Below are 69726 nucleotides of genomic sequence, written 5' to 3'. Positions count from 1 at the left end.
CGTATACAAAAATTAATACGAATTAAAAAATGAGAAAAAAATATAGGATATAAATTATATTAAAGAGGAAATAAGTGATTTTAAAAGTGTTCGAATTTTGATAATAATGCAGTCCTTTTCATTATTATGTATAGACATTCTTCTTTGTCGGCTAGTATTAAGTCCCGACCGTTACAAAGATAATAAAATAAATTCGCAAAGAAAGCGCTACACTTTGTTGTTTATTTGCTCACTTCAAATTTGTTTTCTGTTGAGTGCCTAGACCATCAAAATATTTTTTCATTATTTTGCATAGAATTGTTTGTCGGCTTCAGAATTTTGTAGCTAAGTCAGAACTTGTCAGAAATAATAATAAAATAAACTTGCAAAATAATAAAAATATTGCGGCGATCTTTGGTTAATGCCGCAGTACATTTACACCCAGAAAGTCTACCCGAACCGGAAGTGTTTCTAATCTAAATAAATACATTGTTCGTTTTATAATCTTATTTTTGAATTTCAATTTTAAACTTTTCTATTTACTTTTACTACTCTACTACTAAACGTACTTCTAGTTTTACTAACCTTTTCTGATTTTCTTTAATTCGTTACTTCTTTGTCCCGTCAGTATTTTACCAGATCCAATTTTATTACAATGCATTTTATTATCATATATCCACTAATTCTAATGAACTAACTCCAATTAACCAATGAGCAAACAATATAAGAACGCGTTACGTCAGTTTGTCGGGGTTGATCGGTGAATGACCAGTGAAACTGGAAAAAATCACTCTGTAGAGCAATACAAAAAATAATTGTTGTTTCTGTCATGCTCGGAAAGTGGGTGCGTATGAAAGGGTAAAGGGTGCGTATTTTCATTATTTTACCGAACAGCAGGAAAGCTCCGCAAATATATGTATATACAATATATTCTATTCGAGGCTTGACTCTATTTAATCTTCTTATAAATTCATTATTATTCAAGAGATAAATTTATAATTACTCTGGTATTATAAAGATCTAATAAGGTTATCAAGTTAACAATACTTGTTCACCATCCCACCGCAAAATGCCTATGTTGAACGTGTGTTCTCATTAATTACATAAAGCTCAGTGGACAGATGAGAGTAATTCGCATTCTATTGACACAGTGAAAAGCGTGTTATATAAAAGTGTATCTATTATAAAATGTCGTGCATTGAACTATATAATTATATAAAAGGGGAAAAAGAGCTGCTCCAAAAAACGAAAACATGAAGTCGCCCAATTCAAAGAAGAGTAAAGGCGAGAGAAGAACGGATGAATTAAAATGTTTAGGTAAGGTTCTATTTGGTTTTATTAAATTGAATCGCCTATTAATCTATATTATTTGATTTTAGATTTGGTACAGTTGCATTGTTTTAAAAGATTGCACAATTTTTTATAACAAAGCTATGAATGTCAATAAGTGTTTTTTTTTTGGGGGGGGAGGTCCCCTTCGGTGGTCCGACAATTATGGCAACCCTAAGATACGTACGTACATAAATGCATTAAGTAGTAATTAGTCACAGTCAATATTGTGTGCACTACAGCCCCTTACGCAAAAAACATCTTTGTCTGTTTATTTATGAATGACATATGTCGTTTCAAATGAGTATTTATTTCTTAAACCAACCCGGAAATATTGCGGCTTTTGGTTGTAACTTTCTCGAAAACAACAAAGAGTCAAGTTTTATTGTTATTGTTAAAGAAATATTTTGTTGCTATTGTATTATTGTTATGGCTAGAAAGTTTAATAATATAACTTTTAAATCAAATCGCCGCCCTGGCACTTTGATTGATATAAACATTGTTTTTCGAGTACAATTAAAAAATATTTTGACTAAAATTTCACATAAAATTTTGTATTCCAAATATTGTCAGCAGAATCTTGTTCTAACACTCGAATAGTAATCTGAGCACATTCAAAACTTAAAAGACGTTGAAGGAAATTGATTGGCTTTTTTATCTAAAACCACCCAAAACATCGAAAGAAAACATTCTTTGAACTATTAACCATACACACTTGAGGGTACATAAAATGAGGAAAGTCAGCTTAAATGAATAGTGATCTCTAAATTCACATGTTAAAATTTGATAGTTTTTTGACATATGTACATATTTTTTTATTTTTATTTTTATTTTACATATATACCAGGAAGGCCTTACAGAAAAATCCCAATGCGCCTTCCTGGCCAATTACAAATACAAATGCAGCATTTTTTATTATAATTCGTTGAATTGCGAGACACTGAAAAAACTCGCAAATTAACGAGACATCTATGAATTGTACATAAATTCTTATTGTACATCCATCAAATTTCAAATAGTGGTGACATAGTAGGTAGGAAGGATTTTTAGCCAATTTTTTTTTCCGGGAACCGTTTCAACAATGAAATCAGAGAAAATTGGCAAACTCTGATAGGAAACGATCAACCTGGAGTCACAAATCCAGGTCTGACCAACAGCATACTCTGAAAAATTCATTTTCATTCAGGGATAGAACCCGGCACCTTCTTGACGGTAAGCAGAAGCTTAACGTCCGAGCTATGCTGCTGGCTATATGTACATGGATTAAGAATTGCTAAAAGGAAATGTTGCTGTTGACACACAAAAACGGGTTTTGCAAAATCAAAGATGTTGAAAGGATGCATTATGGAAGTTTTTATAAAATATAAGAGAATACATCATAATTTCAACAAGTGATTATTTGATTTTTTTTATAAATATTTGAACTACCAATATTAGGATACAACTTATTTTTAGTAAGGAAAAAAGCGAGGGGGGGGAGTCGTAAAAATTAAAAACCGACCTGGTTCTTTTTATATATATTTTTGCAATGTCGAATTATTTGATTTCAGTGAAAGTTAGGCTAGGTTGAGTTAGGTTTGGTGAGTTTAGCGAATTTTGTGTAAATCTAACAATCTTAAATTCTTTGATTTCGGTGATGGTTAGGTTATGTTGGGTTAGGTTTAGTGAGGTATGCGAGTTTTTTTTACATTTCTGCAATGTCGAATTCTTTGATTTCGGTGATTGTTAGGCTAGGATGGGTTAGGTTTGGTGAGGTAAGCGAGTTTTGTGTATATTTTTGCAATGTCGAATTCTTTGATTTCGGTGAAAGTTAGGCTAGGGTGGGTTAAGTTTGGTGAGGTAAGCGACTTTTGAGTAAATCTTACAATCTTAAATTCTTTGATTTCGGTGATGGTTAGGTTAGGTTGGGTTAGGTTTAGTGAGGTATGCGAGTTTTTTTTACATTTCTGCAATGTCGAATTCATTGATTTCGGTGATAGTTAGGCTAGGTTGAATTAGGTTTGGTGAGGTAAGCAAGTTTTGTGTATATTTTTGCAATGTCGAATTCTTTGATTTCGGTGAAAGTTAGGCTAGGGTGGGTTAAGTTTGGTGAGGTAAGCGACTTTTGTGAAAATCTTACAATCTCAAATTCTTTGATTTCGGTGATGGTTAGGTTAGGTCTGGTTAGGTTTGGTGTGGTATGCGAGTTTTTTTTTACATTTCTGCAATGTCGAATTCTTTGATTTCGGTGATAGTTAGGCAAGGTAGGGTTAAGTTTGGTGAGGAAAGCGAGTTTTATGTATATTTTTTCAATGTCGTATTCATTGATTTCGGTGATAGTTAGGCTAGGTTGGGTTAGGTTTGGTGAGGTTAGCGAATTTTGTGTAAATCTTACAATCTCAAATTCTTTAATTTCGGAGATGGTTAGGTTAGGTTGGGTTAGTTTTGGTGTGGTATGCGGGTTTTTTTTACATTTCTGCAATGTCGAATTCTTTGATTTCGGTTATAGTTAGGCTAGGTTGGGTAAGGTTTGGTGAGGAAAGCGAGTTTTGTGTATATTTTTGCAATGTCGAATTCTTTGATTTCGGTGATAGTTAGGCTACGTTGGGTTAGGTTTGGTGAAGTAAGCGACTTTTGTGTAAATCTTACAATCTTAAATTCTTTGATTTCGGTGATGGTTAGGTTAGGTTGGGTAAGGTTTGGTGAGGTAAGCGAGTTTTGTTTTAATTTTTGCAATGTCAAATTCTTTGATTTCGGTGATCGTTAAGCTAGGTTAGGTTAGGTTTGGTGAGGTTAGCGCGTTTTGTGTATATTTTTGCATTGTCGAATTCTTTGATTTCGGTGATGGTTAGGTTAGATTGGGTTAGGTTTGGTGAGGCTAGCGAGTTTTGTTTTAATTTTTGCAATGTCGAATTCTTTGATTTCGGTGATGGTTAGGTTAGGTTGGGTTAGGTTTGATGAGTTAAGCGAGTTTCGTGTATATTTTTGCAATGTCGAATTCTTTGATTTCGGTGATGGTTAGGTTAGGTTGGATAAGGTTTGGTGAGGTAAGCGAGTTTTGTTCAAATTTTAAAATCTCAAATTCTTTGATTTCGGTGATGGTTAGGTTAGGTTGGGTTAGGTTTGGTGAAGTAAGTTGGTTTTGTGTATATTTTTGAATTGTCGAATTCTTTGATTTCGGTGAAAGTAAGACTAGGTTGGGTAAGGTTTGGTGAGGTAAGCGAGTATTGTTTTAATTTTTGCAATGTCGAATTCTTTGATTTCGGTGATGTTTAGGTTAGGTTGGGTTAGGTTAAATGAGGTAAGCGAGTTTTGTGTATATTTTTGCAATGTCGAATTCTTTGATTTCGGTGATGGTTAGGTTAGGTTGGGTTAGGATTGATGAGTTAAGCGAGTTTCGTGTATATTTTTGCAATGTCGAATTCTTTGATTTCGGTGATGGTAAGGTTAGGTTGGATAAGGTTTGGTGAGGTAAGCGAGTTTTGTTCAAATTTTAAAATCTCAAATTCTTTGATTTCGGTGATGGTTAGGCTAGGTTGGGTTAGGTTTGGTGAAGAAAGTTGGTTTTGTGTATATTTTTGCATTGTCGAATTCTTTGATTTCGGTGAAAGTAAGATTAGGTTGGGCTAGGTTTGGTGAGGTTAGCGAGTTTTGTGTATATTTTTGCATTGTCGAATTCTTTGATTTCGGTGATAGTTAGTCTAGGTTGGGTGAGGTTTGGTTAGGTTAGCGAGTTTTGTGTATATTTTTGCATTGTCGAATTCTTTGATTTCGGTGTTGGTTAGGTTAGGTTGGGATAGGTTTGGTAAGGTTATTTCGGTGATAGTTAGGCTAGGTTGGGTTAGGTTAAATGAGGTAAGCGAGTTTTGTGTATATTTTTGCAATGTCGAATTCTTTGATTTCAGTGATGGTTAGGTTAGGTTGGGTTAGGTTTGATGAGTTAAGCGAGTTTCGTGTATATTTTTGCAATGTCGAATTCTTTGATTTCGGTGATGGTTAGGTTAGGTTGGATAAGGTTTGGTGAGGTAAGCGAGTTTTGTGTATATTTTTGCAATGTCGAATTCTTTGATTTCGGTGATGGTTAGGTAAGGTTGGGTTAGGTTTGGTGAAGTAAGCGGGTTTTGTGTATATTTTTGCATTGTCGAATTCTTTGATTTCGGTGATAGTAAAACTAGGTTGGGTTAGGTTTGGTGAGGTAAGCGAGTTTTGTGTATATTTTTGCATTGTAGAATTCTTTAATTTCGTTGATAGTTAGGCTAGGTTGGGTTAGGTTTGGAGAGGTTAGCGAGTTTTGTGTATATTTTTGCATTGTCGAATTCTTTGATTTTGGTGTTTGTTAGGTTAGGTTGGGTTAGGTTTGGTGAGGTTAGCGGGTTTTGTGTATATTTTTGCATTGTCGAATTCTTTGATTTCGGTGATAGTTAGGCTAGGTTGGGTTAGGTTTGTGAGGTTAGCGAGTTTTGTGTATATTTTTGCATTGTCGAATTCTTTGATTTCGGTGATGGTTAGGTTAGGTTGGGTTAGGTTTAGTGAGGTAAGCGAGTTTTGTGTATATTTTTGCATTGTCGAATTCTTTGATTTTGGTGTTTGTTAGGTTAGGTTGGGTTAGGTTTGTTGAGGTTAGCGGGTTTTGTGTATATTTTTGCATTGTCGAATTCTTTGATTTCGGTGATAGTTAGGCTAGGTTGGGTTAGGTTTGTGAGGTAAGCGAGTTTTGTGTATATTTTTGCATTGTCGAATTCTTTGATTTCGGTGATGGTTAGGTTAGGTTGGGTTAGGTTTAGTGAGGTAAGCGAGTTTTGTGTATATTTTTGCAATGTCGAATTCTTTGATTTCGGTGATGGTAAGGTTAGGTTGGGTTAGGTTTGGTGAGTTAAGCGAGTTTCGTGTGCATTTTTGCAATGTCAAATTATTTGAGTTCGGTGATGGTTAGGTTAGGTTGGACAAGGTTTGGTGAGGAAAGCAAGTTTTGTTTAAATTTTAAAATCTCCAATTCTTTGATTTCGGTGATGGTTAGGTTAAGTTGGGTTAGGTTTGGTGAAGTTAGCGGGTTTTGTGTATATTTTTGCATTGTCGAATTCTTTAATTTCGGTAAAAGTTTGGCTAGGTTGGGTTAGGTTTGGAGAGGTTAGCGAGTTTTGTGTATATTTTTGCAATGTCGAATTCTTTGATTTCGGTGATGGTTAGGTTTGGTTGGGTAAGGTTTAGTGAGGTAAGCGAGTTTTGTGTATATTTTTGCAATGTCGAATTCTTTGATTTCGGTGATGGTTAGGTTAGGTAAGGTTTGGTTTTGGTGAGGTAAGCGAGTTTTGTTTTAATTTTAAAATCTCGAATTATTTGATTTCGGTGATGGTTAGGTTAGGTTGGGTTAGGTTTGGTGAAGTTAGCGGGTTTTGTGTATATTTTTGCATTGTCGAATTCTTTGATTTCGGTGAAAGTAAGACTAGGTTGGGTTAGGTTTGGTGAGGTTAGCGAGTTTTGTGTATATTTTTGCATTGTCAAATTCTTTGATTTCGGTGATAGTTAGTCTAGGTTGGGTGAGGTTTGGTTAGGTTAGCGAGTTTTGTGTATATTTTTGCATTGTCGAATTCTTTGATTTCGGTGTTGGTTAGGTTAGGTTGGGATAGGTTTGGTAAGGTTATTTCGGTGATAGTTAGGCTAGGTTGGGGTAGGTTTGGTTAGGTTAGCGAGTTTTGTGTATATTTTTGCATTGTCGAATTCTTTAATTTCGGTAAAAGTTTGGCTAGGTTGGGTTAGGTTTGGAGAGGTTAGCGAGTTTTGTGTATATTTTTGCAATGTCGAATTCTTTGATTTCGGTGATGGTTAGGTTTGGTTGGGTAAGGTTTAGTGAGGTAAGCGAGTTTTGTGTATATTTTTGCAATGTCGAATTCTTTGATTTCGGTGATGGTTAGGTTAGGTTAGGTTTGGTTTGGTGAGGTAAGCGAGTTTTGTTTTAATTTTAAAATCTCGAATTATTTGATTTCGGTGATGGTTAGGTTAGGTTGGGTTAGGTTTGGTGAAGTTAGCGGGTTTTGTGTATATTTTTGCATTGTCGAATTCTTTGATTTCGGTGAAAGTAAGACAAGGTTGGGTTAGGTTTGGTGAGGTTAGCGAGTTTTGTGTATATTTTTGCATTGTCGAATTCTTTGATTTCGGTGATAGTTAGTCTAGGTTGGGTGAGGTTTGGTTAGGTTAGCGAGTTTTGTGTATATTTTTGCATTGTCGAATTCTTTGATTTCAGTGTTGGTTAGGTTAGGTTGGGATAGGTTTGGTAAGGTTATTTCGGTGATAGTTAGGCTAGGTTGGGGTAGGTTTGGTTAGGTTAGCGAGTTTTGTGTATATTTTTGCATTGTCGAATTCTTTGATTTTGGTGTTTGTTAGGTTAGGTTGGGTTAGGTTTGGTGAGGTTAGCGGGTTTTGTGTATATTTTTGCATTGTCGAATTCTTTGATTTCGGTGATAGTTAGGCTAGGTTGGGTTAGGTTTGGTGAGGTTAGCGAGTTTTGTGTATATTTTTGCATTGTCTAATTCTTTGATTTCGGTGATGGTTAGGTTAGGTTGGGTTAGGTTTGGTGAGTTAAGCGAGTTTCGAGTGCATTTTTGCAATGTCAAATTCTTTGATTTCGGTGATGGTTAGGTTAGGTTGGACAAGGTTTGGTGAGGTAAGCAAGTTTTGTTTAAATTTTAAAATCTCCAATTCTTTGATTTCGGTGATAGTTAGTCTAGGTTGGGTGAGGTTTGGTTAGGTTAGCGAGTTTTGTGTATATTTTTGCATTGTCGAATTCTATGATTTCGGTGTTGGTTAGGTTAGGTTGGGATAGGTTTGGTAAGGTTATTTCGGTGATAGTTAGGCTAGGTTGGGGTAGGTTTGGTTAGGTTAGCGAGTTTTGTGTATATTTTTGCATTGTCGAATTCTTTAATTTCGGTAAAAGTTTGGCTAGGTTGGGTTAGGTTTGGAGAGGTTAGCGAGTTTTGTGTATATTTTTGCAATGTCGAATTCTTTGATTTCGGTGATGGTTAGGTTTGGTTGGGTAAGGTTTAGTGAGGTAAGCGAGTTTTGTGTATATTTTTGCAATGTCGAATTCTTTGATTTCGGTGATGGTTAGGTTAGGTTAGGTTTGGTTTGGTGAGGTAAGCGAGTTTTGTTTTAATTTTAAAATCTCGAATTATTTGATTTCGGTGATGGTTAGGTTAGGTTGGGTTAGGTTTGGTGAAGTTAGCGGGTTTTGTGTATATTTTTGCATTGTCGAATTCTTTGATTTCGGTGAAAGTAAGACAAGGTTGGGTTAGGTTTGGTGAGGTTAGCGAGTTTTGTGTATATTTTTGCATTGTCGAATTCTTTGATTTCGGTGATAGTTAGTCTAGGTTGGGTGAGGTTTGGTTAGGTTAGCGAGTTTTGTGTATATTTTTGCATTGTCGAATTCTTTGATTTCAGTGTTGGTTAGGTTAGGTTGGGATAGGTTTGGTAAGGTTATTTCGGTGATAGTTAGGCTAGGTTGGGGTAGGTTTGGTTAGGTTAGCGAGTTTTGTGTATATTTTTGCATTGTCGAATTCTTTGATTTTGGTGTTTGTTAGGTTAGGTTGGGTTAGGTTTGGTGAGGTTAGCGGGTTTTGTGTATATTTTTGCATTGTCGAATTCTTTGATTTCGGTGATAGTTAGGCTAGGTTGGGTTAGGTTTGGTGAGGTTAGCGAGTTTTGTGTATATTTTTGCATTGTCTAATTCTTTGATTTCGGTGATGGTTAGGTTAGGTTGGGTTAGGTTTGGTGAGTTAAGCGAGTTTCGAGTGCATTTTTGCAATGTCAAATTCTTTGATTTCGGTGATGGTTAGGTTAGGTTGGACAAGGTTTGGTGAGGTAAGCAAGTTTTGTTTAAATTTTAAAATCTCCAATTCTTTGATTTCGGTGATAGTTAGTCTAGGTTGGGTGAGGTTTGGTTAGGTTAGCGAGTTTTGTGTATATTTTTGCATTGTCGAATTCTATGATTTCGGTGTTGGTTAGGTTAGGTTGGGATAGGTTTGGTAAGGTTATTTCGGTGATAGTTAGGCTAGGTTGGGTTAGGTTTGGTGAGGTAAGCGAGTTTTATGTATATTTTTGCAATCTCGAATTCTTTGATTTCGGTGATGGTTAGGTTAGGTTGGGATAGGTATGGTGAGGTTAGCGGGTTTTGTGTATATTTTTGCATTGTCGAATTCTTTGATTTCGGTGATAGTAAGACTAGGTTGGGTTAGGTTTGGTGAGGTTAGCGAGTTTTGTGTATATTTTTGCATTGTCGAATTCTTTGATTTTGGTGTTTGTTAGGTTAGGTTGGGTTAGGTTTAGTGAGGTTAGCGGGTTTTGTGTATCCTTTTGCATTGTCGAATTCTTTGATTTCGGTGATAGTTAGGCTAGGTTGGGTTAGGTTTGATGAGGTTAGCGGGTTTTGTGTATATTTTTGCAATGTCGAATTCTTTGATTTCGGTGATAGTTAGGTTTGGTTGGGTTAGGTTTAGTGAGGTAAGCGAGTTTTGTGTATATTTTTGCAATGTCGAATTCTTTAATTTCGGTGATGGTTAGGTTAGGTTAGGTTAGGTTTGGTGAGGTAAGCGAGTTTTGTTTTAATTTTAAAATCTCGAATTCTTTGATTTCGGTGATGGTTAGGTTAGGTTGGGTTAGGTTTGGTGAAGTTAGCGGGTTTCGTGTATATTTTTGCATTGTCGAATTCTTTGATTTCGGTGAAAGTAAGACTTGGTTGGGTTAGGTTTGGTGAGGTTAGCGAGTTTTGTGTATATTTTTGCATTGTCGAATTCTTTGATTTCGGTGATAGTTAGTCTAGGTTGGGTGAGTTTTGGTTAGGTTAGCGAGTTTTGTGTATATTTTTGCATTGTCGAATTCTTTGATTTCGGTGTTGGTTAGGTTAGGTTGGGATAGGTTTAATAAGGTTATTTCGGTGATAGTTAGGCTAGGTTGGGTGAGGTTTGGTTAGGTAAGCGAGTTTTGTGTATATTTTTGCATTGTCGAATTCTTTGATTTCGGTGTTGGTTAGGTTAGGTTGGGATAGGTTTGGTAAGGTTATTTCGGTGATAGTTAGGCTAGGTTGGGTTAGGTTTGGTGAGGTAAGCGAGTTTTATGTATATTTTTGCAATCCCGAATTCTTTGATTTCGGTGATGGTTAGGTTAGGTTGGGATAGGTATGGTGAGGTAAGCGGGTTTTGTGTATATTTTTGCATTGTCGAATTCTTTGATTTCGGTGAAAGTTAGACTTGGTTGGGTTAGGTTTGGTGAGGTTAGCGAGTTTTGTGTATATTTTTGCATTGTCGAATTCTTTGATTTTGGTGTTTGTTAGGTTAGGTTGGGTTAGGTTTGGTGAGGTTAGCGGGTTTTGTGTATCCTTTTGCATTGTCGAATTCTTTGATTTCGGTGATAGTTAGGCTAGGTTGGGTTAGGTTTGGTGAGGTTAGCGGGTTTTGTGTATATTTTTGCGATGTCGAATTCTTTGATTTCGGTGATAGTTAGGCTAGGTTGGGTGAGGTTTGGTTAGGTTAGCGAGTTTTGTGTATAATTTTGCATTGTCGAATTCTTTAATTTCGGTGATAGTTAGGCTAGGTTGGGTTAGGTTTGGTGAGGTAAGCGAGTTTTGTGTATATTTTTGCAATGTCGAATTCTTTGATTTCGGTGATGGTTAGGTTTGGTTGGGTTAGGTTTAGTGAGGTAAGCGAGTTTTGTGTATATTTTTGCAATGTCGAATTCTTTGATTTCGGTGATGGTTAGGTTAGGTTAGGTTTGGATTGGTGAGGTAAGCGAGTTTTGTTTTAATTTTAAAATCTCGAATTCTTTGATTTCGGTGATGGTTAGGTTAGGTTGGGTTAGGTTTGGTGAAGTTAGCGGGTTTTGTGTATATTTTTGCATTGTCGAATTCTTTGATTTCGGTGAAAGTAAGACTAGGTTGGGTTAGGTTTGGTGAGGTTAGCGAGTTTTGTGTATATTTTTGCATTGTCGAATTCTTTGATTTCGGTGATAGTTAGTCTAGGTTGGGTGAGGTTTGGTTAGGTTAGCGAGTTTTGTGTATATTTTTGCATTGTCGAATTCTTTGATTTCGGTGTTGGTTAGGTTAGGTTGGGATAGGTTTAATAAGGTTATTTCGGTGATAGTTAGGCTAGGTTGGGTTAGGTTTGGTGAGGTAAGCGAGTTTTGTGTATATTTTTGCAATCTCGAATTCTTTGATTTCGGTGATGGTTAGGTTAGGTTGGGATAGGTATGGTGAGGTTAGCAGGTTTTGTGTATATTTTTGCATTGTGGAATTCTTTAATTTCGGTGATAGTTAGGCTAGGTTGGGTTAGGTTTGGTGAGGTAAGCGAGTTTTGTGTAAATTTTTGCAATGTCGAATTCTTTGATTTCGGTGATGGTTAGGTTTGGTTGGGTTAGGTTTAGTGAGGTAAGCGAGTTTTGTGTATATTTTTGCAATGTCGAATTCTTTGATTTCGGTGATGGTTAGGTTAGGTTGGACAAGGTTTGGTGAGGTAAGCAAGTTTTGTTTAAATTTTAAAATCTCCAATTCTTTGATTTCGGTGATAGTTAGTCTAGGTTGGGTGAGGTTTGGTTAGGTTAGCGAGTTTTGTGTATATTTTTGCATTGTCGAATTCTTTGATTTCGGTGATAGTTAGGCTAGGTTGGGTTAGGTTTGTGAGGTTAGCGAGTTTTGTGTATATTTTTGCATTGTCGAATTCTTTGATTTCGGTGATGGTTAGGTTAGGTTGGGTTAGGTTTAGTGAGGTAAGCGAGTTTTGTGTATATTTTTGCATTGTCGAATTCTTTGATTTTGGTGTTTGTTAGGTTAGGTTGGGTTAGGTTTGGTGAGGTTAGCGGGTTTTGTGTATATTTTTGCATTGTCGAATTCTTTGATTTCGGTGATAGTTAGGCTAGGTTGGGTTAGGTTTATGAGGTAAGCGAGTTTTGTGTATATTTTTGCATTGTCGAATTCTTTGATTTCGGTGATGGTTAGGTTAGGTTGGGTTAGGTTTAGTGAGGTAAGCGAGTTTCGTGTGCATTTTTGCAATGTCAAATTATTTGAGTTCGGTGATGGTAAGGTTAGGTTGGACAAGGTTTGGTGAGGAAAGCAAGTTTTGTTTAAATTTTAAAATCTCCAATTCTTTGATTTCGGTGATGGTTAGGTTAAGTTGGGTTAGGTTTGGTGAAGTTAGCGGGTTTTGTGTATATTTTTGCATTGTCGAATTCTTTGATTTCGGTGAAAGTAAGACTAGGTTGGGTTAGGTTTGGTTAGGTTAGCGAGTTTTGTGTATATTTTTGCATTGTCGAATTCTTTAATTTCGGTAAAAGTTTGGCTAGGTTGGGTTAGGTTTGGAGAGGTTAGCGAGTTTTGTGTATATTTTTGCAATGTCGAATTCTTTGATTTCGGTGATGGTTAGGTTTGGTTGGGTTAGGTTTAGTGAGGTAAGCGAGTTTTGTGTATATTTTTGCAATGTCGAATTCTTTGATTTCGGTGATGGTTAGGTTAGGTTAGGTTTGGTTTGGTGAGGTAAGCGAGTTTTGTTTTAATTTTAAAATCTCGAATTATTTGATTTCGGTGATGGTTAGGGTAGGTTGGGTTAGGTTTGGTGAAGTTAGCGGGTTTTTTGTATATTTTTGCATTGTCGAATTCTTTGATTTCGGTGAAAGTAAGACTAGGTTGGGTTAGGTTTGGTGAGGTTAGCGAGTTTTGTGTATATTTTTGCATTGTCGAATTCTTTGCTTTCGGTGATAGTTAGTCTAGGTTGGGTGAGGTTTGGTTAGGTTAGCGAGTTTTGTGTATATTTTTGCATTGTCGAATTCTTTGATTTTGGTGTTTGTTAGGTTAGGTTGGGTTAGGTTTGGTGAGGTTAGCGGGTTTTGTGTATATTTTTGCATTGTCGAATTCTTTGATTTCGGTGATAGTTAGGCTAGGTTGGGTTAGGTTTGGTGAGGTTAGCGAGTTTTGTGTATATTTTTGCATTGTCTAATTCTTTGATTTCGGTGATGGTTAGGTTAGGTTGGGTTAGGTTTAGTGAGGTAAGCGAGTTTTGTGTAGATTTTTGCAATGTCGAATTCTTTGATTTCGGTGATGGTAAGGTTAGGTTGGGTTAGGTTTGGTGAGTTAAGCGAGTTTCGAGTGCATTTTTGCAATGTCAAATTCTTTGATTTCGGTGATGGTTAGGTTAGGTTGGACAAGGTTTGGTGAGGTAAGCAAGTTTTGTTTAAATTTTAAAATCTCCAATTCTTTGATTTCGGTGATAGTAAGTCTAGGTTGGGTGAGGTTTGGTTAGGTTAGCGAGTTTTGTGTATATTTTTGCATTGTCGAATTCTATGATTTCGGTGTTGGTTAGGTTAGGTTGGGATAGGTTTGGTAAGGTTATTTCGGTGATAGTTAGGCTAGGTTGGGTTAGGTTTGGTGAGGTAAGCGAGTTTTATGTATATTTTTGCAATCTCGAATTCTTTGATTTCGGTGATGGTTAGGTTAGGTTGGGATAGGTATGGTGAGGTTAGCGGGTTTTGTGTATATTTTTGCATTGTCGAATTCTTTGATTTCGGTGATAGTAAGACTAGGTTGGGTTAGGTTTGGTGAGGTTAGCGAGTTTTGTGTATATTTTTGCATTGTCGAATTCTTTGATTTTGGTGTTTGTTAGGTTAGGTTGGGTTAGGTTTGGTGAGGTTAGCGGGTTTTGTGTATCCTTTTGCATTGTCGAATTCTTTGATTTCGGTGATAGTTAGGCTAGGTTGGGTTAGGTTTGATGAGGTTAGCGGGTTTTCTGTATATTTTTGCAATGTCGAATTCTTTGATTTCGGTGATAGTTAGGTTTGGTTGGGCTAGGTTTAGTGAGGTAAACGAGTTTTGTGTATATTTTTGCAATGTCGAATTCTTTAATTTCGGTGATGGTTAGGTTAGGTTAGGTTAGGTTTGGTGAGGTAAGCGAGTTTTGTGTAAATTTTTGCAATGTCGAATTCTTTGATTTCGGTGATGGTTAGGTTAGGTTGGACAAGGTTTGGTGAGGTAAGCAAGTTTTGTTTAAATTTTAAAATCTCTAATTCTTTGATTTCGGTGATAGTTAGTCTAGGTTGGGTGAGGTTTGGTTAGGTTAGCGAGTTTTGTGTTTATTTTTGCATTGTCGAATTCTTTGATTTCAGTGTTGGTTAGGTTAGGTTGGGATAGGTTTGGTAAGGTTATTTCGGTGATAGTTAGGCTAGGTTGGGTTAGGTTTGGTGAGGTAAGCGAGTTTTATGTATATTTTTGCAATCCCGAATTCTTTGATTTCGGTGATGGTTAGGTTAGGTTGGGATAGGTATGGTGAGGTTAGCGGGTTTTGTGTATATTTTTGCATTGTCGAATTCTTTGATTTCGGTGAAAGTTAGACTAGGTTGGGTTAGGTTTGGTGAGGTTAGCGAGTTTTGTGTATATTTTTGCATTGTCGAATTCTTTCATTTCGGTAAAAGTTTGGCTAGGTTGGGTTAGGTTTGGAGAGGTTAGCGAGTTTTGTGTATATTTTTGCAATGTCGAATTCTTTGATTTCGGTGATGGTTAGGTTTGGTTGGGTTAGGTTTAGTGAGGTAAGCGAGTTTTGTGTATATTTTTGCAATGTCGAATTCTTTGATTTCGGGGATGGTTAGGTTAGGTTAGGTTTGGTTTGGTGAGGTAAGCGAGTTTTGTTTTAATTTTAAAATCTCGAATTATTTGATTTCGGTGATGGTTAGGTTAGGTTGGGTTAGGTTTGGTGAAGTTAGCGGGTTTTGTGTATATTTTTGCATTGTCGAATTATTTGATTTCGGTGAAAGTAAGACTAGGTTGGGTTAGGTTTGGTGAGGTTAGCGAGTTTTGTGTATATTTTTGCATTGTCGAATTCTTTAATTTCGGTAAAAGTTTGGCTAGGTTGGGTTAGGTTTGGAGAGGTTAGCGAGTTTTGTGTATATTTTTGCATTGTCTAATTCTTTGATTTCGGTGATGGTTAGGTTAGGTTGGGTTAGGTTAAGTGAGGTAAGCGAGTTTTGTGTAGATTTTTGCAATGTCGAATTCTTTGATTTCGGTGATGGTCAGGTTAGGTTGGGTTAGGTTTGGTGAGTTAAGCGAGTTTCGAGTGCATTTTTGCAATGTCAAATTCTTTGATTTCGGTGATGGTTAGGTTAGGTTGGACAAGGTTTGGTGAGGTAAGCAAGTTTTGTTTAAATTTTAAAATCTCTAATTCTTTGATTTCTGTGATAGTTAGTCAAGGTTGGGTGAGGTTTGGTTAGGTTAGCGAGTTTTGTGTATATTTTTGCATTGTCGAATTCTATGATTTCGGTGTTGGTTAGGTTAGGTTGGGATAGGTTTGGTAAGGTTATTTCGGTGATAGTTAGGCTAGGTTGGGTTAGGTTTGGTGAGGTAAGCGAGTTTTATGTATATTTTTGCAATCTCGAATTCTTTGATTTCGGTGATGGTTAGGTTAGGTTGGGATAGGTATGGTGAGGTTAGCGGGTTTTGTGTATATTTTTGCATTGTCGAATTCTTTGATTTCGGTGATAGTAAGACTAGGTTGGGTTAGGTTTGGTGAGGTTAGCGAGTTTTATGTATATTTTTGCATTGTCGAATTCTTTGATTTTGGTGTTTGTTAGGTTAGGTTGGGTTAGGTTTGGTGAGGTTAGCGGGTTTTGTGTATCCTTTTGCATTGTCAAATTCTTTGATTTCGGTGATAGTTAGGCTAGGTTGGGTTAGGTTTGGTGAGGTTAGCGGGTTTTGTGTATATTTTTGCGATGTCGAATTCTTTGATTTCGGTGATAGTTAGGCTAGGTTGGGTTAGGTTTGGTGAGGTAAGCGAGTTTTGTGTATATTTTTGCAATCTCGAATTCTTTGATTTCGGTGATGGTTAGGTTAGGTTGGGATAGGTATGGTGAGGTTAGCGGGTTTTGTGTATATTTTTGCATTGTCGAATTCTTTGATTTCGGTGATAGTAAGACTAGGTTGGGTTAGGTTTGGTGAGGTTAGCGAGTTTTGTGTATATTTTTGCATTGTCGAATTCTTTGATTTTGGTGTTTGTTAGGTTAGGTTGGGTTAGGTTTGGTGAGGTTAGCGGGTTTTGTGTATCCTTTTGCATTGTCGAATTCTTTGATTTCGGTGATAGTTAGGCTAGGTTGGGTTAGGTTTGATGAGGTTAGCGGGTTTTGTGTATATTTTTGCAATGTCGAATTCTTTGATTTCGGTGATAGTTAGGTTTGGTTGGGTTAGGTTTAGTGAGGTAAGCGAGTTTTGTGTATATTTTTGCAATGTCGAATTCTTTAATTTCGGTGATGGTTAGGTTAGGTTAGGTTAGGTTTGGTGAGGTAAGCGAGTTTTGTTTTAATTTTAAAATCTCGAATTCTTTGATTTCGGTGATGGTTAGGTTAGGTTGGGTTAGGTTTGGTGAAGTTAGCGGGTTTCGTGTATATTTTTGCATTGTCGAATTCTTTGATTTCGGTGAAAGTAAGACTTGGTTGGGTTAGGTTTGGTGAGGTTAGCGAGTTTTGTGTATATTTTTGCATTGTCGAATTCTTTGATTTCGGTGATAGTTAGTCTAGGTTAGGTGAGTTTTGGTTAGGTTAGAGAGTTTTGTGTATATTTTTGCATTGTCGAATTCTTTGATTTCGGTGTTGGTTAGGTTAGGTTGGGATAGGTTTAATAAGGTTATTTCGGTGATAGTTAGGCTAGGTTGGGTGAGGTTTGGTGAGGTAAGCGAGTTTTGTGTAAATTTTTGCAATGTCGAATTCTTTGATTTCGGTGATGGTTAGGTTTGGTTGGGTTAGGTTTAGTGAGGTTAGCGAGTTTTGTGTATATTTTTGCATTGTCGAATTCTTTGATTTTGGTGTTTGTTAGGTTAGGTTGGGTTAGGTTTGGTGAGGTTAGCGGGTTTTGTGTATCCTTTTGCATTGTCGAATTCTTTGATTTCGGTGATAGTTAGGCTAGGTTGGGTTAGGTTTGGTGAGGTTAGCGGGTTTTGTGTATATTTTTGCGATGTCGAATTCTTTGATTTCGGTGAAAGTAAGACTTGGTTGGGTTAGGTTTGGTGAGGTTAGCGAGTTTTGTGTATATTTTTGCATTGTCGAATTCTTTGATTTCGGTGATAGTTAGTCTAGGTTGGGTGAGTTTTGGTTAGGTTAGCGAGTTTTGTGTATATATTTGCATTGTCGAATTCTTTGATTTCGGTGTTGGTTAGGTTAGGTTGGGATAGGTTTAATAAGGTTATTTCGGTGATAGTTAGGCTAGGTTGGGTTAGGTTTGGTGAGGTAAGCGAGTTTTGTGTATATTTTTGCAATCTCGATTTCTTTGATTTCGGTGATGGTTAGTTTAGGTTGGGATAGGTATGGTGAGGTTAGCGGGTTTTGTGTATATTTTTGCATTGTCGAATTCTTTAATTTCGGTGATAGTTAGGCTAGGTTGGGTTAGGTTTGGTGAGGTAAGCGAGTTTTGTGTAAATTTTTGCAATGTCGAATTCTTTGATTTCGGTGATGGTTAGGTTTGGTTGGGTTAGGTTTAGTGAGGTAAGCGAGTTTTGTGTATATTTTTGCAATGTCGAATTCTTTGATTTCGGTGATGGTTAGGTTAGGTTGGACAAGGTTTGGTGAGGTAAGCAAGTTTTGTTTAAATTTTAAAATCTCCAATTCTTTGATTTCGGTGATAGTTAGTCTAGGTTGGGTGAGGTTTGGTTAGGTTAGCGAGTTTTGTGTATATTTTTGCATTGTCAAATTCTTTGATTTCGGTGTTGGTTAGGTTAGGTTGGGATAGGTTTGGTAAGGTTATTTCGGTGATAGTTAGGCTAGGTTGGGTTAGGTTTGGTGAGGTAAGCGAGTTTTATGTATATTTTTGCAATCCCGAATTCTTTGATTTCGGTGATGGTTAGGTTAGGTTGGGATAGGTATGGTGAGGTTAGCGGGTTTTGTGTATATTTTTGCGATGTCGAATTCTTTGATTTCGGTGATAGTTAGGCTAGGTTGGGTTAGGTTTGGTGAGGTAAGCGAGTTTTGTGTATATTTTTGCAATCTCGAATTCTTTGATTTCGGTGATGGTTAGGTTAGGTTGGGATAGGTATGGTGAGGTTAGCGGGTTTTGTGTATATTTTTGCATTGTCGCTATTCTTTGATTTCGGTGATAGTAAGACTAGGTTGGGTTAGGTTTGGTGAGGTTAGCGAGTTTTGTGAATATTTTTGCATTGTCGAATTCTTTGATTTTGGTGTTTGTTAGGTTAGGTTGGGTTAGGTTTGGTGAGGTTAGCGGGTTTTGTGTATCCTTTTGCATTGTCGAATTCTTTGATTTCGGTGATAGTTAGGCTAGGTTGGGTTAGGTTTGATGAGGTTAGCGGGTTTTGTGTATATTTTTGCAATGTCGAATTCTTTGATTTCGGTGATAGTTAGGTTTGGTTGGGTTAGGTTTAGTGAGGTAAGCGAGTTTTGTGTATATTTTTGCAATGTCGAATTCTTTAATTTCGGTGATGGTTAGGTTAGGTTAGGTTAGGTTTGGTGAGGTAAGCGAGTTTTGTTTTAATTTTAAAATCTCGAATTCTTTGATTTCGGTGATGGTTAGGTTAGGTTGGGTTAGGTTTGGTGAAGTTAGCGGGTTTCGTGTATATTTTTGCATTGTCGAATTCTTTGATTTCGGTGAAAGTAAGACTTGGTTGGGTTAGGTTTGGTGAGGTTAGCGAGTTTTGTGTAAATTTTTGCAATGTCGAATTCTTTGATTTCGGTGATGGTTAGGTTTGGTTGGGTTAGGTTTAGTGAGGTAAGCGAGTTTTGTGTATATTTTTGCAATGTCGAATTCTTTGATTTCGGTGATGGTTAGGTTAGGTTGGACAAGGTTTGGTGAGGTAAGCAAGTTTTGTTTAAATTTTAAAATCTCCAATTCTTTGATTTCGGTGATAGTTAGTCTAGGTTGGGTGAGGTTTGGTTAGGTTAGCGAGTTTTGTGTATATTTTTGCATTGTCGAATTCTTTGATTTCGGTGTTGGTTAGGTTAGGTTGGGATAGGTTTGGTAAGGTTATTTCGGTGATAGTTAGGCTAGGTTGGGTTAGGTTTGGTGAGGTAAGCGAGTTTTATGTATATTTTTGCAATCCCGAATTCTTTGATTTCGGTGATGGTTAGGTTAGGTTGGGATAGGTATGGTGAGGTTAGCGGGTTTTGTGTATATTTTTGCATTGTCGAATTCTTTGATTTCGGTGAAAGTTAGACTAGGTTGGGTTAGGTTTGGTGAGGTTAGCGAGTTTTGTGTATATTTTTGCATTGTCGAATTCTTTGATTTTGGTGTTTGTTAGGTTAGGTTGGGTTAGGTTTGGTGAGGTTAGCGGGTTTTGTGTATCCTTTTGCATTGTCGAATTCTTTGATTTCGGTGATAGTTAGGCTAGGTTGGGTTAGGTTTGGTGAGGTTAGCGGGTTTTGTGTATATTTTTGCGATGTCGAATTCTTTGATTTCGGTGATAGTTAGGCTAGGTTGGGTGAGGTTTGGTTAGGTTAGCGAGTTTTGTGTATAATTTTGCTTTGTCGAATTCTTTAATTTCGGTGATAGTTAGGCTAGGTTGGGTTAGGTTTGGTGAGGTAAGCGAGTTTTGTGTATATTTTTGCAATGTCGAATTCTTTGATTTCGGTGATGGTTAGGTTTGGTTGGGTTAGGTTTAGTGAGGTAAGCGCGTTTTGTGTATATTTTTGCAATGTCGAATTCTTTGATTTCGGTGATGGTTAGGTTAGGTTAGGTTTGGATTGGTGAGGTAAGCGAGTTTTGTTTTAATTTTAAAATCTCGAATTCTTTGATTTCGGTGATGGTTAGGTTAGGTTGGGTTAGGTTTGGTGAAGTTAGCGGGTTTTGTGTATATTTTTGCATTGTCGAATTCTTTGATTTCGGTGAAAGTAAGACTAGGTTGGGTTAGGTTTGGTGAGGTTAGCGAGTTTTGTGTATATTTTTGCATTGTCGAATTCTTTGATTTCGGTGATAGTTAGTCTAGGTTGGGTGAGGTTTGGTTAGGTTAGCGAGTTTTGTGTATATTTTTGCATTGTCGAATTCTTTGATTTCGGTGTTGGATAGGTTAGGTTGGGATAGGTTTGGTAAGGTTATTTCGGTGATAGTTAGGCTAGGTTGGGGTAGGTTTGGTTAGGTTAGCGAGTTTTGTGTATATTTTTGCATTGTCGAATTCTTTGTTTTCGGTGATGGTTAGGTTAGGTTAGGTTAGGTTTGGTGAGGTAAGCGAGTTTTGTTTTAATTTTAAAATCTCGAATTCTTTGATTTCGGTGATGGTTAGGTTAGGTTGGGTTAGGTTTGGTGAAGTTAGCCGGTTTCGTGTATATTTTTGCATTGTCGAATTCTTTGATTTCGGTGAAAGTAAGACTTGGTTGGGTTAGATTTGGTGAGGTTAGCGAGTTTTGTGTATATTTTTGCATTGTCGAATTCTTTGATTTCGGTGATAGTTAGTCTAGGTTGGGTGAGTTTTGGTTAGGTTAGCGAGTTTTGTGTATATTTTTGCATTGTCGAATTCTTTGATTTCGGTGTTGGTTAGGTTAGGTTGGGATAGGTTTAATAAGGTTATTTCGGTGATAGTTAGGCTAGGTTGGGTTAGGTTTGGTGAGGTAAGCGAGTTTTGTGTATATTTTTGCAATCTCGAATTCTTTGATTTCGGTGATGGTTAGGTTAGGTTGGGATAGGTATGGTGAGGTTAGCGGGTTTTGTGTTTATTTTTGCATTGTCGAATTCTTTAATTTCGGTGATAGTTAGGCTAGGTTGGGTTAGGTTTGGTGAGGTAAGCGAGTTTTGTGTAAATTTTTGCAATGTCGAATTCTTTGATTTCGGTGATGGTTAGGTTTGGTTGGGTTAGGTTTAGTGAGGTAAGCGAGTTTTGTGTATATTTTTGCAATGTCGAATTCTTTGATTTCGGTGATGGTTAGGTTAGGTTGGACAAGGTTTGGTGAGGTAAGCAAGTTTTGTTTAAATTTTAAAATCTCCAATTCTTTGATTTCGGTGATAGTTAGTCTAGGTTGGGTGAGGTTTGGTTAGGTTAGCGAGTTTTTTGTATATTTTTGCATTGTCGAATTCTTTGATTTCGGTGAAAGTAAGACTAGGTTGGGTTAGGTTTGGTGAGGTTAGCGAGTTTTGTGTATATTTTTGCATTGTCGAATTCTTTGCTTTCGGTGATAGTTAGTCTAGGTTGGGTGAGGTTTGGTTAGGTTTGCGAGTTTTGTGTATATTTTTGCATTGTCGAATTCTTTGATTTCGGTGTTGGTTAGGTTAGGTTGGGATAGGTTTGGTAAGGTTATTTCAGTGATAGTTAGGCTAGGTTGGGGTAGGTTTGGTTAGGTTAGCGAGTTTTGTGTATATTTTTGCATTGTCGAATTCTTTGATTTTGGTGTTTGTTAGGTTAGGTTGGGTTAGGTTTGGTGAGGTTAGCGGGTTTTGTGTATATTTTTGCATTGTCGAATTCTTTGATTTCGGTGATAGTTAGGCTAGGTTGGGTTAGGTTTGGTGAGGTTAGCGAGTTTTGTGTATATTTTTGCATTGTCTAATTCTTTGATTTCGGTGATGGTTAGGTTAGGTTGGGTTAGGTTTAGTGAGGTAAGCGAGTTTTGTGTAGATTTTTGCAATGTCGAATTCTTTGATTTCGGTGATGGTAAGGTTAGGTTGGGTTAGGTTTGGTGAGTTAAGCGAGTTTCGAGTGCATTTTTGCAATGTCAAATTCTTTGATTTCGGTGATGGTTAGGTTAGGTTGGACAAGGTTTGGTGAGGTAAGCAAGTTTTGTTTAAAATTTAAAATCTCCAATTCTTTGATTTCGGTGATAGTAAGTCTAGGTTGGGTGAGGTTTGGTTAGGTTAGCGAGTTTTGTGTATATTTTTGCATTGTCGAATTCTATGATTTCGGTGTTGGTTAGGTTAGGTTGGGATAGGTTTGGTAAGGTTATTTCGGTGATAGTTAGGCTAGGTTGGGTTAGGTTTGGTGAGGTAAGCGAGTTTTATGTATATTTTTGCAATCTCGAATTCTTTGATTTCGGTGATGGTTAGGTTAGGTTGGGATAGGTATGGTGAGGTTAGCGGGTTTTGTGTATATTTTTGCATTGTCGAATTCTTTGATTTCGGTGATAGTAAGACTAGGTTGGGTTAGGTTTGGTGAGGTTAGCGAGTTTTGTGTATATTTTTGCATTGTCGAATTCTTTGATTTTGGTGTTTGTTAGGTTAGGTTGGGTTAGGTTTGGTGAGGTTTGCGGGTTTTGTGTATCCTTTTGCATTGTCGAATTCTTTGATTTCGGTGATAGTTAGGCTAGGTTGGGTTAGGTTTGATGAGGATAGCGGGTTTTGTGTATATTTTTGCAATGTCGAATTCTTTGATTTCGGTGATAGTTAGGTTTGGTTGGGCTAGGTTTAGTGAGGTAAACGAGTTTTGTGTATATTTTTGCAATGTCGAATTCTTTAATTTCGGTGATGGTTAGGTTAGGTTAGGTTAGGTTTGGTGAGGTAAGCGAGTTTTGTGTAAATTTTTGCAATGTCGAATTCTTTGATTTCGGTGATGGTTAGGTTTGGTTGGGTTAGGTTTAGTGAGGTAAGCGAGTTTTGTGTATATTTTTGCAATGTCGAATTCTTTGATTTCGGTGATGGTTAGGTTAGGTTGGACAAGGTTTGGTGAGGTAAGCAAGTTTTGTTTAAATTTTAAAATCTCCAATTCTTTGATTTCGGTGATAGTTAGTCTAGGTTGGGTGAGGTTTGGTTAGGTTAGCGAGTTTTGTGTTTATTTTTGCATTGTCGAATTCTTTGATTTCGGTGTTGGTTAGGTTAGGTTGGGATAGGTTTGGTAAGGTTATTTCGGTGATAGTTAGGCTAGGTTGGGTTAGGTTTGGTGAGGTAAGCGAGTTTTATGTATATTTTTGCAATCCCGAATTCTTTGATTTCGGTGATGGTTAGGTTAGGTTGGGATAGGTATGGTGAGGTTAGCGGGTTTTGTGTATATTTTTGCATTGTCGAATTCTTTGATTTCGGTGAAAGTTAGACTAGGTTGGGTTAGGTTTGGTGAGGTTAGCGAGTTTTGTGTATATTTTTGCATTGTCGAATTCTTTAATTTCGGTAAAAGTTTGGCTAGGTTGGGTTAGGTTTGGAGAGGTTAGCGAGTTTTGTGTATATTTTTGCAATGTCGAATTCTTTGATTTCGGTGATGGTTAGGTTTGGTTGGGTTAGGTTTAGTGAGGTAAGCGAGTTTTGTGTATATTTTTGCAATGTCGAATTCTTTGATTTCGGTGATGGTTAGGTTAGGTTAGGTTTGGTTTGGTGAGGTAAGCGAGTTTTGTTTTAATTTTAAAATCTCGAATTATTTGATTTCGGTGATGGTTAGGTTAGGTTGGGTTAGGTTTGGTGAAGTTAGCGGGTTTTGTGTATATTTTTGCATTGTCGAATTCTTTGATTTCGGTGAAAGTAAGACTAGGTTGGGTTAGGTTTGGTGAGGTTAGCGAGTTTTGTGTATATTTTTGCATTGTCGAATTCTTTAATTTCGGTAAAAGTTTGGCTAGGTTGGGTTAGGTTTGGAGAGGTTAGCGAGTTTTGTGTATATTTTTGCATTGTCTAATTCTTTGATTTCGGTGATGGTTAGGTTAGGTTGGGTTAGGTTAAGTGAGGTAAGCGAGTTTTGTGTAGATTTTTGCAATGTCGAATTCTTTGATTTCGGTGATGGTCAGGTTAGGTTGGGTTAGGTTTGGTGAGTTACGCGAGTTTCGAGTGCATTTTTGCAATGTCAAATTCTTTGATTTCGGTGATGGTTAGGTTAGGTTGGACAAGGTTTGGTGAGGTAAGCAAGTTTTGTTTAAATTTTAAAATCTCCAATTCTTTGATTTCTGTGATAGTTAGTCTAGGTTGGGTGAGGTTTGGTTAGGTTAGCGAGTTTTGTGTATATTTTTGCATTGTCGAATTCTATGATTTCGGTGTTGGTTAGGTTAGGTTGGGATAGGTTTGGTAAGGTTATTTCGGTGATAGTTAGGCTAGGTTGGGTTAGGTTTGGTGAGGTAAGCGAGTTTTATGTATATTTTTGCAATCTCGAATTCTTTGATTTCGGTGATGGTTAGGTTAGGTTGGGATAGGTATGGTGAGGTTAGCGGGTTTTGTGTATATTTTTGCATTGTCGAATTCTTTGATTTCGGTGATAGTAAGACTAGGTTGGGTTAGGTTTGGTGAGGTTAGCGAGTTTTGTGTATATTTTTGCATTGTCGAATTCTTTGATTTTGGTGTTTGTTAGGTTAGGTTGGGTTAGGTTTGGTGAGGTTAGCGGGTTTTGTGTATCCTTTTGCATTGTCGAATTCTTTGATTTCGGTGATAGTTAGGCTAGGTTGGGTTAGGTTTGGTGAGGTTAGCGGGTTTTGTGTATATTTTTGCGATGTCGAATTCTTTGATTTCGGTGATAGTTAGGCTAGGTTGGGTTAGGTTTGGTGAGGTAAGCGAGTTTTGTGTATATTTTTGCAATCTCGAATTCTTTGATTTCGGTGATGGTTAGGTTAGGTTGGGATAGGTATGGTGAGGTTAGCGGGTTTTGTGTATATTTTTGCATTGTCGAATTCTTTGATTTCGGTGATAGTAAGACTAGGTTGGGTTAGGTTTGGTGAGGTTAGCGAGTTTTGTGTATATTTTTGCATTGTCGAATTCTTTGATTTTGGTGTTTGTTAGGTTAGGTTGGGTTAGGTTTGGTGAGGTTAGCGGGTTTTGTGTATCCTTTTGCATTGTCGAATTCTTTGATTTCGGTGATAGTTAGGCTAGGTTGGGTTAGGTTTGATGAGGTTAGCGGGTTTTGTGTATATTTTTGCAATGTCGAATTCTTTGATTTCGGTGATAGTTAGGTTTGGTTGGGTTAGGTTTAGTGAGGTAAGCGAGTTTTGTGTATATTTTTGCAATGTCGAATTCTTTAATTTCGGTGATGGTTAGGTTAGGTTAGGTTAGGTTTGGTGAGGTAAGCGAGTTTTGTTTTAATTTTAAAATCTCGAATTCTTTGATTTCGGTGATGGTTAGGTTAGGTTGGGTTAGGTTTGGTGAAGTTAGCGGGTTTCGTGTATATTTTTGCATTGTCGAATTCTTTGATTTCGGTGAAAGTAAGACTTGGTTGGGTTAGGTTTGGTGAGGTTAGCGAGTTTTGTGTATATTTTTGCATTGTCGAATTCTTTGATTTTGGTGTTTGTTAGGTTAGGTTGGGTTAGGTTTGGTGAGGTTAGCGGGTTTTGTGTATCCTTTTGCATTGTCGAATTCTTTGATTTCGGTGAAAGTTAGACTAGGTTGGGTTAGGTTTGGTGAGGTTAGCGAGTTTTGTGTATATTTTTGCATTGTCGAATTCTTTGATTTTGGTGTTTGTTAGGTTAGGTTGGGTTAGGTTTGGTGAGGTTAGCGGGTTTTGTGTATCCTTTTGCATTGTCGAATTCTTTGATTTCGGTGATAGTTAGGCTAGGTTGGGTTAGGTTTGGTGAGGTTAGCGGGTTTTGTGTATATTTTTGCGATGTCGAATTCTTTGATTTCGGTGATAGTTAGGCTAGGTTGGGTGAGGTTTGGTTAGGTTAGCGAGTTTTGTGTATAATTTTGCATTGTCGAATTCTTTAATTTCGGTGATAGTTAGGCTAGGTTGGGTTAGGTTTGGTGAGGTAAGCGAGTTTTGTGTATATTTTTGCAATGTCAAATTCTTTGATTTCGGTGATGGTTAGGTTTGGTTGGGTTAGGTTTAGTGAGGTAAGCGCGTTTTGTGTATATTTTTGCAATGTCGAATTCTTTGATTTCGGTGATGGTTAGGTTAGGTTAGGTTTGGATTGGTGAGGTAAGCGAGTTTTTGAGTCGGGTATGAGCAGCCGTGGTGAGCGGACGGGATAGCGGCGGTCTTTGCTGCTTTTGCTGAAGCTGACTGCAACTGCTTTTCAACGTCGCATTGCGGTGTCCAGAGGACTATATTGACTCCAAAGTAATGTATTAGCATTATAATAGCATCTGCATCAGCTCCAGACGAGGTAAGGAATCGAGGTAAGTTTTCATTAAAAATCCGTTACGTTGCATAGATACGCTAACCTTGTTTACAGCTGGCTACGCTTGCGGTTGATCGTAATACCACTAACTCCGAACAAGTGAAGCATTGCGCATGCGCGTGTTCAAAAAAAAAAAAGTAAATAAAAACCAACGGCTACGAAGAACTTTGCGTCGAAAAAATTGCAATCTGCGATCACATCGAATACATAGAAGACGTTGCATGGAAGCAATCAAGTTTATTTCATTATCGTCGCGGTGAATTTTGGGACTGTCAACTGGTGCTAAAAGGCATAGTTGGCGTTCACATCTCAATCACAACACAAACGCCCAACAAAAAGGCATCGATAACAATTGTGTTGCTAACAGCTGTTTTTTAACAGTGCAATCGAGTGCCGATTGAAAAATCAACGACAACGGTGAACGTTGTATCGGAAGGATTGGATTCGTTTTACATATTGCACAAAAGCACTTCAACTTTTCTAATTTATAGCTGGAATTGGAGGCAAGAGACAGATTTGGGTTTCATTTCCTCAGCACAATACAGGTGGCTAAGGAAAACTTATCGTTACCAACAACAACTACGTTGCTAACGGCTTTATGCGCTTGCTGCAAAACGAAATAACATTAAATATGACCAATGCGCATGTGTGTGCTGTATAAATAATAAACGGCAACGGTGAATTTTTGCATTGGTTAGATTGGATTCGGCAAACGAATTAGACACATTGCTTTGAAAAACTCGAATTACTATCATTTACACACACCCACGGTGAATCGTAACACTGTTGACTAGAGACAAGAGACAAAGTTAGTGTTAAAGTGTCCATCACAACATAAACGTCTTACAACAGCTCATTAATAACAATAACAACTACGTTGCTAACGACTTGTTGCGATTACGGCAGATCAAAGTACCACTAACAACGACCAAAATAAATAGTGTGCGAGCGCGTACCGATTGAAAAATTAACGATCACGGTGAACTTTTTAGTCGGAGAAATTGGAATAATGACATCAATGGCTAGCATATCTTTGGAAATGTGTGAGATTACTGCTAAAGAAGCTCTCGAGCAGAAGGTATTCCACAAATTAGAATTAATTCTAATTGATCTCAATAGCAAAATACGTAAAAATACCTACGTTCCAATCAAGGATGGAATTGAAGAGGCAATGATAGCCTTTAATACATATAAAGACATAAAACTAGACCTGTTAAAGCATAGATTACAAACTAAAACACTAATAGAACTCAATCCCACCTCGAGCGATGTTTTAAAGAATCCTCCAAATGCTTTAATACCGGAAAATCCCGCAATCATGGACTCGGCATCCTCACTAGATCAACCAAAAGAGGATTCCTGGAAAGAAGTAAGGTCAAAAAGAAGGCGGAATAAAAAGAATAAAAGAACAAATGATACAAAGAACACCAACAACAACAACGATCGGCGTCAGCAAAACATTGAAAATAGCTTTCAAGATCGATATGCGCGATTTCCACCAGGCCCCAGAAATGAGGCTATAACAATAAAGTCAGACGGCACGGTGACATATGCAGACACCTTAAAGAAAATCAGAAAAGAAATTCCAATGGAGAATGTAGATGTTGCCGCTATTCGTCAAACAAAGGGTGGAGAAGTTCTTATAAAAATGCAAAAAGGAACAACAAAAACGGAAGAGCTAATGGGTGCGATTTCCGCGATTCTGGGCAATGGTGCGACTGTGAAGAAGCTCGTCCCTGGAGTCGTCATTGAAATACGGGACATCGATGGGGCCACGGATGAGACAGAATTGATGGAGGCATTAGCAAGCGCTTCACCACATGTGGTGAGAAATGCGCGATTGATCACGTTCAAACCGGCTTATGGAGGCACTCAGATTGCGATGGTCAAACTCCCGAGAGACGATGCCACTGAATTGATTAAGGCCGGAAGAATTCGAATCGGATGGGTCAATTGTCGTTTGAGGCCCCGAGTCCATATAATAAGATGCTTTAGGTGTCGGGGATTCGGACACATTGCGGTAGAATGCGCCAGCAAACAAGACAGAAGCAAAGAATGCAACAAGTGCGGCCAGGAAGGCCATAAAGCTGTGATTTGTAAGAACGACCCACACTGCAGCATTTGTGAAGGAGAAAAAATAAGCAGCGGTCATCAGACTGGTAGTCGAAGCTGTGCAGCCCTCCGGACTGCTCTGAAAGGACGAACACAACAATGATCCGCATACTCCAGATCAATCTGAATGGATGCCAGGCGGCGCAGGATGTGATGATACAGACAGCAGAGGAGCGGCGAGCGGACCTCGTGATTGTGTCTGAACAGTACCGCAACATTCCTCATCGATGGTATTCGGATGCAAGCTCAAGATCTGCAATCTACACACCAACTGCCCACCTGCGAATCACGAATGCTGTTTCAATTGGCGTCCAAGGCTGGACGTGGGTGGAGATGAGGGGAGTGAGGTTCTATAGCTGCTATTTTTCTCCTAGTGCAACAATAGAGGAGTTCAAGAGAGATCTCGTCTGCCTTGAAGATGACGTGAGAACATCGACCTTACCTGTTGTCGTTGCCGGAGATTTTAACTCAAAAGCTCCAGAGTGGGGCTCTCAAAAAACGGATCGCAGAGGTATTTTACTCTCTGAAATGGCATCGCATTTACATCTGCATGCGGCCAACGTAGGAAGTGCTTACACGTTCGTTCGGGGCAGCACCGGATCGGTCATCGATGTCACATTTGCAGGTGAAACAATAATTGGCAGGATCCGAAAATGGCAAGTGCTTGACAGCTACTCTCACAGCGACCATCGCTACATTGGCTTCGAGTTGGAAGATCGCCTCGCCGGGCCACAAATGTTACCTTCTAGTTCTGGCTGGGGAGCTCGAAAGCTGGACATCGTAGCTTTGGACGAAGCCGTTGCAGAACTAAGATCAAAAGTGACTGACGTCGCAAGCAGCGGGGTTGGAGCCGAAGACATTGCCAACTCATTAAATGACCTATTGAGTGAGAGCTGCGACGCATCGATGCCGAGACGCGGAGGTAAAAAGAGGCGCCCGGTCTTCTGGTGGACCGAAAACATCGCCATACTTCGCCGCGAGTGCTTAACCTGCAGACGCCGAGCACAACGACGGTCAAGCAATGAACAGCACAGAGTGAAATATCAAGAAGCCAGGATAGCTTTACGAAAAGCTATAAAAGAAAGTAAAGAGAGATGCTGGAAAGAGCTCTGCAAATCGATTGATGTGAATCCGTGGGGGAGCCCATATAAGATCATAAGGAAAAAGCTCCGAATTGGAACTGTCGATCCATATCTTGAAAATAAGGCGAGTCTTGAATTGGTCATAGATGGCCTCTTTCCGCAACACCCAGTGATGGAAAGACGATCGGCGAGCAGTACTGGTGATGAGATGCCGATTTTCACGGAGGAAGAAGTCGTAGCAGCCGCCAAACGAATAAATATTGAAAAGGCGCCGGGACCGGACTGCATTCCAAACGCAGTTATTAAAAGAATTGCCTTGAGCGATCCTGCGTTGCTGTTGACGACCTTCAATGCTTGTCTGTCGGAAGGAACCTTTCCAAAACCATGGAAAAGACAAAAACTCGTGCTGATTTCAAAAGGAAAGGGAGGCCCACCAGGACCTTCATCATACAGGCCACTCTGCCTACTTGACGGGGTAGGAAAGTTACTAGAGAGACTTCTCCTACAGCGACTACAACAACAGCTAGAAAACAGCGACACAGGACTGTCATCGCAGCAATTTGGATTTCGACCCGGTCGCTCAACTATTGACGCGATCAGTGAAGTCGTAAACACCGTAAGACTTGCATGGCGTGGGAGCGTCAAGGCGAGCAAACATGTTGTGATGATCGCGCTCGACATAAAAAATGCATTCAACACTGCCAACTGGGGAAGGACTCTCGATGCATTAGTCACTATCAATGCTCCGGAAAAACTTATCAAGATGATCGAGAGCTATTTTTCGGACAGAATCCTTCTGTATGAATGCATGGGCAAAAAATACGAACGATCAGTCACTGCGGGCGTACCACAGGGATCGGTCCTGGGCCCGGCGCTTTGGAATGTAATGTACGACGGCTTGTTGAAGATCCCAATGCCAGATGAAACGAGCCTGGTCGCCTTTGCTGACGATGTCGCGTTGCTTGTCACCGCAAAGAACACAACATCTTTACGCCTAAGAAGCGAAGAAGCCATAAGAAGGGTTAAAAAATGGCTCGTGGATGCGGGCTTGGAGCTCGCCGTCCAGAAAACCGAAGCTGTATTCTTCACAAGACGTAGAAAGCTGCTGCCTCCTCAAATAACAGTCAACGGTTTTGAGGTGACGTTCAGCAGATCACTGCGGTATTTGGGAGTGCAGTTAGATGACAAACTACGCTTTGCAAAACATGCGGAAAAAGCGGGAGCTAGGGCGGCCCAAATAGCAGAAGACCTCGCCAGACTGATGCCCAACATCGGTGGACCGAAACAGAGGAGAAGAAAACTATACTGTGAAGTAGTACACTCAGTCCTCCTGTACGGTGCTCCGATTTGGGCGGAAAAAACAAAGGTTGAGAGGACGAGGCTCAGCCTCGCTAGAGTACAAAGAAGAGCTGCATTAAGAGTCGCAGCAGCATACCGTACAGTATCTGAAGATGCCATCCTGGTGTTGTGCGCCATTCCACCGATCGACTTACTCGCTCTAGAACGACAAGCGATCTACAGAGGTGAAAAGAAGAGTGCAGCCAGAGAGACAACGATGATCAAATGGCAAGACAGATGGAACAACTCAGAAAAAGGTCGATGGACACACCATCTCATCGGAGACCTAAAAGCGTGGTGCCAAAGAAAGCACGGCGAACTGAATCACCACACGACCCAAATACTCACAGGTCACGGGTGCTTCGGGACCTACCTATACAAAATAGGAAAGGAAACAACTCCGAAGTGCCACCACTGTGAAAACGAGAAAGACGACGCGGCCCACACAACCTTTGATTGTCCAGCATGGGAAGACGACAGAAGAACATTCAGAACTGTAATCGGCGTAGAACACCTGACGCCGATAAACATAATCTTCGTCATACTGGATAGCGCAACTGCCTGGTCAGCGTGGGAAGCATTTGCTTCGATGATAATGAAAAATAAAGAAGAAGCAGAAAGAACCCGAGAACTCGAAGGAAGAGCCATAAATGGCTAAGACAAAACTGCTTTCCCGAAGCAAAACATGAAAATGTGTCCGGGGAGCAGGGGAGTCAAGGGGGTGGGGTTTAGTCGGTAAAAATCCGACACTATCCTCCAGTTCGGGCTGGAGGATGTCTTTGGAAGATTCCCCACCTCCGACGATAAAAAAAAAAAAAAAAAAAAAAGGTAAGCGAGTTTTGTTTTAATTTTAAAATCTCGAATTCTTTGATTTCGGTGATGGTTAGGTTAGGTTGGGTTAGGTTTGGTGAAGTTAGCGGGTTTTGTGTATATTTTTGCATTGTCGAATTCTTTGATTTCGGTGAAAGTAAGACTAGGTTGGGTTAGGTTTGGTGAGGTTAGCGAGTTTTGTGTATATTTTTGCATTGTCGAATTCTTTGATTTCGGTGATAGTTAGTCTAGGTTGGGTGAGTTTTGGTTAGGTTAGCGAGTTTTGTGTATATTTTTGCATTGTCGAATTCTTTGATTTCGGTGTTGGTTAGGTTAGGTTGGGATAGGTTTAATAAGGTTATTTCGGTGATAGTTAGGCTAGGTTGGGTTAGGTTTGGTGAGGTAAGCGAGTTTTGTGTATATTTTTGCAATCTCGAATTCTTTGATTTCGGTGATGGTTAGGTTAGGTTGGGATAGGTATGGTGAGGTTAGCGGGTTTTGTGTTTATTTTTGCATTGTCGAATTCTTTAATTTCGGTGATAGTTAGGCTAGGTTGGGTTAGGTTTGGTGAGGTAAGCGAGTTTTGTGTAAATTTTTGCAATGTCGAATTCTTTGATTTCGGTGATGGTTAGGTTTGGTTGGGTTAGGTTTAGTGAGGTAAGCGAGTTTTGTGTATATTTTTGCAATGTCGAATTCTTTGATTTCGGTGATGGTTAGGTTAGGTTGGACAAGGTTTGGTGAGGTAAGCAAGTTTTGTTTAAATTTTAAAATCTCCAATTCTTTGATTTCGGTGATAGTTAGTCTAGGTTGGGTGAGGTTTGGTTAGGTTAGCGAGTTTTGTGTATATTTTTGCATTGTCGAATTCTTTGATTTCGGTGAAAGTAAGACTAGGTTGGGTTAGGTTTGGTGAGGTTAGCGAGTTTTGTGTATATTTTTGCATTGTCGAATTCTTTGCTTTCGGTGATAGTTAGTCTAGGTTGGGTGAGGTTTGGTTAGGTTAGCGAGTTTTGTGTATATTTTTGCATTGTCGAATTCTTTGATTTCGGTGTTGGTTAGGTTAGGTTGGGATAGGTTTGGTAAGGTTATTTCAGTGATAGTTAGGCTAGGTTGGGGTAGGTTTGGTTAGGTTAGCGAGTTTTGTGTATATTTTTGCATTGTCGAATTCTTTGATTTTGGTGTTTGTTAGGTTAGGTTGGGTTAGGTTTGGTGAGGTTAGCGGGTTTTGTGTATATTTTTGCATTGTCGAATTCTTTGATTTCGGTGATAGTTAGGCTAGGTTGGGTTAGGTTTGGTGAGGTTAGCGAGTTTTGTGTATATTTTTGCATTGTCTAATTCTTTGATTTCGGTGATGGTTAGGTTAGGTTGGGTTAGGTTTAGTGAGGTAAGCGAGTTTTGTGTAGATTTTTGCAATGTCGAATTCTTTGATTTCGGTGATGGTAAGGTTAGGTTGGGTTAGGTTTGGTGAGTTAAGCGAGTTTCGAGTGCATTTTTGCAATGTCAAATTCTTTGATTTCGGTGATGGTTAGGTTAGGTTGGACAAGGTTTGGTGAGGTAAGCAAGTTTTGTTTAAATTTTAAAATCTCCAATTCTTTGATTTCGGTGATAGTAAGTCTAGGTTGGGTGAGGTTTGGTTAGGTTAGCGAGTTTTGTGTATATTTTTGCATTGTCGAATTCTATGATTTCGGTGTTGGTTAGGTTAGGTTGGGATAGGTTTGGTAAGGTTATTTCGGTGATAGTTAGGCTAGGTTGGGTTAGGTTTGGTGAGGTAAGCGAGTTTTATGTATATTTTTGCAATCTCGAATTCTTTGATTTCGGTGATGGTTAGGTTAGGTTGGGATAGGTATGGTGAGGTTAGCGGGTTTTGTGTATATTTTTGCATTGTCGAATTCCTTGATTTCGGTGATAGTAAGACTAGGTTGGGTTAGGTTTGGTGAGGTTAGCGAGTTTTGTGTATATTTTTGCATTGTCGAATTCTTTGATTTTGGTGTTTGTTAGGTTAGGTTGGGTTAGGTTTGGTGAGGTTAGCGGGTTTTGTGTATCCTTTTGCATTGTCAAATTCTTTGATTTCGGTGATAGTTAGGCTAGGTTGGGTTAGGTTTGATGAGGTTAGCGGGTTTTGTGTATATTTTTGCAATGTCGAATTCTTTGATTTCGGTGATAGTTAGGTTTGGTTGGGCTAGGTTTAGTGAGGTAAACGAGTTTTGTGTATATTTTTGCAATGTCGAATTCTTTAATTTCGGTGATGGTAAGGTTAGGTTAGGTTAGGTTTGGTGAGGTAAGCGAGTTTTGTGTAAATTTTTGCAATGTCGAATTCTTTGATTTCGGTGATGGTTAGGTTTGGTTGGGTTAGGTTTAGTGAGGTAAGCGAGTTTTGTGTATATTTTTGCAATGTCGAATTCTTTGATTTCGGTGATGGTTAGGTTAGGTTGGACAAGGTTTGGTGAGGTAAGCAAGTTTTGTTTAAATTTTAAAATCTCCAATTCTTTGATTTCGGTGATAGTTAGTCTAGGTTGGGTGAGGTTTGGTTAGGTTAGCGAGTTTTGTGTTTATTTTTGCATTGTCGAATTCTTTGATTTCGGTGTTGGTTAGGTTAGGTTGGGATAGGTTTGGTAAGGTTATTTCGGTGATAGTTAGGCTAGGTTGGGTTAGGTTTGGTGAGGTAAGCGAGTTTTATGTATATTTTTGCAATCCCGAATTCTTTGATTTCGGTGATGGTTAGGTTAGGTTGGGATAGGTATGGTGAGGTTAGCGGGTTTTGTGTATATTTTTGCATTGTCGAATTCTTTGATTTCGGTGAAAGTTAGACTAGGTTGGGTTAGGTTTGGTGAGGTTAGCGAGTTTTGTGTATATTTTTGCATTGTCGAATTCTTTAATTTCGGTAAAAGTTTGGCTAGGTTGGGTTAGGTTTGGAGAGGTTAGCGAGTTTTGTGTATATTTTTGCAATGTCGAATTCTTTGATTTCGGTGATGGTTAGGTTTGGTTGGGTTAGGTTTAGTGAGGTAAGCGAGTTTTGTGTATATTTTTGCAATGTCGAATTCTTTGATTTCGGTGATGGTTAGGTTAGGTTAGGTTTGGTTTGGTGAGGTAAGCGAGTTTTGTTTTAATTTTAAAATCTCGAATTATTTGATTTCGGTGATGGTTAGGTTAGGTTGGGTTAGGTTTGGTGAAGTTAGCGGGTTTTGTGTATATTTTTGCATTGTCGAATTCTTTGATTTCGGTGAAAGTAAGACTAGGTTGGGTTAGGTTTGGTGAGGTTAGCGAGTTTTGTGTATATTTTTGCATTGTCGAATTCTTTAATTTCGGTAAAAGTTTGGCTAGGTTGGGTTAGGTTTGGAGAGGTTAGCGAGTTTTGTGTATATTTTTGCATTGTCTAATTCTTTGATTTCGGTGATGGTTAGGTTAGGTTGGGTTAGGTTAAGTGAGGTAAGCGAGTTTTGTGTAGATTTTTGCAATGTCGAATTCTTTGATTTCGGTGATGGTCAGGTTAGGTTGGGTTAGGTTTGGTGAGTTAAGCGAGTTTCGAGTGCATTTTTGCAATGTCAAATTCTTTGATTTCGGTGATGGTTAGGTTAGGTTGGACAAGGTTTGGTGAGGTAAGCAAGTTTTGTTTAAATTTTAAAATCTCCAATTCTTTGATTTCTGTGATAGTTAGTCTAGGTTGGGTGAGGTTTGGTTAGGTTAGCGAGTTTTGTGTATATTTTTGCATTGTCGAATTCTATGATTTCGGTGTTGGTTAGGTTAGGTTGGGATAGGTTTGGTAAGGTTATTTCGGTGATAGTTAGGCTAGGTTGGGTTAGGTTTGGTGAGGTAAGCGAGTTTTATGTATATTTTTGCAATCTCGAATTCTTTGATTTCGGTGATGGTTAGGTTAGGTTGGGATAGGTATGGTGAGGTTAGCGGGTTTTGTGTATATTTTTGCATTGTCGAATTCTTTGATTTCGGTGATAGTAAGACTAGGTTGGGTTAGGTTTGGTGAGGTTAGCGAGTTTTGTGTATATTTTTGCATTGTCGAATTCTTTGATTTTGGTGTTTGTTAGGTTAGGTTGGGTTAGGTTTGGTGAGGTTAGCGGGTTTTGTGTATCCTTTTGCATTGTCGAATTCTTTGATTTCGGTGATAGTTAGGCTAGGTTGGGTTAGGTTTGGTGAGGTTAGCGGGTTTTGTGTATATTTTTGCGATGTCGAATTCTTTGATTTCGGTGATAGTTAGGCTAGGTTGGGTTAGGTTTGGTGAGGTAAGCGAGTTTTGTGTATATTTTTGCAATCTCGAATTCTTTGATTTCGGTGATGGTTAGGTTAGGTTGGGATAGGTATGGTGAGGTTAGCGGGTTTTGTGTATATTTTTGCATTGTCGAATTCTTTGATTTCGGTGATAGTAAGACTAGGTTGGGTTAGGTTTGGTGAGGTTAGCGAGTTTTGTGTATATTTTTGCATTGTCGAATTCTTTAATTTCGGTAAAAGTTTGGCTAGGTTGGGTTAGGTTTGGAGAGGTTAGCGAGTTTTGTGTATATTTTTGCATTGTCTAATTCTTTGATTTCGGTGATGGTTAGGTTAGGTTGGGTTAGGTTAAGTGAGGTAAGCGAGTTTTGTGTAGATTTTTGCAATGTCGAATTCTTTGATTTCGGTGATGGTCAGGTTAGGTTGGGTTAGGTTTGGTGAGTTAAGCGAGTTTCGAGTGCATTTTTGCAATGTCAAATTCTTTGATTTCGGTGATGGTTAGGTTAGGTTGGACAAGGTTTGGTGAGGTAAGCAAGTTTTGTTTAAATTTTAAAATCTCCAATTCTTTGATTTCTGTGATAGTTAGTCTAGGTTGGGTGAGGTTTGGTTAGGTTAGCGAGTTTTGTGTATATTTTTGCATTGTCGAATTCTATGATTTCGGTGTTGGTTAGGTTAGGTTGGGATAGGTTTGGTAAGGTTATTTCGGTGATAGTTAGGCTAGGTTGGGTTAGGTTTGGTGAGGTAAGCGAGTTTTATGTATATTTTTGCAATCTCGAATTCTTTGATTTCGGTGATGGTTAGGTTAGGTTGGGATAGGTATGGTGAGGTTAGCGGGTTTTGTGTATATTTTTGCATTGTCGAATTCCTTGATTTCGGTGATAGTAAGACTAGGTTGGGTTAGGTTTGGTGAGGTTAGCGAGTTTTGTGTATATTTTTGCATTGTCGAATTCTTTGATTTTGGTGTTTGTTAGGTTAGGTTGGGTTAGGTTTGGTGAGGTTAGCGGGTTTTGTGTATCCTTTTGCATTGTCAAATTCTTTGATTTCGGTGATAGTTAGGCTAGGTTGGGTTAGGTTTGATGAGGTTAGCGGGTTTTGTGTATATTTTTGCAATGTCGAATTCTTTGATTTCGGTGATAGTTAGGTTTGGTTGGGCTAGGTTTAGTGAGGTAAACGAGTTTTGTGTATATTTTTGCAATGTCGAATTCTTTAATTTCGGTGATGGTAAGGTTAGGTTAGGTTAGGTTTGGTGAGGTAAGCGAGTTTTGTGTAAATTTTTGCAATGTCGAATTCTTTGATTTCGGTGATGGTTAGGTTTGGTTGGGTTAGGTTTAGTGAGGTAAGCGAGTTTTGTGTATATTTTTGCAATGTCGAATTCTTTGATTTCGGTGATGGTTAGGTTAGGTTGGACAAGGTTTGGTGAGGTAAGCAAGTTTTGTTTAAATTTTAAAATCTCCAATTCTTTGATTTCGGTGATAGTTAGTCTAGGTTGGGTGAGGTTTGGTTAGGTTAGCGAGTTTTGTGTTTATTTTTGCATTGTCGAATTCTTTGATTTCGGTGTTGGTTAGGTTAGGTTGGGATAGGTTTGGTAAGGTTATTTCGGTGATAGTTAGGCTAGGTTGGGTTAGGTTTGGTGAGGTAAGCGAGTTTTATGTATATTTTTGCAATCCCGAATTCTTTGATTTCGGTGATGGTTAGGTTAGGTTGGGATAGGTATGGTGAGGTTAGCGGGTTTTGTGTATATTTTTGCATTGTCGAATTCTTTGATTTCGGTGAAAGTTAGACTAGGTTGGGTTAGGTTTGGTGAGGTTAGCGAGTTTTGTGTATATTTTTGCATTGTCGAATTCTTTAATTTCGGTAAAAGTTTGGCTAGGTTGGGTTAGGTTTGGAGAGGTTAGCGAGTTTTGTGTATATTTTTGCAATGTCGAATTCTTTGATTTCGGTGATGGTTAGGTTTGGTTGGGTTAGGTTTAGTGAGGTAAGCGAGTTTTGTGTATATTTTTGCAATGTCGAATTCTTTGATTTCGGTGATGGTTAGGTTAGGTTAGGTTTGGTTTGGTGAGGTAAGCGAGTTTTGTTTTAATTTTAAAATCTCGAATTATTTGATTTCGGTGATGGTTAGGTTAGGTTGGGTTAGGTTTGGTGAAGTTAGCGGGTTTTGTGTATATTTTTGCATTGTCGAATTCTTTGATTTCGGTGAAAGTAAGACTAGGTTGGGTTAGGTTTGGTGAGGTTAGCGAGTTTTGTGTATATTTTTGCATTGTCGAATTCTTTAATTTCGGTAAAAGTTTGGCTAGGTTGGGTTAGGTTTGGAGAGGTTAGCGAGTTTTGTGTATATTTTTGCATTGTCTAATTCTTTGATTTCGGTGATGGTTAGGTTAGGTTGGGTTAGGTTAAGTGAGGTAAGCGAGTTTTGTGTAGATTTTTGCAATGTCGAATTCTTTGATTTCGGTGATGGTCAGGTTAGGTTGGGTTAGGTTTGGTGAGTTAAGCGAGTTTCGAGTGCATTTTTGCAATGTCAAATTCTTTGATTTCGGTGATGGTTAGGTTAGGTTGGACAAGGTTTGGTGAGGTAAGCAAGTTTTGTTTAAATTTTAAAATCTCCAATTCTTTGATTTCTGTGATAGTTAGTCTAGGTTGGGTGAGGTTTGGTTAGGTTAGCGAGTTTTGTGTATATTTTTGCATTGTCGAATTCTATGATTTCGGTGTTGGTTAGGTTAGGTTGGGATAGGTTTGGTAAGGTTATTTCGGTGATAGTTAGGCTAGGTTGGGTTAGGTTTGGTGAGGTAAGCGAGTTTTATGTATATTTTTGCAATCTCGAATTCTTTGATTTCGGTGATGGTTAGGTTAGGTTGGGATAGGTATGGTGAGGTTAGCGGGTTTTGTGTATATTTTTGCATTGTCGAATTCTTTGATTTCGGTGATAGTAAGACTAGGTTGGGTTAGGTTTGGTGAGGTTAGCGAGTTTTGTGTATATTTTTGCATTGTCGAATTCTTTGATTTTGGTGTTTGTTAGGTTAGGTTGGGTTAGGTTTGGTGAGGTTAGCGGGTTTTGTGTATCCTTTTGCATTGTCGAATTCTTTGATTTCGGTGATAGTTAGGCTAGGTTGGGTTAGGTTTGGTGAGGTTAGCGGGTTTTGTGTATATTTTTGCGATGTCGAATTCTTTGATTTCGGTGATAGTTAGGCTAGGTTGGGTTAGGTTTGGTGAGGTAAGCGAGTTTTGTGTATATTTTTGCAATCTCGAATTCTTTGATTTCGGTGATGGTTAGGTTAGGTTGGGATAGGTATGGTGAGGTTAGCGGGTTTTGTGTATATTTTTGCATTGTCGAATTCTTTGATTTCGGTGATAGTAAGACTAGGTTGGGTTAGGTTTGGTGAGGTTAGCGAGTTTTGTGTATATTTTTGCATTGTCGAATTCTTTAATTTCGGTAAAAGTTTGGCTAGGTTGGGTTAGGTTTGGAGAGGTTAGCGAGTTTTGTGTATATTTTTGCATTGTCTAATTCTTTGATTTCGGTGATGGTTAGGTTAGGTTGGGTTAGGTTAAGTGAGGTAAGCGAGTTTTGTGTAGATTTTTGCAATGTCGAATTCTTTGATTTCGGTGATGGTCAGGTTAGGTTGGGTTAGGTTTGGTGAGTTAAGCGAGTTTCGAGTGCATTTTTGCAATGTCAAATTCTTTGATTTCGGTGATGGTTAGGTTAGGTTGGACAAGGTTTGGTGAGGTAAGCAAGTTTTGTTTAAATTTTAAAATCTCCAATTCTTTGATTTCTGTGATAGTTAGTCTAGGTTGGGTGAGGTTTGGTTAGGTTAGCGAGTTTTGTGTATATTTTTGCATTGTCGAATTCTATGATTTCGGTGTTGGTTAGGTTAGGTTGGGATAGGTTTGGTAAGGTTATTTCGGTGATAGTTAGGCTAGGTTGGGTTAGGTTTGGTGAGGTAAGCGAGTTTTATGTATATTTTTGCAATCTCGAATTCTTTGATTTCGGTGATGGTTAGGTTAGGTTGGGATAGGTATGGTGAGGTTAGCGGGTTTTGTGTATATTTTTGCATTGTCGAATTCTTTGATTTCGGTGATAGTAAGACTAGGTTGGGTTAGGTTTGGTGAGGTTAGCGAGTTTTGTGTATATTTTTGCATTGTCGAATTCTTTGATTTTGGTGTTTGTTAGGTTAGGTTGGGTTAGGTTTGGTGAGGTTAGCGGGTTTTGTGTATCCTTTTGCATTGTCGAATTCTTTGATTTCGGTGATAGTTAGGCTAGGTTGGGTTAGGTTTGGTGAGGTTAGCGGGTTTTGTGTATATTTTTGCGATGTCGAATTCTTTGATTTCGGTGATAGTTAGGCTAGGTTGGGTTAGGTTTGGTGAGGTAAGCGAGTTTTGTGTATATTTTTGCAATCTCGAATTCTTTGATTTCGGTGATGGTTAGGTTAGGTTGGGATAGGTATGGTGAGGTTAGCGGGTTTTGTGTATATTTTTGCATTGTCGAATTCTTTGATTTCGGTGATAGTAAGACTAGGTTGGGTTAGGTTTGGTGAGGTTAGCGAGTTTTGTGTATATTTTTGCATTGTCGAATTCTTTGATTTTGGTGTTTGTTAGGTTAGGTTGGGTTAGGTTTGGTGAGGTTAGCGGGTTTTGTGTATCCTTTTGCATTGTCGAATTCTTTGATTTCGGTGATAGTTAGGCTAGGTTGGGTTAGGTTTGATGAGGTTAGCGGGTTTTGTGTATATTTTTGCAATGTCGAATTCTTTGATTTCGGTGATAGTTAAGTTTGGTTGGGTTAGGTTTAGTGAGGTAAGCGAGTTTTGTGTATATTTTTGCAATGTCGAATTCTTTAATTTCGGTGATGGTTAGGTTAGGTTAGGTTAGGTTTGGTGAGGTAAGCGAGTTTTGTTTTAATTTTAAAATCTCGAATTCTTTGATTTCGGTGATGGTTAGGTTAGGTTGGGTTAGGTTTGGTGAAGTTAGCGGGTTTCGTGTATATTTTTGCATTGTCGAATTCTTTGATTTCGGTGAAAGTAAGACTTGGTTGGGTTAGGTTTGGTGAGGTTAGCGAGTTTTGTGTATATTTTTGCATTGTCGAATTCTTTGATTTCGGTGATAGTTAGTCTAGGTTGGGTGAGTTTTGGTTAGGTTAGCGAGTTTTGTGTATATTTTTGCATTGTCGAATTCTTTGATTTCGGTGTTGGTTAGGTTAGGTTGGGATAGGTTTAATAAGGTTATTTCGGTGATAGTTAGGCTAGATTGGGTTAGGTTTGGTGAGGTAAGCGAGTTTTGTGTAAATTTTTGCAATGTCGAATTCTTTGATTTCGGTGATGGTTAGGTTTGGTTGGGTTAGGTTTAGTGAGGTAAGCGAGTTTTGTGTATATTTTTGCAATGTCGAATTCTTTGATTTCGGTGATGGTTAGGTTAGGTTGGACAAGGTTTGGTGAGGTAAGCAAGTTTTGTTTAAATTTTAAAATCTCCAATTCTTTGATTTCGGTGATAGTTAGTCTAGGTTGGGTGAGGTTTGGTTAGGTTAGCGAGTTTTGTGTATATTTTTGCATTGTCGAATTCTTTGATTTCGGTGTTGGTTAGGTTAGGTTGGGATAGGTTTGGTAAGGTTATTTCGGTGATAGTTAGGCTAGGTTGGGTTAGGTTTGGTGAGGTAAGCGAGTTTTATGTATATTTTTGCAATCCCGAATTCTTTGATTTCGGTGATGGTTAGGTTAGGTTGGGATAGGTATGGTGAGGTTAGCGGGTTTTGTGTATATTTTTGCATTGTCGAATTCTTTGATTTCGGTGAAAGTTAGACTAGGTTGGGTTAGGTTTGGTGAGGTTAGCGAGTTTTGTGTATATTTTTGCATTGTCGAATTCTTTGATTTTGGTGTTTGTTAGGTTAGGTTGGGTTAGGTTTGGTGAGGTTAGCGGGTTTTGTGTATCCTTTTGCATTGTCGAATTCTTTGATTTCGGTGATAGTTAGGCTAGGTTGGGTTAGGTTTGGTGAGGTTAGCGGGTTTTGTGTATATTTTTGCGATGTCGAATTCTTTGATTTCGGTGAAAGTAAGACTTGGTTGGGTTAGGTTTGGTGAGGTTAGCGAGTTTTGTGTATATTTTTGCATTGTCGAATTCTTTGATTTCGGTGATAGTTAGTCTAGGTTGGGTGAGTTTTGGTTAGGTTAGCGAGTTTTGTGTATATTTTTGCATTGTCGAATTCTTTGATTTCGGTGTTGGTTAGGTTAGGTTGGGATAGGTTTAATAAGGTTATTTCGGTGATAGTTAGGCTAGGTTGGGTTAGGTTTGGTGAGGTAAGCGAGTTTTGTGTATATTTTTGCAATCTCGAATTCTTTGATTTCGGTGATGGTTAGTTTAGGTTGGGATAGGTATGGTGAGGTTAGCGGGTTTTGTGTATATTTTTGCATTGTCGAATTCTTTAATTTCGGTGATAGTTAGGCTAGGTTGGGTTAGGTTTGGTGAGGTAAGCGAGTTTTGTGTAAATTTTTGCAATGTCGAATTCTTTGATTTCGGTGATGGTTAGGTTTGGTTGGGTTAGGTTTAGTGAGGTAAGCGAGTTTTGTGTATATTTTTGCAATGTCGAATTCTTTGATTTCGGTGATGGTTAGGTTAGGTTGGACAAGGTTTGGTGAGGTAAGCAAGTTTTGTTTAAATTTTAAAATCTCCAATTCTTTTATTTCGGTGATAGTTAGTCTAGGTTGGGTGAGGTTTGGTTAGGTTAGCGAGTTTTGTGTATATTTTTGCATTGTCAAATTCTTTGATTTCGGTGTTGGTTAGGTTAGGTTGGGATAGGTTTGGTAAGGTTATTTCGGTGATAGTTAGGCTAGGTTGGGTTAGGTTTGGTGAGGTAAGCGAGTTTTATGTATATTTTTGCAATCCCGAATTCTTTGATTTCGGTGATGGTTAGGTTAGGTTGGGATAGGTATGGTGAGGTTAGCGGGTTTTGTGTATATTTTTGCGATGTCGAATTCTTTGATTTCGGTGATAGTTAGGCTAGGTTGGGTTAGGTTTGGTGAGGTAAGCGAGTTTTGTGTATATTTTTGCAATCTCGAATTCTTTGATTTCGGTGATGGTTAGGTTAGGTTGGGATAGGTATGGTGAGGTTAGCGGGTTTTGTGTATATTTTTGCATTGTCGAATTCTTTGATTTCGGTGATAGTAAGACTAGGTTGGGTTAGGTTTGGTGAGGTTAGCGAGTTTTGTGTATATTTTTGCATTGTCGAATTCTTTGATTTTGGTGTTTGTTAGGTTAGGTTGGGTTAGGTTTGGTGAGGTTAGCGGGTTTTGTGTATCCTTTTGCATTGTCGAATTCTTTGATTTCGGTGATAGTTAGGCTAGGTTGGGTTAGGTTTGATGAGGTTAGCGGGTTTTGTGTATATTTTTGCAATGTCGAATTCTTTGATTTCGGTGATAGTTAGGTTTGGTTGGGTTAGGTTTAGTGAGGTAAGCGAGTTTTGTGTATATTTTTGCAATGTCGAATTCTTTAATTTCGGTGATGGTTAGGTTAGGTTAGGTTAGGTTTGGTGAGGTAAGCGAGTTTTGTTTTAATTTTAAAATCTCGAATTCTTTGATTTCGGTGATGGTTAGGTTAGGTTGGGTTAGGTTTGGTGAAGTTAGCGGGTTTCGTGTATATTTTTGCATTGTCGAATTCTTTGATTTCGGTGAAAGTAAGACTTGGTTGGGTTAGGTTTGGTGAGGTTAGCGAGTTTTGTGTAAATTTTTGCAATGTCGAATTCTTTGATTTCGGTGATGGTTAGGTTTGGTTGGGTTAGGTTTAGTGAGGTAAGCGAGTTTTGTGTATATTTTTGCAATGTCGAATTCTTTGATTTCGGTGATGGTTAGGTTAGGTTGGACAAGGTTTGGTGAGGTAAGCAAGTTTTGTTTAAATTTTAAAATCTCCAATTCTTTGATTTCGGTGATAGTAAGTCTAGGTTGGGTGAGGTTTGGTTAGGTTAGCGAGTTTTGTGTATATTTTTGCATTGTCGAATTCTTTGATTTCGGTGTTGGTTAGGTTAGGTTGGGATAGGTTTGGTAAGGTTATTTCGGTGATAGTTAGGCTAGGTTGGGTTAGGTTTGGTGAGGTAAGCGAGTTTTATGTATATTTTTGCAATCCCGAATTCTTTGATTTCGGTGATGGTTAGGTTAGGTTGGGATAGGTATGGTGAGGTTAGCGGGTTTTGTGTATATTTTTGCATTGTCAAATTCTTTGATTTCGGTGAAAGTTAGACTAGGTTGGGTTAGGTTTGGTGAGGTTAGCGAGTTTTGTGTATATTTTTGCATTGTCGAATTCTTTGATTTTGGTGTTTGTTAGGTTAGGTTGGGTTAGGTTTGGTGAGGTTAGCGGGTTTTGTGTATATTTTTGCAATCCCGAATTCTTTGATTTCGGTGATGGTTAGGTTAGGTTGGGATAGGTATGGTGAGGTTAGCGGGTTTTGTGTATATTTTTGCGATGTCGAATTCTTTGATTTCGGTGATAGTTAGGCTAGGTTGGGTTAGGTTTGGTGAGGTAAGCGAGTTTTGTGTATATTTTTGCAATCTCGAATTCTTTGATTTCGGTGATGGTTAGGTTAGGTTGGGATAGGTATGGTGAGGTTAGCGGGTTTTGTGTATATTTTTGCATTGTCGAATTCTTTGATTTCGGTGATAGTAAGACTAGGTTGGGTTAGGTTTGGTGAGGTTAGCGAGTTTTGTGTATATTTTTGCATTGTCGAATTCTTTGATTTTGGTGTTTGTTAGGTTAGGTTGGGTTAGGTTTGGTGAGGTTAGCGGGTTTTGTGTATCCTTTTGCATTGTCGAATTCTTTGATTTCGGTGATAGTTAGGCTAGGTTGGGTTAGGTTTGATGAGGTTAGCGGGTTTTGTGTATATTTTTGCAATGTCGAATTCTTTGATTTCGGTGATAGTTAGGTTTGGTTGGGTTAGGTTTAGTGAGGTAAGCGAGTTTTGTGTATATTTTTGCAATGTCGAATTCTTTAATTTCGGTGATGGTTAGGTTAGGTTAGGTTAGGTTTGGTGAGGTAAGCGAGTTTTGTTTTAATTTTAAAATCTCGAATTCTTTGATTTCGGTGATGGTTAGGTTAGGTTGGGTTAGGTTTGGTGAAGTAAGCGGGTTTCGTGTATATTTTTGCATTGTCGAATTCTTTGATTTCGGTGAAAGTAAGACTTGGTTGGGTTAGGTTTGGTGAGGTTAGCGAGTTTTGTGTAAATTTTTGCAATGTCGAATTCTTTGATTTCGGTGATGGTTAGGTTTGGTTGGGTTAGGTTTAGTGAGGTAAGCGAGTTTTGTGTATATTTTTGCAATGTCGAATTCTTTGATTTCGGTGATGGTTAGGTTAGGTTGGACAAGGTTTGGTGAGGTAAGCAAGTTTTGTTTAAATTTTAAAATCTCCAATTCTTTGATTTCGGTGATAGTTAGTCTAGGTTGGGTGAGGTTTGGTTAGGTTAGCGAGTTTTGTGTATATTTTTGCATTGTCGAATTCTTTGATTTCGGTGTTGGTTAGGTTAGGTTGGGATAGGTTTGGTAAGGTTATTTCGGTGATAGTTAGGCTAGGTTGGGTTAGGTTTGGTGAGGTAAGCGAGTTTTATGTATATTTTTGCAATCCCGAATTCTTTGATTTCGGTGATGGTTAGGTTAGGTTGGGATAGGTATGGTGAGGTTAGCGGGTTTTGTGTATATTTTTGCATTGTCGAATTCTTTGATTTCGGTGAAAGTTAGACTAGGTTGGGTTAGGTTTGGTGAGGTTAGCGAGTTTTGTGTATATTTTTGCATTGTCGAATTCTTTGATTTTGGTGTTTGTTAGGTTAGGTTGGGTTAGGTTTGGTGAGGTTAGCGGGTTTTGTGTATCCTTTTGCATTGTCGAATTCTTTGATTTCGGTGATAGTTAGGCTAGGTTGGGTTAGGTTTGGTGAGGTTAGCGGGTTTTGTGTATATTTTTGCGATGTCGAATTCTTTGATTTCGGTGATAGTTAGGCTAGGTTGGGTGAGGTTTGGTTAGGTTAGCGAGTTTTGTGTATAATTTTGCATTGTCGAATTCTTTAATTTCGGTGATAGTTAGGCTAGGTTGGGTTAGGTTTGGTGAGGTAAGCGAGTTTTGTGTATATTTTTGCAATGTCGAATTCTTTGATTTCGGTGATGGTTAGGTTTGGTTGGGTTAGGTTTAGTGAGGTAAGCGCGTTTTGTGTATATTTTTGCAATGTCGAATTCTTTGATTTCGGTGATGGTTAGGTTAGGTTAGGTTTGGATTGGTGAGGTAAGCGAGTTTTGTTTTAATTTTAAAATCTCGAATTCTTTGATTTCGGTGATGGTTAGGTTAGGTTGGGTTAGGTTTGGTGAAGTTAGCGGGTTTTGTGTATATTTTTGCATTGTCGAATTCTTTGATTTCGGTGAAAGTAAGACTAGGTTTAGTTAGGTTTGGTGAGGTTAGCGAGTTTTGTGTATATTTTTGCATTGTCGAATTCTTTGATTTCGGTGATAGTTAGTCTAGGTTGGGTGAGGTTTGGTTAGGTTAGCGAGTTTTGTGTATATTTTTGCATTGTCGAATTCTTTGATTTCGGTGTTGGATAGGTTAGGTTGGGATAGGTTTGGTAAGGTTATTTCGGTGATAGTTAGGCTAGGTTGGGGTAGGTTTGGTTAGGTTAGCGAGTTTTGTGTATATTTTTGCATTGTCGAATTCTTTGATTTCGGTGATGGTTAGGTTAGGTTAGGTTAGGTTTGGTGAGGTAAGCGAGTTTTGTTTTAATTTTAAAATCTCGAATTCTTTGATTTCGGTGATGGTTAGGTTAGGTTGGGTTAGGTTTGGTGAAGTTAGCCGGTTTCGTGTATATTTTTGCATTGTCGAATTCTTTGATTTCGGTGAAAGTAAGACTTGGTTGGGTTAGATTTGGTGAGGTTAGCGAGTTTTGTGTATATTTTTGCATTGTCGAATTCTTTGATTTCGGTGATAGTTAGTCTAGGTTGGGTGAGTTTTGGTTAGGTTAGCGAGTTTTGTGTATATTTTTGCATTGTCGAATTCTTTGATTTCGGTGTTGGTTAGGTTAGGTTGGGATAGGTTTAATAAGGTTATTTCGGTGATAGTTAGGCTAGGTTGGGTTAGGTTTGGTGAGGTAAGCGAGTTTTGTGTATATTTTTGCAATCTCGAATTCTTTGATTTCGGTGATGGTTAGGTTAGGTTGGGATAGGTATGGTGAGGTTAGCGGGTTTTGTGTTTATTTTTGCATTGTCGAATTCTTTAATTTCGGTGATAGTTAGGCTAGGTTGGGTTAGGTTTGGTGAGGTAAGCGAGTTTTGTGTAAATTTTTGCAATGTCGAATTCTTTGATTTCGGTGATGGTTAGGTTTGGTTGGGTTAGGTTTAGTGAGGTAAGCGAGTTTTGTGTATATTTTTGCAATGTCGAATTCTTTGATTTCGGTGATGGTTAGGTTAGGTTGGACAAGGTTTGGTGAGGTAAGCAAGTTTTGTTTAAATTTTAAAATCTCCAATTCTTTGATTTCGGTGATAGTTAGTCTAGGTTGGGTGAGGTTTGGTTAGGTTAGCGAGTTTTGTGTATATTTTTGCATTGTCGAATTCTTTGATTTCGGTGTTGGTTAAGTTAGGTTGGGATAGGTTTGGTAAGGTTATTTCGGTGATAGTTAGGCTAGGTTGGGTTAGGTTTGGTGAGGTAAGCGAGTTTTATGTATATTTTTGCAATCCCGAATTCTTTGATTTCGGTGATGGTTAGGTTAGGTTGGGATAGGTATGGTGAGGTTACCGGGTTTTGTGTATATTTTTGCATTGTCGAATTCTTTGATTTCAGTGAAAGTTAGACTAGGTTGGGTTAGGTTTCGTGAGGTTAGCGAGTTTTGTGTATATTTTTGCATTGTCGAATTCTTTGATTTTGGTGTTTGTTAGGTTAGGTTGGGTTAGGTTTGGTGAGGTTAGCGGGTTTTGTGTATCCTTTTGCATTGTCGAATTCTTTGATTTCGGTGATAGTTAGGCTAGGTTGGGTTAGGTTTGGTGAGGTTAGCGGGTTTTGTGTATATTTTTGCGATGTCGAATTCTTTGATTTCGGTGATAGTTAGGCTAGGTTGGGTGAGGTTTGGTTAGGTTAGCGAGTTTTGTGTATAATTTTGCATTGTCGAATTCTTTAATTTCGGTGATAGTTAGGCTAGGTTGGGTTAGGTTTGGTGAGGTAAGCGAGTTTTGTGTATATTTTTGCAATGTCGAATTCTTTGATTTCGGTGATGGTTAGGTTTGGTTGGGTTAGGTTTAGTGAGGTAAGCGAGTTTTGTGTATATTTTTGCAATGTCGAATTCTTTGATTTCGGTGATGGTTAGGTTAGGTTAGGTTTGGATTGGTGAGGTAAGCGAGTTTTGTTTTAATTTTAAAATCTCGAATTCTTTGATTTCGGTGATGGTTAGGTTAGGTTGGGTTAGGTTTGGTGAAGTAAGCGGGTTTTGTGTATATTTTTGCATTGTCGAATTCTTTGATTTCGGTGAAAGTAAGACTAGGTTGGGTTAGGTTTGGTGAGGTTAGCGAGTTTTGTGTATATTTTTGCATTGTCGAATTCTTTGATTTCGGTGAAAGTAAGACTAGGTTGGGTTAGGTTTGGTGAGGTTAGCGAGTTTTGTGTATATTTTTGCATTGTCGAATTCTTTGATTTCGGTGATAGTTAGTCTAGGTTGGGTGAGGTTTGGTTAGGTTAGCGAGTTTTGTGTATATTTTTGCATTGTCGAATTCTTTGATTTCGGTGTTGGTTAGGTTAGGTTGGGATAGGTTTGGTAAGGTTATTTCGGTGATAGTTAGGCTAGGTTGGGGTAGGTTTGGTTAGGTTAGCGAGTTTTGTGTATATTTTTGCATTGTCGAATTCTTTGATTTCGGTGATAGTTAGGCTAGGTTGGGTTAGGTTTGGTGAGGTTAGCGAGTTTTATGTATATTTTTGCAATCTCGAATTCTTTGATTTCGGTGATGGTTAGGTTAGGTTGGGATAGGTATGGTGAGGTTAGCGGGTTTTGTGTATATTTTTGCATTGTCGAATTCTTTGATTTCGGTGATAGTAAGACTAGGTTGGGTTAGGTTTGGTGAGGTTAGCGAGTTTTGTGTATATTTTTGCATTGTCGAATTCTTTGATTTTGGTGTTTGTTAGGTTAGGTTGGGTTAGGTTTGGTGAGGTTAGCGGGTTTTGTGTATCCTTTTGCATTGTCGAATTCTTTGATTTCGGTGATAGTTAGGCTAGGTTGGGTTAGGTTTGGTGAGGTTAGCGGGTTTTGTGTATATTTTTGCGATGTCGAATTCTTTGATTTCGGTGATAGTTAGGCTAGGTTGGGTGAGGTTTGGTTAGGTTAGCGAGTTTTGTGTATAATTTTGCATTGTCGAATTCTTTAATTTCGGTGATAGTTAGGCTAGGTTGGGTTAGGTTTGGTGAGGTAAGCGAGTTTTGTGTATATTTTTGCAATGTCGAATTCTTTGATTTCGGTGATGGTTAGGTTTGGTTGGGTTAGGTTTAGTGAGGTAAGCGAGTTTTGTGTATATTTTTGCAATGTCGAATTCTTTGATTTCGGTGATGGTTAGGTTAGGTTAGGTTTGGATTGGTGAGGTAAGCGAGTTTTGTTTTAATTTTAAAATCTCGAATTCTTTGATTTCGGTGATGGTTAGGTTAGGTTGGGTTAGGTTTGGTGAAGTAAGCGGGTTTTGTGTATATTTTTGCATTGTCGAATTCTTTGATTTCGGTGAAAGTAAGACTAGGTTGGGTTAGGTTTGGTGAGGTTAGCGAGTTTTGTGTATATTTTTGCATTGTCGAATTCTTTGATTTCGGTGAAAGTAAGACTAGGTTGGGTTAGGTTTGGTGAGGTTAGCGAGTTTTGTGTATATTTTTGCATTGTCGAATTCTTTGATTTCGGTGATAGTTAGTCTAGGTTGGGTGAGGTTTGGTTAGGTTAGCGAGTTTTGTGTATATTTTTGCATTGTCGAATTCTTTGATTTCGGTGTTGGTTAGGTTAGGTTGGGATAGGTTTGGTAAGGTTATTTCGGTGATAGTTAGGCTAGGTTGGGGTAGGTTTGGTTAGGTTAGCGAGTTTTGTGTATATTTTTGCATTGTCGAATTCTTTGATTTCGGTGATAGTTAGGCTAGGTTGGGTTAGGTTTGGTGAGGTTAGCGAGTTTTATGTATATTTTTGCAATCTCGAATTCTTTGATTTCGGTGATGGTTAGGTTAGGTTGGGATAGGTATGGTGAGGTTAGCGGGTTTTGTGTATATTTTTGCATTGTCGAATTCTTTGATTTCGGTGATAGTAAGACTAGGTTGGGTTAGGTTTGGTGAGGTTAGCGAGTTTTGTGTATATTTTTGCATTGTCGAATTCTTTGATTTCGGTGATAGTTAGGCTAGGTTGGGTAAGGTTTGGTGAAGTTAGCGGGTTTTGTGTATATTTTTGCAATGTCGAATTCTTTGATTTCGGTGATAGTAAGACTAGGTTGGGTTAGGTTTGGTGAGGTTAGCGAGTTTTGTGTATATTTTTGCATTGTCGAATTCTTTAATTTCGTTGATAGTTAGGCTAGGTTGGGTTAGGTTTGGAGAGGTTAGCGAGTTTTGTGTATATTTTTGCATTGTCGAATTCTTTGATTTTGGTGTTTGTTAGGTAAGGTTGGGTTAGGTTTGGTGAGGTTAGCGGGTTTTGTGTATATTTTTGCATTGTCGAATTCTTTGATTTCGGTGATAGTTAGGCTAGGTTGGGTTAGGTTTGTGAGGTTAGCGAGTTTTGTGTATATTTTTGCATTGTCGAATTCTTTGATTTCGGTGATGGTTAGGTTAGGTTGGGTTAGGTTTAGTGAGGTAAGCGAGTTTTGTGTATATTTTTGCATTGTCGAATTCTTTGATTTTGGTGTTTGTTAGGTTAGGTTGGGTTAGGTTTGGTTAGGTTAGCGAGTTTTGTGTATATTTTTGCATTGTCGAATTCTTTGATATCGGTGTTGGTTAGGTTAGGTTGGGATAGGTTTGGTAAGGTTATTTCAGTGATAGTTAGGCTAGGTTGGGGTAGGTTTGGTTAGGTTAGCGAGTTTTGTGTATATTTTTGCATTGTCGAATTCTTTGATTTTGGTGTTTGTTAGGTTAGTTTGGGTTAGGTTTGGTGAGGTTAGCGGGTTTTGTGTATATTTTTGCATTGTCGAATTCTTTGATTTCGGTGATAGTTAGGCTAGGTTGGGTTAGGTTTGGTGAGGTTAGCGAGTTTTGTGTATATTTTTGCATTGTCTAATTCTTTGATTTCGGTGATGGTTAGGTTAGGTTGGGTTAGGTTTAGTGAGGTAAGCGAGTTTTGTGTAGATTTTTGCAATGTCGAATTCTTTGATTTCGGTGATGGTAAGGTTAGGTTGGGTTAGGTTTGGTGAGTTAAGCGAGTTTCGAGTGCATTTTTGCAATGTCAAATTCTTTGATTTCGGTGATGGTTAGGTTAGGTTGGACAAGGTTTGGTGAGGTAAGCAAGTTTTGTTTAAATTTTAAAATCTCCAATTCTTTGATTTCGGTGATAGTTAGTCTAGGTTGGGTGAGGTTTGGTTAGGTTAGCGAGTTTTGTGTATATTTTTGCATTGTCGAATTCTATGATTTCGGTGTTGGTTAGGTTAGGTTGGGATAGGTTTGGTAAGGTTATTTCGGTGATAGTTAGGCTAGGTTGGGTTAGGTTTGGTAAGGTAAGCGAGTTTTATGTATATTTTTGCAATCTCGAATTCTTTGATTTCGGTGATGGTTAGGTTAGGTTGGGATAGGTATGGTGAGGTTAGCGGGTTTTGTGTATATTTTTGCATTGTCGAATTCTTTGATTTCGGTGATAGTAAGACTAGGTTGGGTTAGGTTTGGTGAGGTTAGCGAGTTTTGTGTATATTTTTGCATTGTCGAATTCTTTGATTTTGGTTTTTGTTAGGTTAGGTTGGGTTAGGTTTGGTGAGGTTAGCGGGTTTTGTGTATCCTTTTGCATTGTCGAATTCTTTGATTTCGGTGATAGTTAGGCTAGGTTGGGTTAGGTTTGATGAGGTTAGCGGGTTTTGTGTATATTTTTGCAAAGTCGAATTCTTTGATTTCGGTGATAGTTAGGTTTGGTTGGGCTAGGTTTAGTGAGGTAAGCGAGTTTTTTGTATATTTTTGCGATATCGAATTCTTTAATTTCGGTGATGGTTAGGTTAGGTTAGGTTAGGTTTGGTGAGGTAAGCGAGTTTTGTGTAAATTTTTGCAATGTCGAATTCTTTGATTTCGGTGATGGTTAGGTTTGGTTGGGTTAGGTTTAGTGAGGTAAGCGAGTTTTGTGTATATTTTTGCAATGTCGAATTCTTTGATTTCGGTGATGGTTAGGTTAGGTTGGACAAGGTTTGGTGAGGTAAGCAAGTTTTGTTTAAATTTTAAAATCTCCAATTCTTTGATTTCGGTGATAGTAAGTCTAGGTTGGGTGAGGTTTGGTTAGGTTAGCGAGTTTTGTGTATATTTTTGCATTGTCGAATTCTTTGATTTCGGTGTTGGTTAGGTTAGGTTGGTATAGGTTTGGTAAGGTTATTTCGGTGATAGTTAGGCTAGGTTGGGTTAGGTTTGGTGAGGTAAGCGAGTTTTATGTATATTTTTGCAATCCCGAATTCTTTGATTTCGGTGATGGTTAGGTTAGGTTGGGATAGGTATGGTGAGGTTAGCGGGTTTTGTGTATATTTTTGCATTGTCGAATTCTTTGATTTCGGTGAAAGTTAGACTAGGTTGGGTTAGGTTTGGTGAGGTTAGCGAGTTTTGTGTATATTTTTGCATTGTCGAATTCTTTGATTTTGGTGTTTGTTAGGTAAGGTTGGGTTAGGTTTGGTGAGGTTAGCGGGTTTTGTGTATCCTTTTGCATTGTCGAATTCTTTGATTTCGGTGATAGTTAGGCTAGGTTGGGTTAGGTTTGGTGAGGTTAGCGGGTTTTGTGTATATTTTTGCGATGTCGAATTCTTTGATTTCGGTGATAGTTAGGCTAGGTTGGGTGAGGTTTGGTTAGGTTAGCGAGTTTTGTGTATAATTTTGCATTGTCGAATTCTTTAATTTCGGTGATAGTTAGGCTAGGTTGGGTTAGGTTTGGTGAGGTAAGCGAGTTTTGTGTATATTTTTGCAATGTCGAATTCTTTGATTTCGGTGATGGTTAGGTTAGGTTAGGTTTGGATTGGTGAGGTAAGCGAGTTTTGTTTAAATTTTAAAATCTCGAATTCTTTGATTTCGGTGATGGTTAGGTTAGGTTGGGTTAGGTTTGGTGAAGTTAGCGGCTTTTGTGTATATTTTTGCATTGTCGAATTTTTTGATTTCGGTGAAAGTAAGACTAGGTTGGGTTAGGTTTGGTGAGGTTAGCGAGTTTTGTGTATATTTTTGCATTGTCGAATTCTTTGATTTCGGTGATAGTTAGTCTAGGTTGGGTGAGGTTTGGTTAGGTTAGCGAGTTTTGTGTATATTTTTGCATTGTCGCATTCTTTGATTTCGGTGTTGGTTAGGTTAGGTTGGGATAGGTTTGGTAAGGTTATTTCGGTGATAGTTAGGCTAGGTTGGGGTAGGTTTGGTTAGGTTAGCGAGTTTTGTGTATATTTTTGCATTGTCGAATTCTTTGATTTCGGTGATAGTTAGGCTAGGTTGGGTTAGGTTTGGTGAGGTTAGCGAGTTTAATGTATATTTTTGCAATCTCGAATTCTTTGATTTCGGTGATGGTTAGGTTAGGTTGGGATAGGTATGGTGAGGTTAGCGGGTTTTGTGTATATTTTTGCATTGTCGAATTCTTTGATTTCGGTGTTGGTTAGGTTAGGTTGGGTTAGGTTTGGTGAGGTTAGCGGGTTTTGTGTATATTTTTGCGATGTCGAATTCTTTGATTTCGGTGATAGTTAGGCTAGGTTGGGTAAGGTTTGGTTAGGTTAGCGAGTTTTGTGTATAATTTTGCATTGTCGAATTCTTTAATTTCGGTGATAGTTAGGCTAGGTTGGGTTAGGTTTGGTGAGGTAAGCGAGTTTTGTGTATATTTTTGCAATGTCGAATTCTTTGATTTCGGTGATGGTTAGGTTTGGTTGGGTTAGGTTTAGTGAGGTAAGCGAGTTTTGTGTATATTTTTGCAATGTCGAATTCTTTGATTTCGGTGATGGTTAGGTTAGGTTAGGTTTGGATTGGTGAGGTAAGCGAGTTTTGTTTTAATTTTAAAATCTCGAATTCTTTGATTTCGGTGATGGTTAGGTTAGGTTGGGTTAGGTTTGGTGAAGTTAGCGGGTTTTGTGTATATTTTTGCATTGTCGAATTCTTTGATTTCGGTGAAAGTAAGACTAGGTTGGGTTAGGTTTGGTGAGGTTAGCGAGTTTTGTGTATATTTTTGCATTGTCGAATTCTTTGATTTCGGTGATAGTTAGTCTAGGTTGGGTGAGGTTTGGTTAGGTTAGCGAGTTTTGTGTATATTTTTGCATTGTCGAATTCTTTGATTTCGGTGTTGGTTAGGTTAGGTTGGGATAGGTTTGGTAAGGTTATTTCGGTGATAGTTAGGCTAGGTTGGGGTAGGTTTGGTTAGGTTAGCGAGTTTTGTGTATATTTTTGCATTGTCGAATTCTTTGATTTCGGTGATAGTTAGGCTAGGTTGGGTTAGGTTTGGTGAGGTTAGCGAGTTTTATGTATATTTTTGCAATCTCGAATTCTTTGAATTTGGTGTTTGTTAGGTTAGGTTGGGTTAGGTTTGGTGAGGTTAGCGGATTTTGTGTATCCTATTGCATTGTCGAATTCTATGATTTCGGTGAAAGTTAGTCTAGGTTGGGTGAGGTTTGGTTAGGTTAGCGAGTTTTGTGTATATTTTTGCAATCTCGAATTCTTTGATTTCGGTGATGGTTAGGTTAGGTTGGGATAGGTATGGTGAGGTTAGCGGGTTTTGTGTATCCTTTTGCATTGTCGAATTCTTTGATTTCGGTGATAGTTAGGCTAGGTTGGGTTAGGTTTGGTGAGGTTAGCGGGTTTTGTGTATATTTTTGCAATGTCGAATTCTTTGATTTCGGTGATAGTTAGGTTTGGTTGGGTTAGGTTTAGTGAGGTAAGCGAGTTTTGTGTATATTTTTGCAATGTCGAATTCTTTAATTTCGGTGATGGTTAGGTTAGGTTAGGTTAGGTTTGGTGAGGTAAGCGACTTTTGTTTTAATTTTAAAATCTCGAATTCTTTGATTTCGGTGATGGTTAGGTTAGGTTGGGTTAGGTTTAGTGAAGTTAGCGGGTTTTGTGTATATTTTTGCATTGTCGAATTCTTTGATTTCGGTGAAAGTAAGACTTGGTTGGGTTAGGTTTGGTGAGGTTAGCGAGTTTTGTGTATATTTTTGCATTGTCGAATTCTTTGATTTCGGTGATAGTTAGGCTAGGTTGGGTTAGGTTTGGTGAGGTTAGCGGGTTTTGTGTATATTTTTGCGATGTCGAATTCTTTGATTTCGGTGATAGTTAGGCTAGGTTGGGTTAGGTTTGGTGAGGTAAGCGAGTTTTGTGTATATTTTTGCAATCTCGAATTCTTTGATTTCGGTGATGGTTAGGTTAGGTTGGGATAGGTATGGTGAGGTTAGCGGGTTTTGTGTATATTTTTGCATTGTCGAATTCTTTGATTTCGGTGAAAGTTAGACTAGGTTGGGTTAGGTTTGGTGAGGTTAGCGAGTTTTGTGTATATTTTTGCATTGTCGAATTCTTTGATTTCGGTGATAGTTAGGTTTGGTTGGGTTAGGTTTAGTGAGGTAAGCGAGTTTTGTGTATATTTTTGCAATGTCGAATTCTTTAATTTCGGTGATGGTTAGGTTAGGTTAGGTTAGGTTTGGTGAGGTAAGCGAGTTTTGTTTTAATTTTAAAATCTCGAATTCTTTGATTTCGGTGATGGTTAGGTTAGGTTGGGTTAGGTTTGGTGAAGTTAGCGGGTTTCGTGTATATTTTTGCATTGTCGAATTCTTTGATTTCGGTGAAAGTAAGACTTGGTTGGGTTAGGTTTGGTGAGGTTAGCGAGTTTTGTGTATATTTTTGCATTGTCGAATTCTTTGATTTCAGTGATAGTTAGTCTAGGTTGGGTGAGTTTTGGTTAGGTTAGCGAGTTTTGTGTATATTTTTGCATTGTCGAATTCTTTGATTTCGGTGTTGGTTAGGTTAGGTTGGGATAGGTTAAATAAGGTTATTTCGGTGATAGTTAGGCTAGGTTGGGTTAGGTTTGGTGAGGTAAGCGAGTTTTGTGTATATTTTTGCAATCTCGAATTCTTTGATTTCGGTGATGGTTAGGTTAGGTTGGAATAGGTATGGTGAGGTTAGCGGGTTTTATGTATATTTTTGCATTGTCGAATTTTTTAATTTCGGTGATAGTTAGGCTAGGTTGGGTTAGGTTTGGTGAGGTAAGCGAGTTTTGTGTATATTTTTGCAATGTCGAATTCTTTGATTTCGGTGATGGTTAGGTTAGGTTAGGTTTGGTTTGGTGAGGTAAGCGAGTTTTGTTATAATTTTAAAATCTCGAATTCTTTGATTTCGGTGATGGTAAGGTTAGGTTGGACAAGGTTTGGTGAGGTAAGCAAGTTTTGTTTAAATTTTAAAATCTCCAATTCTTTGATTTCGGTGATAGTTATTCTAGGTTGGGTGAGGTTTGGTTAGGTTAGCGAGTTTTGTGTATATTTTTGCATTGTCGAATTCTATGATTTCGGTGTTGGTTAGGTTAGGTTGGGATAGGTTTGGTAAGGTTATTTCGGTGATAGTTAGGCTAGGTTGGGTTAGCTTTGGTGAGGTAAGCGAGTTTTATGTATATTTTTGCAATCTCGAATTCTTTGATTTCGGTGATGGTTAGGTTAGGTTGGGATAGGTATGGTGAGGTTAGCGGGTTTTGTGTATATTTTTGCATTGTCGAATTCTTTGATTTCGGTGATAGTAAGACTAGGTTGGGTTAGGTTTGGTGAGGTTAGCGAGTTTTGTGTATATTTTTGCATTGTCGAATTCTTTGATTTTGGTGTTTGTTAGGTTAGGTTGGGTTAGGTTTGGTGAGGTTTGCGGGTTTTGTGTATCCTTTTGCAATGTCGAATTCTTTGATTTCGGTGATAGTTAGGCTAGGTTGGGTTAGGTTTGGTGAGGTTAGCGGGTTTTGTGTATATTTTTGCGATGTCGAATTCTTTGATTTCGGTGATGGTTAGGTTAGGTTGGGATAGGTATGGTGAGGTTAGCGGGTTTTGTGTATCCTTTTGCATTGTCGAATTCTTTGATTTCGGTGATAGTTAGGCTAGGTTGGGTTAGGTTTGGTGAGGTTAGCGGGTTTTGTGTATATTTTTGCAATGTCGAATTCTTTGATTTCGGTGATAGTTAGGTTTGGTTGGGTTAGGTTTAGTGAGGTAAGCGAGTTTTGTGTATATTTTTGCAATGTCGAATTCTTTAATTTCGGTGATGGTTAGGTTAGGTTAGGTTAGGTTTGGTGAGGTAAGCGACTTTTGTTTTAATTTTAAAATCTCGAATTCTTTGATTTCGGTGATGGTTAGGTAAGGTTGGGTTAGGTTTAGTGAAGTTAGCGGGTTTCGTGTATATTTTTGCATTGTCGAATTCTTTGATTTCGGTGAAAGTAAGACTTGGTTGGGTTAGGTTTGGTGAGGTTAGCGAGTTTTGTGTATATTTTTGCATTGTCGAATTCTTTGATTTCGGTGATAGTTAGGCTAGGTTGGGTTAGGTTTGGTGAGGTTAGCGGGTTTTGTGTATATTTTTGCGATGTCGAATTCTTTGATTTCGGTGATAGTTAGGCTAGGTTGGGTTAGGTTTGGTGAGGTAAGCGAGTTTTGTGTATATTTTTGCAATCTCGAATTCTTTGATTTCGGTGATGGTTAGGTTAGGTTGGGATAGGTATGGTGAGGTTAGCGGGTTTTGTGTATATTTTTGCATTGTCGAATTCTTTGATTTCGGTGAAAGTTAGACTAGGTTGGGTTAGGTTTGGTGAGGTTAGCGAGTTTTGTGTATATTTTTGCATTGTCGAATTCTTTGATTTTGGTGTTTGTTAGGTTAGGTTGGGTTAGGTTTGGTGAGGTTAGCGGGTTTTGTGTATCCTTTTGCATTGTCGAATTCTTTGATTTCGGTGATAGTTAGGCTAGGTTGGGTTAGGTTTGGTGAGGTTAGCGGGTTTTAGTATATTTTTGCGATGTCGAATTCTTTGATTTCGGTGATAGTTAGGCTAGGTTGGGTGAGGTTTGGTTAGATGAGCGAGTTTTGTGTATAATTTTGCATTGTCGAATTCTTTAATTTCGGTGATAGTTAGGCTAGGTTGGGTTAGGTTTGGTGAGGTAAGCGAGTTTTGTGTATATTTTTGCAATGTCGAATTCTTTGATTTCGGTGATGGTTAGGTTAGGTTGGGATAGGTATGGTGAGGTTAGCGGGTTTTGTGTATCCTTTTGCATTGTCGAATTCTTTGATTTCGGTGATAGTTAGGCTAGGTTGGGTTAGGTTTGGTGAGGTTAGCGGGTTTTGTGTATATTTTTGCAATGTCGAATTCTTTGATTTCGGTGATAGTTAGGTTTGGTTGGGTTAGGTTTAGTGAGGTAAGCGAGTTTTGTGTATATTTTTGCAATGTCGAATTCTTTAATTTCGGTGATGGTTAGGTTAGGTTAGGTTAGGTTTGGTGAGGTAAGCGAGTTTTGTTTTAATTTTAAAATCTCGAATTCTTTGATTTCGGTGATGGTTAGGTTAGGTTGGGTTAGGTTTGGTGAAGTTAGCGGGTTTCGTGTATATTTTTGCATTGTCGAATTCTTTGATTTCGGTGAAAGTAAGACTTGGTTGGGTTAGGTTTGGTGAGGTTAGCGAGTTTTGTGTATATTTTTGCATTGTCGAATTCTTTGATTTCAGTGATAGTTAGTCTAGGTTGGGTGAGTTTTGGTTAGGTTAGCGAGTTTTGTGTATATTTTTGCATTGTCGAATTCTTTGATTTCGGTGTTGGTTAGGTTAGGTTGGGATAGGTTAAATAAGGTTATTTCGGTGATAGTTAGGCTAGGTTGGGTTAGGTTTGGTGAGGTAAGCGAGTTTTGTGTATATTTTTGCAATCTCGAATTCTTTGATTTCGGTGATGGTTAGGTTAGGTTGGAATAGGTATGGTGAGGTTAGCGGGTTTTATGTATATTTTTGCATTGTCGAATTTTTTAATTTCGGTGATAGTTAGGCTAGGTTGGGTTAGGTTTGGTGAGGTAAGCGAGTTTTGTGTATATTTTTGCAATGTCGAATTCTTTGATTTCGGTGATGGTTAGGTTAGGTTAGGTTTGGTTTGGTGAGGTAAGCGAGTTTTGTTATAATTTTAAAATCTCGAATTCTTTGATTTCGGTGATGGTAAGGTTAGGTTGGACAAGGTTTGGTGAGGTAAGCAAGTTTTGTTTAAATTTTAAAATCTCCAATTCTTTGATTTCGGTGATAGTTATTCTAGGTTGGGTGAGGTTTGGTTAGGTTAGCGAGTTTTGTGTATATTTTTGCATTGTCGAATTCTATGATTTCGGTGTTGGTTAGGTTAGGTTGGGATAGGTTTGGTAAGGTTATTTCGGTGATAGTTAGGCTAGGTTGGGTTAGGTTTGGTGAGGTAAGCGAGTTTTATGTATATTTTTGCAATCTCGAATTCTTTGATTTCGGTGATGGTTAGGTTAGGTTGGGAAAGGTATGGTGAGGTTAGCGGGTTTTGTGTATATTTTTGCATTGTCGAATTCTTTGATTTCGGTGATAGTAAGACTAGGTTGGGTTAGGTTTGGTGAGGTTAGCGAGTTTTGTGTATATTTTTGCATTGTCGAATTCTTTGATTTTGGTGTTTGTTAGGTTAGGTTGGGTTAGGTTTGGTGAGGTTAGCGGGTTTTGTGTATCCTTTTGCATTGTCGAATTCTTTGATTTCGGTGATAGTTAGGCTAGGTTGGGTTAGGTTTGGTGAGGTTAGCGGGTTTTGTGTATATTTTTGCGATGTCGAATTCTTTGATTTCGGTGATAGTTAGGCTAGGTTGGGTTAGGTTTGGTGAGGTAAGCGAGTTTTGTGTATATTTTTGCAATCTCGAATTCTTTGATTTCGGTGATGGTTAGGTTAGGTTGGGATAGGTATGGTGAGGTTAGCGGGTTTTGTGTATATTTTTGCATTGTCGAATTCTTTAATTTCGGTGATAGTGAGGCTAGGTTGGGTTAGGTTTGGTGAGGTAAGCGAGTTTTGTGTAAATTTTTGCAATGTCGAATTCTTTGATTTCGGTGATGGTTAGGTTTGGTTGGGTTAGGTTTAGTGAGGTAAGCGAGTTTTGTGTATATTTTTGCAATGTCGAATTCTTTGATTTCGGTGATGGTTAGGTTAGGTTGGACAAGGTTTGGTGAGGTAAGCAAGTTTTGTTTAAATTTTAAAATCTCCAATTCTTTGATTTCGGTGATAGTTAGTCTAGGTTGGGTGAGGTTTGGTTAGGTGAGCGAGTTTTGTGTATATTTTTGCATTGTCGAATTCTTTGATTTCGGTGTTGGTAAGGTTAGGTTGGGATAGGTTTGGTAAGGTTATTTCGGTGATAGTTAGGCTAGGTTGGGTTAGGTTTGGTGAGGTAAGCGAGTTTTATGTATATTTTTGCAATCCCGAATTCTTTGATTTCGGTGATGGTTAGGTTAGGTTGGGATAGGTATGGTGAGGTTAGCGGGTTTTGTGTATATTTTTGCATTGTCGAATTCTTTGATTTCGGTGAAAGTTAGACTAGGTTGGGTTAGGTTTGGTGAGGTTAGCGAGTTTTGTGTATATTTTTGCATTGTCGAATTCTTTGATTTTGGTGTTTGTTAGGTTAGGTTGGGTTAGGTTTGGTGAGGTTAGCGGGTTTTGTGTATCCTTTTGCATTGTCGAATTCTTTGATTTCGGTGATAGTTAGGCTAGGTTGGGTTAGGTTTGGTGAGGTTAGCGGGTTTTGTGTATATTTTTGCGATGTCGAATTCTTTGATTTCGGTGATAGTTAGGCTAGGTTGGGTGAGGTTTGGTTAGGTTAGCGAGTTTTGTGTATAATTTTGCATTGTCGAATTCTTTAATTTCGGTGATAGTTAGGCTAGGTTGGGTTAGGTTTGGTGAGGTAAGCGAGTTTTGTGTATATTTTTGCAATGTCGAATTCTTTGATTTCGGTGATGGTAAGGTTTGGTTGGGTTAGGTTTAGTGAGGTAAGCGAGTTTTGTGTATATTTTTGCAATGTCGAATTCTTTGATTTCGGTGATGGTTAGGTTAGGTTAGGTTTGGATTGGTGAGGTAAGCGAGTTTTGTTTTAATTTTAAAATCTCGAATTCTTTGATTTCGGTGATGGTTAGGTTAGGTTGGGTTAGGTTTGGTGAAGTTAGCGGGTTTTGTGTATATTTTTGCATTGTCGAATTCTTTGATTTCGGTGAAAGTAAGACTAGGTTGGGTTAGGTTTGGTGAGGTTAGCGAGTTTTGTGTATATTTTTGCATTGTCGAATTCTTTGATTTCGGTGATAGTTAGTCTAGGTTGGGTGAGGTTTGGTTAGGTTAGCGAGTTTTGTGTATATTTTTGCATTGTCGAATTCTTTGATTTCGGTGTTGGTTAGGTTAGGTTGGGATAGGTTTGGTAAGGTTATTTCGGTGATAGTTAGGCTAGGTTGGGGTAGGTTTGGTTAGGTTAGCGAGTTTTGTGTATATTTTTGCATTGTCGAATTCTTTGATTTCGGTGATAGTTTGGCTAGGTTGGGTTAGGTTTGGTGAGGTTAGCGAGTTTTATGTATATTTTTGCAATCTCGAATTCTTTGAATTTGGTGTTTGTTAGGTTAGGTTGGGTTAGGTTTGGTGAGGTTAGCGGGTTTTGTGTATCCTATTGCATTGTCGAATTCTTTGATTTCGGTGAAAGTTAGTCTAGGTTGGGTGAGGTTTGGTTAGGTTAGCGAGTTTTGTGTATATTTTTGCAATCTCGAATTCTTTGATTTCGGTGATGGTTAGGTTAGGTTGGGATAGGTATGGTGAGGTAAGCGGGTTTTGTGTATCCTTTTGCATTGTCGAATTCTTTGATTTCGGTGATAGTTAGGCTAGGTTGGGTTAGGTTTGGTGAGGTTAGCGGGTTTTGTGTATATTTTTGCAATGTCGAATTCTTTGATTTCGGTGATAGTTAGGTTTGGTTGGGTTAGGTTTAGTGAGGTAAGCGAGTTTTGTGTATATTTTTGCAATGTCCAATTCTTTAATTTCGGTGATGGTTAGGTTAGGTTAGGTTAGGTTTGGTGAGGTAAGCGAGTTTTGTTTTAATTTTAAAATCTCGAATTCTTTGATTTCGGTGATGGTTAGGTTAGGTTGGGTTAGGTTTGGTGAAGTTAGCGGGTTTCGTGTATATTTTTGCATTGTCGAATTCTTTGATTTCGGTGAAAGTAAGACTTGGTTGGGTTAGGTTTGGTGAGGTTAGCGAGTTTTGTGTATATTTTTGCATTGTCGAATTCTTTGATTTCGGTGAAAGTTAGACTAGGTTGGGTTAGGTTTGGTGAGGTTAGCGAGTTTTGTGTATATTTTTGCATTGTCGAATTCTTTGATTTTGGTGTTTGTTAGGTTAGGTTGGGTTAGGTTTGGTGAGGTTAGCGGGTTTTGTGTATCCTTTTGCATTGTCGAATTCTTTGATTTCGGTGATAGTTAGGCTAGGTTGGGTTAGGTTTGGTGAGGTTAGCGGGTTTTAGTATATTTTTGCGATGTCGAATTCTTTGATTTCGGTGATAGTTAGGCTAGGTTGGGTGAGGTTTGGTTAGGTGAGCGAGTTTTGTGTATAATTTTGCATTGTCGAATTCTTTAATTTCGGTGATAGTTAGGCTAGGTTGGGTTAGGTTTGGTGAGGTAAGCGAGTTTTGTGTATATTTTTGCAATGTCGAATTCTTTGATTTCGGTGATGGTTAGGTTAGGTTGGGATAGGTATGGTGAGGTTAGCGGGTTTTGTGTATCCTTTTGCATTGTCGAATTCTTTGATTTCGGTGATAGTTAGGCTAGGTTGGGTTAGGTTTGGTGAGGTTAGCGGGTTTTGTGTATATTTTTGCGATGTCAAATTCTTTGATTTCGGTGATAGTTAGGCTAGGTTGGGTTAGGTTTGGTGAGGTAAGCGAGTTTTGTGTATATTTTTGCAATCTCGAATTCTTTGATTTCGGTGATGGTTAGGTTAGGTTGGGATAGGTATGGTGAGGTTAGCGGGTTTTGTGTATATTTTTGCATTGTCGAATTCTTTAATTTCGGTGATAGTGAGGCTAGGTTGGGTTAGGTTTGGTGAGGTAAGCGAGTTTTGTGTAAATTTTTGCAATGTCGAATTCTTTGATTTCGGTGATGGTTAGGTTTGGATGGGTTAGGTTTAGTGAGGTAAGCGAGTTTTGTGTATATTTTTGCAATGTCGAATTCTTTGATTTCGGTGATGGTTAGGTTAGGTTGGACAAGGTTTGGTGAGGTAAGCAAGTTTTGTTTAAATTTTAAAATCTCCAATTCTTTGATTTCGGTGATAGTTAGTCTAGGTTGGGTGAGGTTTGGTTAGGTTAGCGAGTTTTGTGTATATTTTTGCATTGTCGAATTCTTTGATTTCGGTGTTGGTAAGGTTAGGTTGGGATAGGTTTGGTAAGGTTATTTCGGTGATAGTTAGGCTAGGTTGGGTTAGGTTTGGTGAGGTAAGCGAGTTTTATGTATATTTTTGCAATACCGAATTCTTTGATTTCGGTGATGGTTAGGTTAGGTTGGGATAGGTATGGTGAGGTTAGCGGGATTTGTGTATATTTTTGCATTGTCGAATTCTTTGATTTCGGTGAAAGTTAGAGTTGGGTTAGGTTTGGTGAGGTTAGCGAGTTTTGTGTATATTTTTGCATTGTCGAATTCTTTGATTTTGGTGTTTGTTAGGTTAGGTTGGGTTAGGTTTGGTGAGGTTAGCGGGTTTTGTGTATCCTTTTGCATTGTCGAATTCTTTGATTTCGGTGATAGTTAGGCTAGGTTGGGTTAGGTTTGGTGAGGTTAGCGGGTTTTAGTATATTTTTGCGATGTCGAATTCTTTGATTTCGGTGATAGTTAGGCTAGGTTGGGTGAGGTTTGGTTAGGTGAGCGAGTTTTGTGTATAATTTTGCATTGTCGAATTCTTTAATTTCGGTGATAGTTAGTCTAGGTTGGGTGAGGTTTGGTTAGGTTAGCGAGTTTTGTGTATATTTTTGCATTGTCGAATTCTTTGATTTCGGTGTTGGTAAGGTTAGGTTGGGATAGGTTTGGTAAGGTTATTTCGGTGATAGTTAGGCTAGGTTGGGTTAGGTTTGGTGAGGTAAGCGAGTTTTATGTATATTTTTGCAATCCCGAATTCTTTGATTTCGGTGATGGTTAGGTTAGGTTGGGATAGGTATGGTGAGGTTAGCGGGTTTTGTGTATATTTTTGCATTGTCGAATTCTTTGATTTCGGTGAAAGTTAGACTAGGTTGGGTTAGGTTTGGTGAGGTTAGCGAGTTTTGTGTATATTTTTGCATTGTCGAATTCTTTGATTTTGGTGTTTGTTAGGTTAGGTTGGGTTAGGTTTGGTGAGGTTAGCGGGTTTTGTGTATCCTTTTGCATTGTCGAATTCTTTGATTTCGGTGATAGTTAGGCTAGGTTGGGTTAGGTTTGGTGAGGTTAGCGGGTTTTGTGTATATTTTTGCGATGTCGAATTCTTTGATTTCGGTGATAGTTAGGCTAGGTTGGGTGAGGTTTGGTTAGGTTAGCGAGTTTTGTGTATAATTTTGCATTGTCGAATTCTTTAATTTCGGTGATAGTTAGGCTAGGTTGGGTTAGGTTTGGTGAGGTAAGCGAGTTTTGTGTATATTTTTGCAATGTCGAATTCTTTGATTTCGGTGATGGTTAGGTTTGGTTGGGTTAGGTTTAGTGAGGTAAGCGAGTTTTGTGTATATTTTTGCAATGTCGAATTCTTTGATTTCGGTGATGGTTAGGTTAGGTTAGGTTTGGATTGGTGAGGTAAGCTAGTTTTGTTTTAATTTTAAAATCTCGAATTCTTTGCTTTCGGTGATGGTTAGGTTAGGTTGGGTTAGGTTTGGTGAAGTTAGCGGGTTTTGTGTATATTTTTGCATTGTCGAATTCTTTGATTTCGGTGAAAGTAAGACTAGGTTGGGTTAGGTTTGGTGAGGTTAGCGAGTTTTGTGTATATTTTTGCATTGTCGAATTCTTTGATTTCGGTGATAGTTAGTCTAGGTTGGGTGAGGTTTGGTTAGGTTAGCGAGTTTTGTGTATATTTTTGCATTGTCGAATTCTTTGATTTCGGTGTTGGTTAGGTTAGGTTGGGATAGGTTTGGTAAGGTTATTTCGGTGATAGTTAGGCTAGGTTGGGGTAGGTTTGGTTAGGTTAGCGAGTTTTGTGTATATTTTTGCATTGTCGAATTCTTTGATTTCGGTGATAGTTAGGCTAGGTTGGGTTAGGTTTGGTGAGGTTAGCGAGTTTTATGTATATTTTTGCAATCTCGAATTCTTTGAATTTGGTGTTTGTTAGGTTAGGTTGGGTTAGGTTTGGTGAGGTTAGCGGGTTTTGTGTATCCTATTGCATTGTCGAATTCTTTGATTTCGGTGAAAGTTAGTCTAGGTTGGGTGAGGTTTGGTTAGGTTAGCGAGTTTTGTGTATATTTTTGCAATCTCGAATTCTTTGATTTCGGTGATGGTTAGGTTAGGTTGGGATAGGTATGGTGAGGTTAGCGGGTTTTGTGTATCCTTTTGCATTGTCGAATTCTTTGATTTCGGTGATAGTTAGGCTAGGTTGGGTTAGGTTTGGTGAGGTTAGCGGGTTTTGTGTATATTTTTGCAATGTCGAATTCTTTGATTTCGGTGATAGTTAGGTTTGGTTGAGTTAGGTTTAGTGAGGTAAGCGAGTTTTGTGTATATTTTTGCAATGTCGAATTCTTTAATTTCGGTGATGGTTAGGTTAGGTTAGGTTTGGTGAGGTAAGCGAGTTTTGTTTTAATTTTAAAATCTCGAATTCTTTGATTTCGGTGATGGTTAGGTTAGGTTGGGTTAGGTTTGGTGAAGTTAGCGGGTTTCGTGTATATTTTTGCATTGTCGAATTCTTTGATTTCGGTGAAAGTAAGACTTGGTTGGGTTAGGTTTGGTGAGGTTAGCGAGTTTTGTGTATATTTTTGCATTGTCGAATTCTTTGATTTCGGTGAAAGTTAGACTAGGTTGGGTTAGGTTTGGTGAGGTTAGCGAGTTTTGTGTATATTTTTGCATTGTCGAATTCTTTGATTTTGGTGTTTGTTAGGTTAGGTTGGGTTAGGTTTGGTGAGGTTAGCGGGTTTTGTGTATCCTTTTGCATTGTCGAATTCTTTGATTTCGGTGATAGTTAGGCTAGGTTGGGTTAGGTTTGGTGAGGTTAGCGGGTTTTAGTATATTTTTGCGATGTCGAATTCTTTGATTTCGGTGATAGTTAGGCTAGGTTGGGTGAGGTTTGGTAAGGTGAGCGAGTTTTGTGTATAATTTTGCATTGTCGAATTCTTTAATTTCGGTGATAGTTAGGCTAGGTTGGGTTAGGTTTGGTGAGGTAAGCGAGTTTTGTGTATATTTTTGCAATGTCGAATTCTTTGATTTCGGTGATAGTTAGGTTTGGTTGGGTTAGGTTTAGTGAGGTAAGCGAGATTTGTGTATATTTTTGCAATGTCGAATTCTTTAATTTCGGTGATGGTTAGGTTAGGTTAGGTTAGGTTTGGTGAGGTAAGCGAGTTTTGTTTTAATTTTAAAATCTCGAATTCTTTGATTTCGGTGATGGTTAGGTTAGGTTGGGTTAGGTTTGGTGAAGTTAGCGGGTTTCGTGTATATTTTTGCATTGTCGAATTCTTTGATTTCGGTGAAAGTAAGACTTGGTTGGGTTAGGTTTGGTGAGGTTAGCGAGTTTTGTGTATATTTTTGCATTGTCGAATTCTTTGATTTCAGTGATAGTTAGTCTAGGTTGGGTGAGTTTTGGTTAGGTTAGCGAGTTTTGTGTATATTTTTGCATTGTCGAATTCTTTGATTTCGGTGTTGGTTAGGTTAGGTTGGGATAGGTTAAATAAGGTTATTTCGGTGATAGTTAGGCTAGGTTGGGTTAGGTTTGGTGAGGTAAGCGAGTTTTGTGTATATTTTTGCAATCTCGAATTCTTTGATTTCGGTGATGGTTAGGTTAGGTTGGAATAGGTATGGTGAGGTTAGCGGGTTTTATGTATATTTTTGCATTGTCGAATTTTTTAATTTCGGTGATAGTTAGGCTAGGTTGGGTTAGGTTTGGTGAGGTAAGCGAGTTTTGTGTATATTTTTGCAATGTCGAATTCTTTGATTTCGGTGATGGTTAGGTTAGGTTAGGTTTGGTTTGGTGAGGTAAGCGAGTTTTGTTATAATTTTAAAATCTCGAATTCTTTGATTTCGGTGATGGTTAGGTTAGGTTGGACAAGGTTTGGTGAGGTAAGCAAGTTTTGTTTAAATTTTAAAATCTCCAATTCTTTGATTTCGGTGATAGTTAGTCTAGGTTGGGTGAGGTTTGGATAGGTTAGCGAGTTTTGTGTATATTTTTGCATTGTCGAATTCTATGATTTCGGTGTTGGTTAGGTTAGGTTGGGATAGGTTTGGTAAGGTTATTTCGGTGATAGTTAGGCTAGGTTGGGTTAGGTTTGGTGAGGTAAGCGAGTTTTATGTATATTTTTGCAATCTCGAATTCTTTGATTTCGGTGATGGTTAGGTTAGGTTGGGATAGGTATGGTGAGGTTAGCGGGTTTTGTGTATATTTTTGCATTGTCGAATTCTTTGATTTCGGTGATAGTAAGACTAGGTTGGGTTAGGTTTGGTGAGGTTAGCGGGTTTTGTGTATCCTTTTGCATTGTCGAATTCTTTGATTTCGGTGATAGTTAGGCTAGGTTGGGTTAGGTTTGGTGAGGTTAGCGGGTTTTGTGTATATTTTTGCGATGTCGAATTCTTTGATTTCGGTGATAGTTAGGCTAGGTTGGGTGAGGTTTGGTTAGGTTAGCGAGTTTTGTGTATAATTTTGCATTGTCGAATTCTTTAATTTCGGTGATAGTTAGGCTAGGTTGGGTGAGGTTTGGTGAGGTAAGCGAGTTTTGTGTATATTTTTGCAATGTCGAATTCTTTGATTTCGGTGATGGTTAGGTTTGGTTGGGTTAGGTTTAGTGAGGTAAGCGAGTTTTGTGTATATTTTTGCAATGTCGAATTCTTTGATTTCGGTGATGGTTAGGTTAGGTTAGGTTTGGATTGGTGAGGTAAGCGAGTTTTGTTTTAATTTTAAAATCTCGAATTCTTTGATTTCGGTGATGGTTAGGTTAGGTTGGGTTAGGTTTGGTGAAGTTAGCGGGTTTTGTGTATATTTTTGCATTGTCGAATTCTTTGATTTCGGTGAAAGTAAGACTAGGTTGGGTTAGGTTTGGTGAGGTTAGCGAGTTTTGTGTATATTTTTGCATTGTCGAATTCTTTGATTTCGGTGATAGTTAGTCTAGGTTGGGTGAGGTTTGGTTAGGTTAGCGAGTTTTGTGTATATTTTTGCATTGTCGAATTCTTTGATTTCGGTGTTGGTTAGGTTAGGTTGGGATAGGTTTGGTAAGGTTATTTCGGTGATAGTTAGGCTAGGTTGGGGTAGGTTTGGTTAGGTTAGCGAGTTTTGTGTATATTTTTGCATTGTCGAATTCTTTGATTTCGGTGATAGTTAGGCTAGGTTGGGTTAGGTTTGGTGAGGTTAGCGAGTTTTATGTATATTTTTGCAATCTCGAATTCTTTGAATTTGGTGTTTGTTAGGTTAGGTTGGGTTAGGTTTGGTGAGGTTAGCGGGTTTTGTGTATCCTATTGCATTGTCGAATTCTTTGATTTCGGTGAAAGTTAATCTAGGTTGGGTGAGGTTTGGTTAGGTTAGCGAGTTTTGTGTATATTTTTGCAATCTCGAATTCTTTGATTTCGGTGATGGTTAGGTTAGGTTGGGATAGGTATGGTGAGGTTAGCGGGTTTTGTGTATCCTTTTGCATTGTCGAATTCTTTGATTTCGGTGATAGTTAGGCTAGGTTGGGTTAGGTTTGGTGAGGTTAGCGGGTTTTGTGTATATTTTTGCAATGTCGAATTCTTTGATTTCGGTGATAGTTAGGTTTGGTTGGGTTAGGTTTAGTGAGGTAAGCGAGTTTTGTGTATATTTTTGCAATGTCGAATTCTTTAATTTCGGTGATGGTTAGGTTAGGTTAGGTTAGGTTTGGTGAGGTAAGCGAGTTTTGTTTTAATTTTAAAATCTCGAATTCTTTGATTTCGGTGATGGTTAGGTTAGGTTGGGTTAGGTTTGGTGAAGTTAGCGGGTTTCGTGTATATTTTTGCATTGTCGAATTCTTTGATTTCGGTGAAAGTAAGACTTGGTTGGGTTAGGTTTGGTGAGGTTAGCGAGTTTTGTGTATATTTTTGCATTGTCGAATTCTTTGATTTCGGTGATAGTTAGGCTAGGTTGGGTTAGGTTTGGTGAGGTTAGCGGGTTTTGTGTATATTTTTGCGATGTCGAATTCTTTGATTTCGGTGATAGTTAGGCTAGGTTGGGTTAGGTTTGGTGAGGTAAGCAAATTTTGTGTATATTTTTGCAATCTCGAATTCTTTGATTTCGGTGATGGTTAGGTTAGGTTGGGATAGGTATGGTGAGGTTAGCGGGTTTTGTGTATATTTTTGCATTGTCGAATTCTTTGATTTCGGTGAAAGTTAGACTAGGTTGGGTTAGGTTTGGTGAGGTTAGCGAGTTTTGTGTATATTTTTGCATTGTCGAATTCTTTGATTTTGGTGTTTGTTAGGTTAGGTTGGGTTAGGTTTGGTGAGGTTAGCGGGTTTTGTGTATCCTTTTGCATTGTCGAATTCTTTGATTTCGGTGATAGTTAGGCTAGGTTGGGTTAGGTTTGGTGAGGTTAGCGGGTTTTAGTATATTTTTGCGATGTCGAATTCTTTGATTTCGGTGATAGTTAGGCTAGGTTGGGTGAGGTTTGGTTAGGTTAGCGAGTTTTGTGTATAATTTTGCATTGTCGAATTCTTTAATTTCGGTGATAGTTAGGC

General features: G+C 38.4%; 1 protein-coding gene across 1 annotated transcript; it reads left to right on the top strand.

Annotated features, from left to right (window-relative positions):
- Positions 1 to 28446: 28446 nt before the first annotated feature.
- On the top strand, positions 28447 to 29166 carry LOC143918237 (uncharacterized; the record flags this gene model as incomplete). Its single annotated transcript, XM_077440014.1, has 1 exon — positions 28447 to 29166. A coding segment is annotated over exon 1 (720 nt), but the record flags the coding sequence as incomplete, so codon positions are not given.
- Positions 29167 to 69726: the final 40560 nt, after the last annotated feature.

Source organism: Arctopsyche grandis, chromosome 10 (genome assembly GCF_051622035.1).
Source record: "Arctopsyche grandis isolate Sample6627 chromosome 10, ASM5162203v2, whole genome shotgun sequence".
In the NCBI taxonomy this organism is placed as follows: Eukaryota; Metazoa; Arthropoda; class Insecta; order Trichoptera; family Hydropsychidae; genus Arctopsyche; species Arctopsyche grandis.
This window is presented reverse-complemented; position numbering and strand designations above follow the sequence as displayed.